The 52240-nt window shown below is 40.1% G+C and overlaps 2 protein-coding genes across 4 annotated transcripts; one reads left to right on the forward strand and one right to left on the reverse strand.

The window, feature by feature from the left end:
• Window positions 1-1162: 1162 nt before the first annotated feature.
• On the reverse strand, window positions 1163-39469 carry galnt13 (UDP-N-acetyl-alpha-D-galactosamine:polypeptide N-acetylgalactosaminyltransferase 13). 3 transcript variants are annotated; one of them, XM_056389554.1, is made up of 13 exons: window positions 39006-39469; window positions 34613-34886; window positions 26276-26444; window positions 23645-23811; window positions 22941-23148; window positions 20697-20867; window positions 19868-19985; window positions 17565-17745; window positions 15710-15849; window positions 13416-13514; window positions 12585-12719; window positions 12215-12244; window positions 4511-9537 (listed from the first exon to the last, which is right to left on the reverse strand). In XM_056389554.1, the coding sequence occupies exons 2-13, from the start codon at window positions 34752-34754 to the stop codon at window positions 9352-9354; spliced, it is 1746 nt and encodes a 581-aa protein (XP_056245529.1). In that variant the 5' UTR covers window positions 34755-34886; window positions 39006-39469; the 3' UTR covers window positions 4511-9351. The 3 variants fall into 3 exon arrangements, with proteins under 3 accessions (XP_056245528.1, XP_056245527.1, XP_056245529.1); XM_056389553.1 differs by lacking the exons at window positions 4511-9537; window positions 12215-12244 and adding an exon at window positions 1163-4504 and having other exon boundaries at window positions 26276-26441; XM_056389552.1 differs by lacking the exons at window positions 4511-9537; window positions 12215-12244 and adding an exon at window positions 1163-4504.
• A 1877-nt stretch (window positions 39470-41346) lies between these two features.
• On the forward strand, window positions 41347-42557 carry rprma (reprimo, TP53 dependent G2 arrest mediator candidate a). Its single transcript, XM_056389647.1, has one exon. It carries the CDS (start codon window positions 41676-41678, stop codon window positions 41982-41984), a length of 309 nt encoding a protein of 102 aa, XP_056245622.1. The 5' UTR covers window positions 41347-41675; the 3' UTR covers window positions 41985-42557.
• Window positions 42558-52240: the final 9683 nt, after the last annotated feature.

Consider the following 52240-nt stretch of genomic DNA (forward strand, 5'->3'; position numbering starts at 1 on the left):
CCAAGTGTTAGATGAGTAGCTCATTACCACTTTCATATCTGCCCATTAAATGCGAAGCTTGTAGCCAGCAGCTGATTAGCTTAGCTTAGCATAAAGACTGAAAACATGGAGAAACAACTATCCTGACTTTATCCAAAGATAACAAAAAACCAGCTACAGTACCAGCATCTCTATAGCTCGCCAATTAACACATAAAAATTACCATGTTATCCTTTAAATTTACAGGCCACAGTTGCCATATAGGTTGGACAGAGTCAGGCTAGTTGTTTCACCCTGTTTCCAGTCTTAATGCTAAACTCTTAGCATAAACAGTATTAATGCTAAACTAACTGGTTGGTGGCTGTAGTGGGCCATAAAGACATGAAAGTGGTATCAACTCAACTCAAATCAGTTGATCAACTGAACAACAATTTTGATATCAAATTAATGTTTTAAGTAATTTTCAAAGCTGAAAAGCCAAATTTTTGTCCATTATATATCACTGAAAATTAAATCTTTTGGGGTTTTTTTTTACTTTTGATTGGACAAAACAAGCCATTTAAACATGCTATGTGAGACTTTGGGAAATGGTAATGACAAATATTGACATTTCTTAGACTTATCATGATTCAGTACATCAAAAAAATATGAAAATAATCATTAGCTCAATATTCACAATGCTGAGTCTCAGTCTGATATTCCCTGTTCTCCATCTCCATTACCCTCCATTGACCTTCTGGCTTTCCTTTTTTTCCTGTGTCCCATTCAGGGAGAGTAATTTTTCCTCTCAGATTTTAACAAAGCCAGAGTCACCTGAAAGGTCAAGCCTTCCTTGCTGAAATATACACAGAATAATGAGCTGTGTCAGAAGTACCTTCATCGGGTGACAATGGCAGATGCCTTTACACATCCTGGACAAAAGAGGGAAGGTAACATCCATTGCTATGTAGTTCTTATGGCATCTTGCTGTACAGGTGTTGTCCCCTAATGGTCACCATGGAAGAAAGGCTGCAATCAACCACCTCTAAAAGCAAACATATTGAATGGAGCCTGGTAATGAGATGTATGGGGGTCTTAAAAGCTTCAAGAGCAAGTTTGATCAAACAACAGATGGGTTGGTGTGATGCGCTTGTGTTCACATTTTCATCAATTGCTTGACACTGAAATTAATGCAAATTCTACGTTCAGTCGATGTTTTATTTGATTTTTTTTCTACAAAAAAAAGGCAAAATGTACAAACAGGAAAACACTATCACTTTGCAACTACTACATTGAAACATTACATTCCTATTTTAACACCATGCACTTCAAGATAATGAAAAACAATAAATGTGTGCGCGTAATACGAAAGAGGTGATTGAATTTTAGTCTGAATGCCAAGCAGGCACTTGGCAAGGATTCAGTATTCAAGCAGCATTGATAGTATTTCACCATTAGTTGCTCCCTTGTGTATACTCGCCTAAGGTCCTTTAGGTAGTGTGAGAATTGGTTTCATGGGACCGATGATGATTTCCAAAACACACCGCAATTTCAAAACCCAAGGTAAGCACTGGTTTTTATTACCTCGATTCTAAATAACACACTGCAATACCTCGTGATCTTTTTACCATTCAATGTCTTTTTCTCTGAAGAGAGTTCAAGTTTTACAGCATCTTAGAAAAATAATTGGTTCTGTATGTACAACAACAACAACAACAATGGTGATAGAAACATGTTAACATCATTATGTACAACAACATTTGTTGCCTGATCCCAGACAACAATATAGTGAAAAGTACCTGTCACATTTGCTTGGGTGATTGGTGAATATTGATTCTGAATATTGACCTGCTTAACTATTAATGGATAACTAAACATTTGATCAAGCATAAATATGACAGTGATAAACTCATGAGATGTGACAATTATTAACATCAGTATGCTGTAGTACCTTATCTCAAATGAAAACAGACTTAACATTCTTCTTCTTTCAACAACAAAATAATTAAATAATCTAAAAACTAATAAACCCCCCCCCCCAAAAAAAACACAACTTTCTAAAGGCACACGGAACTATTCAGCTCCAAGACATCATGATTTCTCACGATATTAAAAAGAAGAGGGTCTTAGTACAAGAGTTGGAAATCTTGTAGGAACTGATAAAGGTGGTGTGTGTTTTTAGTAATGACGCTCTAAGACAGCTGTGATAACACAGTGCAGTTAGAGTACTTCGGTATACAGACGTTGTCATTTAGGGAAAATTCTTACATTCATTCAAAATCAATCACATCTACTCAGAGCAGTCTTGATTACTTGCTACTTCCTTCCCCCTAGCCACTTATTTCTTCAAACAGCCGGTTATAAATAAACATACAGTACAGTATGTAATCTGTCGATCCAGAGAGCTGCCTCAAATTTTCATCTGTACCATACTGTAATTCCCATTTCACTATTATGAAACATTATGTAACTACTCAAGTATTTTTTCTAGGGGGAGGTTGTTATAGCTGCACTCCTGTCTCGTATTCATTTTCTATAGATGATGGTTTGAAATCTTCATTATTATTTTTATCCCAACATCTCAAGAAATTAACAACTAGAGCCTGACCAATAAACCGGCCAATATCAAACAAGAAATTGCAGGTCAGAAATGTCAAGATACATTTGCAGTGATTTAGAAGTACATAGCTTTTCTACTGCAAAACAGTTTAGTTCATATTTTGTTCACAATTTTAAAGTTTCCTTTAAATTTTAAAGGATCCATACAAAAATGTTGTTTATGTTTCTGAAATAATAATTGATTTTTGCTAAGAAATCTGAATATACAGTATATCATTGGTGTTTGTTGTGACTTTGTAATTATGTGGTCAAAATTTAAGTTTTATGTATTTTTCTGTGATAGCACCCCTTACGTTATGTTCTCTAGCTAATACTGGAAATTTTATTGGTGCAAAATCTGTGAGGGTCAACCAGATGGAGGACTCAAATTTTTAATCATTCTTCTTCCTCAGTGTGAGCTGAGCACACACTACTTTACTCCATACGTTAGTCCGAGTTGTGGTTCATTGTTGTGAGTTTTGACACTGTAGTCATTTTCCGTCACCACAACTGGACCCTAGAAAGACAGCTAAGGCAGCTAGATCTTCTTCTTTTAATAACATGGGATAAACACTGCACTGACTGTGTGGAAGCTGCCGATGACTCAGAAAGTGTTGAGATAACATGAATGTATCTAGCAGGAATTAGTGAAAACATTAGCAAGCTAGTCTAACTAGCTTTCTGTGTGGAAGCCTGTTAGCCTAGCTTGCTTAACTTTCATTTTCTAAGTGGAATACAAACTTAATATTCCATATTCCACAGTGGGTCCTCCCAAATGTTGAAAGGTGTAAAAGAGACAGATGCCTTAAATTGCTAACAGTTGCTAGTTAATGCTACAGTAAATGGTAGTAGGCTATACAGGGCTATGACGTTATCCACTCAGTAACAGACCACAGAGGGTGACAGTGTGTCTCCTAGCTATGCAGTCAGTCAACCGTTGCCAGGGGAAACGGCCACACAGCAGATTTTTAGTTAATCCTCTTTTGAAAAATGAAAAAAATAAATGCACAGTAGCTTCAGTAACATTATAATTTAAAGTTGCCTTACACCAAATGTGATGACAATACCAATTTCAGTTCAACTTTAAAAACAAGTATCAGCTGAGATCTGGTTGTCTAGGGTTTTTAGCCTAACAGAAAAAATAAAATAAAATAAAATCAACATTGGTAATGGCCTGACAAATCCAGAATTGGTCAGACTCTATTAACGTCACTTTCCCATTATTTCAATCTAACTCAGACACTGATATGGAAAGAGGATGAGCAGCAGTCATGACAACAGTCTTGTTTTATGATTGTACCTACAGTAGACACAAATGCGCTGCATGTACACTGCACAAGGAAGGTAATTTACAGTGCACACCATTGCACAGACGTGCTTTGCAATATTCTTGTTATTGATGCTCCTGTTTAATTGTTTGTCCAGCAGCTAAGCAGCAGTCTGAGCAGCCACAGTGGATGCACGGCTAGAGGCTGTCTGACACAGTGTGAGCGCTTTGATATGTTCTCCATGCACAGACCTGACACATTGTTCTCCCTGCTTGGACTCGACGAGGTTCCCAAAGCTACGGCTCGTCGTGTCGCCTGAATTGCAGGTGCAGCTTCTCTCAAACCCGTGGCGAGCAAGTAAGAGGAGATGCCTCCATAATGGAGCCACTGCTGCCTGGATATTTTGTAATTGCCGGCCAGGCTGTTACAGGGGGAGGCATATGATGTGTGAGGTAAGAGCCACCTGGTGAGGGTGTGGAGAGCCAGGACTGGTTAGGATGAGGACAGAGTGGTGGAGGGGGGAGAGGTGAGGTGAGGAATCAGACGCTCAGGGTCATGTTACGCAGCAGCCACTGCTGAGAGCGGCTGCCGTTGCAGTCTCTCAAGGTGGGGACCATCTTGTCCTCCTCAGACGGCATGTCCAGACACTGGTTGCTGTTTGCATGCAGCAGGGTGAGTCGCTGGAGACAGATGGACAAAGACAAAGGGAATTACATAGATGTCACTCTGTAGATATGGCCTACAAATGAATATACAGACATGACACAAATACAATTTTTGAATACATACATTTCCCTACTGTAAAATCAGCCTAAATCAACCTACCATGTGCCATCATTTGTGTTATTTTAGTGTTTACCTTATTCAACTTTCCTCAACCTGTCTTATCGACTGTACTTCAACCCTTGTCTAGACACAGCTGAGTCCACCACAGCTGATGACTAAGATGAACCTCACAGACACACTTCAGCTACTGATTTCCCATATTTCACAAAAATACCTTTCGACCCAGTAAAGAGCTTGAGTTTGTTGCACTCAGTAACTGTTGCTGGGGCAAGAAAAAAAAACAAAAGGTACATCAAGAGAGCAGGATGTTCCAGTCAGGAAAGAGACAAGAGTCCTGCCCCTTATATAACACAGCATACGGTGAGGCAGCTTGGGAGAGTTGAGGCTTCTGATGGAGGAGAGGTTGGTTGTCATCGCCACATTAAAGGAAGGATTTCTTTGTGAACTTACTCTTGAGTATCAGAAGCATCAAAATGTTAAAAAAAAGAAAGAAGTGCTTTCTCTGCTTCAGTGGGACTGAAACCAACACCTAATGTTTAGGTGCCAATTCCACTAAAAATCACCACCACCCCTCTTTGTAGCTTTCAGTTACTTTCAGCTGAATGTGTTGGTCTGCAAACCGATTTTATGCTCCCTGCCCTGCATGAAATGGTCGAGAGACAAAGTGAACAAGTGGTTAATGAAGCCAGAGCAAATGAACAGTTTCTCAGGAGTTGGCAGGCTAAACAGGGGATAAAATGCCAGTAAATATTGGACATGGAAGTACAGTCAGGTGGTGGGACAGAAGCCCACAACGGGAGAATTGTGATTGTGTTTTTGTCAAATGTCCAAGTAGGGAAGCGTTTGCTCAAACATTCGCTCTAAGAACTTAGACCTCTGCACAGACATTCTGTATTGGACCTGGATGAAGCAGATTTTTACGGACAGAAATTATGGGTGAATACTTCCTCTTGTTTCTAATTATATAATTCCCATTTCACCAAAATGAAAGGTTAATAATAAAGTGTATCATGTAGCTTATGATGTAAATGAATAGCTTGGAGTTTTGTTTTTTTTGGGGGAAAATTTTACAAATCAGCAAAAAGAGGACAAAACGCAACATCACACTCCCTCTTAAACACCCATAAAAAAGGCTGCCATATTTTAATATTCATAACGCTGGTATCAGTATTAATGTACCCACATAATGACACTGCTACATCATGTTGACTATGCACAGCAGAAACAGACATGGGCACACAAATGGCTAAAAGCAAAAGTAACTTTGCTGCTGGATCCGCTGGAATCGTTTTGATGACTCTACCCTTGAGATCAAAAGAGCAGAGACACTAGAGCACACGTCCTAAGGCCACATATGTCCTCTGTCATATATTGACTAAACTGACCACAAGAAGAGATGTGCAAGGATCTGTCCGATTCAGCTCAGGTGACCATGACCTTCTTCATGGAAGACATTTTGACATGTCACAGTAGGAAAAGCACAGGTAAATGATGAAATGAATGATGCCAGGGACCTGGTAATGCGCTTAGAGGGATACTTGCTCCTGTTATGCCATTGTTAATGCTATTGGTAAACATCAAGGATTTGACTAAATGTCTGCCGCTAGAAAGAATCAGTTTGAGCTTCTGTCTGAGTAATGGTTTAGTCTTGCTCATCAAAATGTGAGTTGACTCATTTGCAGTTGATTGACACATCAACACATCCTTTCATTATTTCAGCAATATAATCAATAATTAATAAATAGGAGCTTAGCTATGTCAGATCATGGGGGTTATCTTTTAATCTTTAGATTTAAACAGTTCTGACATCAAACATTCATGCTATTTTTAGAGTTCATTCTGCAGACGCAAACCATGTCCTCACCACAATATGAGCTCAAACGTATCTCTTGCTCCGCTCCACTCCACACATTGTCCCCTCCCCCCTGTCAGTCCTGTCTGTGTACTGTTCAGTCACATAAACCAGAGAAGCCAGAAGACAGTACAAGTGCTTTTAAAATGTCCAGACTGGAAAAAAACACACCTGTTGTGATGAGCTGAACTCAGGCACCACATGAGCATGTAGCACAGAAATCTGTGGCTATTTGCCACAAGGAATAACACCCCCCCCACTAACAACTCCAAAAGAGCTCTCAATGGCCTTGATTAACCATTTATGTTCAGTCCCACAGAAGTTAACATGCTTCCGCAATTTCAATCCTCACTTTGGCTCCTTATCTTGTCCCTAATGATCGCATGCAGTAGCAGAGGACTTGGAGTTTGTTGGTGAGGAAAACAATGTTGTGAGAGGAACTGGGAAAATGATGTTGGGTGCTACTTTACAAAGACACCATACAGTGTAATAACGTATGTAAATGTAGGGGCCTTTGAAAGAGAACTCATCACAATATGAGAAACACGAGGAGCAAACATGAAAGATAATGCACAAGAACAACTACAAACCAGAGTCAGCGTGTGGCATTAAGACATGTACGTTGGCATGATTATTTCATCCTGTGACTGAGATATAATTCTTCATTAAAACAAGATTGTGCTTTGACTGTTGACAGAGGATATTCAGACTAATGAGCAAACAGAGACGCTGAGGCCATGTTTGACCTTAAGCTATAAAACACAAGAGTTTGACATTCTCTGCCTGGTTACAAAGAAGTACACGCGCACGTGCACACACATACACACACACATGCACACCTTTCCTGAAGTACACATTACAGCCTGCCCTACAGGGCACATTTGTTCAAACAGTCCAAGAACAAAGAGAGCAGGTGGCGTCCGTCTCTTACACACCTGCCAAAAAGCTAAAGAAAAGAACAATAAGGTAGCTCTACTTCAGAGACATTTTTCTTTTCTTGCTTTATTACAAAATATTTTTAAAAGACTGCTACAACTTAAGACAATGGTAGAGTTAAGCCTACAGTTTTAAGGATAAGTGACAAAAATCAGAAATCTCTTAATCCTGACTGTTTAAAAAAATCCTTTTTTTTTGTATATTTTGCAAATGACAAGCTGTGAAACCAACAAATGCTTCTCTGTAAAGGCTTGTTCATACATAGAGCCTCTCCGAGCTGTCGGTAGAGCTAATCTATAAATCATAAGAACCTGGCTTAGGCAATAATGAGAATAGTATTTCTTTTTTCATTCAAAGATCCAAACCTACTCTGCTGACAGAGATGAGAGAAGAGGGGCATGACGGCAGGGGGTAGAAAAAACTATCCACATTTAATGAAAATACTAGAAATGTGGAGGTCCTGTCCTTTGCTCATAATTATTTCATGCCTCCTTTGGGGCAGAGAAAACTCCCATCTCAACCTCCTAGCAAACCAACCAGTGTCTCCGGAGCAAGTCGCTGAGTGTGTGCACAGCTGAGACCGGCTAATTAAATGAGGATGGTTTCTAACCATGAGCCCTGGTTGAGGAACATTATCCTCTTTGTCACCAGGCAGCACACTGGACTTGCTGAAAGGCAAAAGAGCTCCTGTTTGACATGATCTTGCGCCGACAGTGGAAGAAAATCTAAAGGGCTGAGTTGATTTTTGTGGGGAATACAAAAAAACAGCAAATTCCTTTTGTCTCAAGGCAGAGTCAGGGAACAATCTCATTTACTCTAATACTGCCCTGCTCTTGTGTATGAGCTCTCCCTTTATGCTGGCTATGCCACGAGGACCCGAGTGTGAACAGCAAATCAGGCCATCTAACAGCAGGTCACTTTACTGCTGTAACTCTGACACACACCAGCAGCCCCGGGAGCTCCTTACCCAATTTACCCCGCTTGGACACAACAACTGTGGCATGCTACAGTGAAATTGCTCTTTAGCTTTTTTTGAGAGATACAACGGTACAGGAGTCTGAGGTGCAAACTGCAGATAACACAGCAGAACGGACATGACGGCAGCGAAAACCTCAACCCTGAAACGGACAGAAATGCTGGGCCAAAAAAAAGTTCCTCACAAAAGTATGTAAATAAGCAGGCAGAGCGGTGAAAAGCACTGATAATTGGGATTCATTGGTTTTACAATATGTACATGGCACACAGTGTGCACAGCTGCTTCAGGCCAATAGGAGAGTGGCCTGAGAGGCCAGGGCCATGAAAGGTAGGTTCACAATGAAGGATCACTTCAAAAGAACTTGTAAACAATGGCGAGCCCATTTCATTCAGCCCTGCATGTAGATAATCAGCTAAAAATAAACACGTCCTCCTCCATCTCAGGCATCATTCACTACGCGCTAGCAGTCCAAGGGACAGCCAGTGAATTTTCCCATCAAAATAAAATATTTATGCTGGAAAATAAATGCCAAATGAGATCTAATTTGGCATGAAGGTCTCGCAGATAGCATCTTATACACAAAACCATCTTGATGGGACATCTGTCATTGCTTGATGTGCTTCCGCCCTTGTCTTCATGCCTTCTCCCTGAAAGGTCACCAGCAAAAGCTACTTAATGCTTCCTAAAACAATCTGCACGCACATTGTGACTAATAAATGACAGATCATAACAACAAACTCTGCATTCACCTGTTCACACTGACAAAAATAAGACAATATGGAAATACTCAGCCACAATCAGCTACAGAGGTGCCTATTAGCACCCAAACAGGTCAACCTAATCTACTTCCAGGTCTAACAATGCTAAACTATGTCACTACAGAGCTGCTAATGACCACCAGATTCTATTGTAAGCCTAAAATGTACTGACCTGCTCACCTTAGGACCTACAGCGCTCCCCCCAGAGCGGACAGGAGCTTAGAGAAAATAATCAGTGGGGCTGAAGTAGAGGCGTCTAGCAACCTCCAGACGAGTGTAGTTGTGGAGGATCCAGGCCTGCACGGGACTGTTGTTACAGTACTCCACCGTGGGGCCGTAGGTACCATCCTCCAGACGGCTGAAGGTCAGACATGATTGTGTGATGATGTGGAGGAAGGTGTGCTTCTGCGGCGAGCCGGGAGTGAGAGGGGCACATGGTGGTTAAGGTAAAAAAAAAACTTTTCCAGCTTAATAAGAGGTGATTTTTTTTTTCAGTGACAGTTGAAAACAAAAATGTGTTGTTATATTTAAGGTATTCAAAACCTGGACTTAACAGCTGAGCTTCAGATACAATTTGTTCTGCTGGGTTACCATGAAATATTTCAAATATTCATGGCTTGTGAAAGAAAAGATTGAATTCCTGCACACGGTCAAGCACTTCATCAGTTTATTAGACACAACATTTTGATCATGGACCCTTGCTGGGTATTGAATTCACAGTGTGAAACAACAACATCTTTATTCTAAAGCCACAGGATGTAACAAGCAAAAATCTAAAAAGGGGGACCAGATCTCAACAGGAGACAATTACCACATCAGCAATTGATAAAAAACATTCTTAAAATGAAACAAACATAATCCAATATCTGTACAATACAAATGAAAACTGTAAAAAGAATAGATTTTTATATGCTATTAAAAAAATTAGATGGGAAATGCAAAGCATTTTTTTTATTTTTTTTATTTTATCACTGGCGACTGGTTATTGTCTGATCTGCCTCTTCTACCTCCTTTCTGAACTTTTATTGATATCTCCCATCTAATCTTTTAGAGAATAAACATTTTAATAAAATATTGTTTGTTTTTGTATAGATGTATTGTTTTACCTAATCAAAATTGATTAAACTGATGCTGTAATTGTCTCAGGCTTTTGACATTTGGCTAAGTATTTGATTCCCCTTTATCATTGATTGATGCAGCCTGATGCCTTACGACACATCCTTGTGATATCAAGAGTCCACGCAGTCATGAGTTTCAGACTTCCAACTTTCTTTGAAATCTCCGATATGTCCGACTTCACACCAAACAAACAAATATGGATGCCTCATATCAGCCAAAAACCGTTCAGTTCAGTCCTCACACTACCAACTCTGTAATCATGCAAGTATTTATTTTCTCTATATTTCCCATCTATATCATCCATCTCATGGAAATGTTGTTCCACATTGTGATGCCTGATGAATATTCAGTGCTGACAATGAGCAGGAATTTCAACCTTTTCTTTTACGTGACGGCAGTTTCCTACACATCTGTGCAGCATAATACTTAGTTTAAATATTCAATGCTTGAAACAATGAAGACTTACTTACATTTTGGCAGCTGAGCTTCCTCTGTGGATAACTAAACTACAGTCTCTGCTACACTAACACAAAGCTTTCTCTGTAAACCCAAGTGAAAGGTATAGCCGATTAACGAGAATAATTGTGACTGCGATAATGTATGCAAGTGGTATATTCATCTGGGATTGAGGAAAACAGCTTCTTTCTGGCTGAAACGGCAGAGCAGGTGAAAAAATAAGGGAGGACCGTCAGTTTCGGTTGTGAATGAAAGCATGAGGAAAATATGGTCAGGTATTCCTGTGAAAATGAAACTGATGACCAGATGAAATGTTAGCGGTACTGAAGTAACCCGGGATTCAGCCCCTGACTGTCACACCTGGACTAAAAATAACCTCGACCACTGACAGCGGTGAAACCCCAGTGCTGTTTACAACAGAGACCAGTCCTCTTAGTTTATGAATTATTCATTTTTTCCTTATTAAGAATGCACCCAGAGAACAAAGTGTAATAAAAGTGTTTCTCCTAGGGTTTTGTTCAGGGTTTGATGGAAAGGCCTCCAGGCTTCCTCACCTTGTCAAAACCACATCAGTGACAGGACGTCTCAATCACTGAGAAATAATACTGTATTGAGTGAAATCTTTTCTTACCCTTTCCCAGTGGTTGAAAAAAAAAATGCATAAATTGTTAATATAAAAGATGCTTTTTGAGTTGTATAAACCACAATGTACTTTGAGTTCTGAGTCAGCGGGGCTTGAGGAGAATATTTGAGTTTTCCTGTGAGATTCAAAATGTTTTTCTGCTTTCAATCTAAGCGCTTACAACATCTGTCTCTGCGTTTGACTGAATACTGAAATGATAAGACTAATACAGCATAAGCAGGAGTATTAAGTAAAATGAAACTCTGGTGTTTAATATGCAGTTTTTGGCATTGTCATTTATCTAATTTTAGTTTCCATTCTGGTGCTACAGTACCACAAATGAATCCACTCTCAAATTGTATATCAGTGTAAATTCAGCAGTGTCGTACGCGAGTGTGAAAGATCTTTAATGAACCACACAACATGAAAATACTTCAGGATCAGGTTATTTGTTTTTCATCCCTGTCCATCATAGATTTAATAATTGTTTTGTTTTGATTTTTTAAGATATTATGTTAGCTTTACCTTTGGCTCTGACACTTGGTTTAGTTTTGTAGACTGGCCATCAAGCTGAATATCTGTCCTGCCGTTAGTGTAAATACTTTGGCCACTTATTGTTTGATGTTAAGAGATACTGTAGATTCACGTTGACTGTACGGTGAAACTTTCGAATAAATAAAAACATTTTGTTAATTAGAATCAAAATCCACTTAGTATTCATTTTCATCCCATCGGTAAAATAGATCTAGTTCACCATGGAGATTTAAATTATCTACTCTAATGTCAACTGACACTTCACAGTCCACACACTGTTACAGGGTCTCATGATATACTGGGAGCACAGGCACACACTATGGGGCAGTATTCAGGAGGGATGCGGCTTACCTCAAAATCATACTCCCACTTGCCAACATACTATGTGAAAGCAGAGAACATGAGAGGAGAGACACAGCTGCTGGGTGGTGAAAAAACAACTCAACTTCTGTGCTGCTAAAAAAAAAAAAAAAAAAAAAAAAAAAAAAAACTGGCGTACAGCACCATCTAGTGGCTGAAAACAGGTACTTAATTTCTCACTTTCCCACTAACAACATCCTCACAGTGCACTACTGCACATGCAATCTCATCAGACACAGACAGACACAATCCATCAGCATTTCATCAAAGTCATTTTCAATACATCAGCCATCAGGAAAGCAGAGACGGCCACCTGCAATAACAGCCCTGCTACGGATTATTTGGGGAACATGGATCCTACCTCGGCATCGTACTCAAACATCTGATTGCCCTTCATGTGGTGACACTTGAGCATGACGACAGGTCCGTTGAGGCGGGAGACATCCAGACAGAGGTCATCTGTCCTTATCTCTTTATCCGCCGTGTATGAGAACACCTGGAAACAAAACGTCTCACTCAGAAGATGAAAAGCACCAGCGATGCCAACATTATGCACCGATGTGCATTCAAAAAATAATAGGGAGTTATCACCAGATTGAATATATTCATTCTTATTTTACTGTGAATAACACTAAATTTCTTCATGATTTATGTGGTGCCAAACCTGATTTAAACTTGCCTTATGATTTTTTGTGTTTTCTAAAAAAGAATTTAAACTGTCCTTTTGTGTGTTTTTCTATTACTACATGATTGCTCCACATAATATCCTACAAGAACAACAGAGGGAACAATGATTAGACCAATACGAATCTTGGCACAAACCTTTAAATGCCAAAGATGTCACATTGACCAACAGCTTGGAGCTAAATCAGCAATAGACTTTCGAAACGAGAAAGAAACACTTGGCAAAAACCCAGACTTGAAATGTGCTGAAAGTCTGTGGATTGATTTAAAAGTTGGCAGCTCACACACACACTTTGGTCCAAACTGATTGAAATCAAGTTTTTTTTTTTAGCAAAGGCGAAATCCCAAAGCTCATGTGTCCAAGATGAAGAGGTATCAAAAGCTCAGCGTGTTGAATGTTAATTTAAAAGAGATATACTTATTCTACATTCCATTTACAGCACTTATAAATAGATCAGTAAATAAGAATAAATAGCAAAACTTAAGTGTTTATCGGAGCTTTCCTCACCTGGTTTCCGCCCATGCCATGACAGTTGAAAAAGCCAACTTTCTCGTTCTCCTTTCTCCCCATGTTGTCCACACACTGGTTGGTTTCAACATTTCTGATCTACCAGCAAGAAGAACAGTGTTAAAAGATTATCTGCGTTCAATTTTCAAATATGTTTGAACATACATTATGTTTCACTTTGGTGATACAAAGTTTACAAAGTATTACAGTTTTATTCATGCAGGGGTGTAATCCATAAAGTGCATGTATTATTTGTCAGCACCCCAGGCTACATGTTCTACCAACAAAACAAATATGTGTGATGTAATATTTTATTCTCAAAAACAAGCTATTCAGACCCTGCTCAATATTTCTCATTAAAAATGCATTATCTTTTCTACACCCCTTTTTTTATGTTACCTCATGTTTACTACTGTCCTCTTCTTTAATGCAACTGTTTCTATTATAATTTAGGAAACAATTAATTTGTTAATGGACTAATTGATCAAGAGAAATTTAGTTGGAAACTATTTTGACAATCTGTTAATATTAGTAAGTTTTTTTTTCATGGAAACATTTTTTGGATCCTGTGTGTTAAAACACACATATCTCAAATCTCTGGGGTTTGAACCGCTTGTCAAAGAAGACACGTAATTTGAAAACATTACATTGGGCTCTGGTAAATTATTAAGTGCATTTTTGACTATTTTCTGACCTTTTGTAGACGACGTGATTTTTTTTAACTAAACAACTGAGAGATTAATCGATAATGAAAGTGATCATTCGTTGCTGCCCTGCTTTTACAAATGTTATATCTGTTCTAGCTGGCTTCACTTTAACCAACACATCCTTACTGTGTGACATGCAAACGCTGCTGATGCTGAGTTCGTCACAGAAAAACCCAAGCGACTGTCAGAACTGTTTTTCCCCATTACTAAAGTCAACCATGACTGATGTTCAATGTCCAAACAGTGATGGTGAAAAGTGCAGGTTTATCACCATGTTTTTCTGTGTCCACTGATTCCGTAAGAACTTAAAGGGTTTTAGCTAAACTCGTGTATGTATATGACAGATACTGTGTCACCAACTTAAATGAACTCTTTGTTAATCCAACTTCTATTTCTCCTACTTCACTTCACAAGCTCAAACAGATAAGTAATAATGCCAGAACAGTTCTGAGTAACCACCGTTATCACAGCTCCTTCTAACTTTATAGGCAACTCAGCTGTCTCGTGAGCTCATACATCCACAGAGCTAAAGCTGCGCTGGCTCTATATGTTGCCTAAGCAACTTATTATGCCTATCATGCAGGAACAGAACGGCGCTCATAATTAAGTGATATAAACCCTAATGGTTCCAGCTGTTAAAGAGAGAGGCTGACGGCGCTACAGAGGCTGAGAAGAACTCACAGGAAGTCCGGTGGAGCTGAGGTGCTGCAGTGGCTAAACAGAGAGCTGGTACTGCAGTACAGCAGAACAGCACGGATGAAAATATCCACTCATCCTCAGCAGTATGAATGCTGAAGGATTACAAGCTCATTCACCATTACTCCTTCAACTGACATTGCTTTTTAAATGGCCTCTATCTATTGTACTGACAGCACACTGGATGTCAGCTCTGACTTTACCCCGTGCTGCACTGCTGTCAGCACGGGGGAGCCGTGGGCATCAAGAGGCAAAGTCAGGCCACTTATAAAAAAAAAAATCTTCTTTTTCCCATGTGAGTAGGAACTCTCTAACAAAAGGAACTTAAACTTCTGTTATCTTGAAAACAATTAACTATGAATTCTCACGCCTTAGCTGCAAATTATCACACAGCTCCCACAATGCCCTTTTTAATTTCTAAGGGGACTACTTTGTAGTTCCATTTCTGCTCTAATCATCTTATGAAAAAATTTTCTAACAGTTTTAATATATTTATATCACAGATAAACAAAATTATGTTTTAAAATTAATTTTAGCTCTTGTACAAAACAAAACTGTCCCACCAGACAGTGTAGAATGTATACACAAGCCTAATCTCACCTCTCTGCCATGCACACCTTAGCTGTGTAAACATGTGATTGGGATCAATACCAACTGCATGAGCATGTTTTTCTTTATCACGCGTGTTCAATGCGAACAGCTTTTTTTTTTTTATCTCATTTTGTTCAGCCTTTGTTGGACTCTGAGATTTTCAGCTTTATCTCGCAGCAATATTGTCTTTCTGAAAACACAGCTCAGGAGCTACAAGGACATATCTGACTGAATGCAGATGGAGCGACCCACAGCATATCTGCTGCATTATGGGAGATCAGAATACATGAAAGCTCATACTTCACCAAGTGAGTAGTATCTTCTTGGGATCTGGGAGTCTGGGTAGATGTTTTCTAGATACCAGGAGAACGGTTTGCACTTCAAGGCCTCGCGGAGGGCTTTACGGGAAGAAACGTCTCCGTAGTCCACCCGCATCACACCTGCAGACGAAATACAGAGACAAGGATTCTGACTTATGTATCGCTGCACATCATCAGTCAGTACTCACCTTTGTATTTACTTTTTTTTTTTTTGTCCTGTTTTCCTGCACCACCAAAACTAAACACCAGAGGGACCCTTTATAAAGAATCAGCTCGCATCCTTACCCGAAAACATGGGCTGTGTATATGGGACATCAGTGGAAGGATTTTCTATGAAATGTTTTGATGGAAAGTCATATCCTATTCATACAAATGGTATATTGATGCGTAATACATTTGTCATTAAGTATGTTACTTTAACGGTACGGAAACTGCAAGATGCATCGGCCTTAGTGAAACTGAACACTGAGGAAGGACAAGGCGGCGACTGGGCACATACACTTATAAACACATTAGGCAGATGGTTTCTCCCCAGAGTGCCTCTTGAGGACTCAAAGCTTGCATGTACATAGATGCAGGGGGGTAATTTATCATGAAAGAACACGATTGCAATGAGAGAAAATAGAGAACAATTTTCAAAAACCAGCCAACATGTAAGCAGCGCTGTGTATTTATCCATCAAACGCAAGGCACGCAACGCAAACAGAACCTTCTCTAATACTAACAACGTCTTACACTTTAATCTGGGAAATAGAAATTTCAAGTTGGCAGATAAAAGCAATGAGCTGAAGGCCGTTCTTCCTCCCCTGGCTCTCTATTTCCCCTTTCCTCTCTCTGCAGGGTCTGAGCATCACATGTTGCAGATGATGAATAGCCTCTTTGATCTTGAAATCACCAGTGCAGAGGAGGGATGAGGAGGGAGATGCACTTTTAATAGGATCACTCGGTGCCACTCCCAAACTCAGCCTGAGCATCATACTGTGTTCTTCTGTGCCAATAAGTGAGGTCTGGCAGCAGCGTGGCCCAGATCATTCTCCCTAATGTCCTGGAGGAACAGACAGTCATCGCAGGGCCACAGCACACAGTTAGACTCATCCATCACAAAACCAGCTCTGTCTGCACACTTGCCCCCGTGGAGAATCCCCATCTGACTGAGTGGAGGGGAAGGTCGCAATTTGTGCCATAACATCGGCAGATTACGGATGATCCCTTATAGGTTGGCTGGCATCTAAAACACTTAACCAGAGATTTCCGGAGCATGGCCGTCTGCTAAAGGGTAATCACATTACTAAGTCGACAGATGGGAGGGCTACTCATCCCTCTGTCTGCATAGTCGTATTGTTCTAGTTTGTCCGTGTGTGTTTGAGCTCTGTTGGAGAGAAAACCAAGTTCAGGAAAACACTAAGAATGTGACTGAAAGTAGGAACTAATTAATTCCACTTTGCGAATAACAAAAGCAGCAGTAAATTCCTATGTCAGACAAAGTAAAAAGGAGAATTCTTAAATGAGCAAGAATAAAAAAAGAGGAGAAAGACAAGAACAGAATAAAGGAGAGCTGGCAAGTCTTTCCTTTTCACAATTTGCTAAATGTAATGGCCAGCACAGAAGTAGCACTGAGGAGTTTTGTAATGAGGATTGTTCATATCTGCTTTGGAACAGCGGTGCACAATGAATAAAACATCTATTAAATTCCCGGCTCAACTCTTCTGTATATGCCCTGAAACTTTTAAAACATGAAGAATTTATGCCATTTTAGGACCGTCCTCAATGTGCGACTCTGCTATCCCCGTGGCAGGAACATGCAGTCAGACAGACGCAGTTTCATTGCTCTGTACCTGGTGATATGATATAGAAGAAGTCTTTGAAATCATCCATCCACACTTCGGCCAGGCGCCTGTTGTTCTTGTTGATGACTTGGCCCGTTCCTCCGGGGAAGCTGTATGGGGTGGCCTTCCGGAAAACATGGCCCACATGGGAACATGTCACGATTTCCAAAGAGCCACCGCACTGCCAGATCTGCAGGCACATGAGGTTAAATTTATATAGTATGTGGCAAGAAAGCAAACAAATACACTCAACACAAACATACAAAACATCAGGTGCATGGCAGTTCTCTTAACTGATTGTTAATCACTCCTTGATGCTCAGGTGACAAAGGAAGTGATTAAATCTGCCACCAATAAGAACATTTTTCTCTTACAATTTTGAGAGCAGTGCGGCTTTCCAGGAGGAGAGAGGAAACAAGAGGCTGCTTTATCGTTAGTCACTGGACGCTGCAGCAGAGTGGGCTGCTTTGACACAGCATCAGAGCAAAACCACATAGCCTGCACAGACAAATACTAAAAACCAACTCAGGTGTAATATTCACAGTTTTTACAGTGCTGCATCCCACTTAGTGTTTTCCCCCCATTTTGTTGCATTACAACCTGCAATTAAAATGCAATTACAGCTGCAAGTCTCTATTAGCTTAGCACATCTCTAACTCTGGCGATCCCTTCACTTTTAGCACCGTCATCAGGACACATTTTAATTTGTCCACCACTTTTTAACCATAAACCTCTAAAACTGAGAGCACTCCCATCAGTCTTAGCTGTGCTTTGTTATTAATTAACAAATGTTAGCAAGATGATTTTAACATTTACCAGTCCAGCCTCACAGAGCTGCTTGCACTCTAGACTCTTCTTCTGCTTTTTATGCATGAGTCATTTTCTTTCAGTCACAGGTGATGCTGCATTTCAATCACTTTGAAATGACACTTTGATTTTGCTATTATTAAATCATTTCCATCTTTCCAACAAACATTTAGTATAAAATAAAATTTCTGAACATTATGAGGCATTCTAACTATATTCCGGAGTATTAAAGGATTCATTTAAAAGTGAAAGAAGTAAAAGCAGATTCAACTAAATCTAAAAATAAATACTTGTGTTCTTTGTGGCATTGATTCCATGAGATGTTAGAAACAATCCGTTGAGATTCTGCTCCATGTTGACACGACTGCATAAGATCATTTCTGCAGATTTTTCAGCTGCAGATTCATGCTGCAAATACTCCGCTCTACCACATCCCAAAGGTGTATTGTATTGAACTCTGATGACTGGGGAGGCCACTGAACTCATCGTCATGTTCATGAAACCAGTTTGAGATGGTGCACTATCATTCTGGAAGTAGCCATTGGAAGATGAAATAAATTGTGGCCATTAAGGGACACGCATGGTCAGCAAGAATACTCACAGGAAAGGAAACAATTATTGATTGGTATTTAGGGGCCCAAAGCGTGCCGAGAAAACATTCCCCACACCTGGCATGTTCAATGTTCACCCTACCATCTGCGTGCCTCAGCAGAAATCAAGATTCATCAATCCAGGCTACAATTTTTCCATTCAAGTCTTGGTGAGCCTGTGTCCACCGCAGCCTCAGATCTCTGACTCTTGGCTGGCAGGAGCGGAACCTGACGTGGTCTTCAGCTGTTGTAGCCCATCCACATTCTGCTCACCACAGTTGTAAAGAGAGGTTATCTGAGTTACCGTAGCCTTTCTGTCTGCTCCAACCAGTCTGACCATTCTTCCTCTGACCTCTCTCATCAACGAGGTGTTTCCGTCCACGGAACTGCTGCTCACTTTTGCTGATCTTTTTTTGTTTTTGGCACCATTCAGAGTAAAATCTCTTGAGCATGAAAAATCCCAGGAGATCAGCAGTTTCAGTAATACTCAAACCAGCCCGTCTGGCACGAACAATCATGCCACAGTCGAAGCCACTGAGATCACATTTTTTTCCCCACATTCCGATGCTTGACGTGAACATTGACTGAAGCCCCTGACCTGTATCTGCATGATATTATGCATCGCACTGCTGCCACACGATTGGCTGATTGGATAATTGCATAAATAAGCAGCTGTAAAGGTGTGGTGTAAGCGTATAGTCAGTGTTTGCGGAGTCAAGTGTAGTTAAATGCTGTGGTTTGACAGATCTGTACACAGTATAATCAGAGCTTTGTTGTGCATGTGCGGATGCTTGTCAAATGGCTCAGAGAAAATAGAGAGGGACACACAGATATAATTAAGGGAACTGTATGTGTATGTACCCACTAACACAAACCAACTACTGTAAACCACCCTCCTCTTTGTCAGTCACTTACTCTGAAAGACATTTCCAGGTTCTCTCCTCCCCAGATATCCATCCCCGGATCATAGCTTCCTATTTCTTCAAAGTATGTTTTGTCTATAGAGAACAATCCTCCTGCCATGGTGGGGGTCCTGAAAGAGACACAAAAAATAAATGAAGACAAAAACCATAAAAATTCTTTTGTAATATTACCTCTCCTCCTGCTGTATTTATTAGTATCTTAGTGTCACTCTGAGGAACATTTAGAGTATAATAAAAGACCAATTTGTTTGACAATTTCATACAAAGCCTTAGAGGGGTAATTACTCTTATCTTTTAATTAATTCTATGTTGAAGTTTAAATTAAGAATAGTGTTTGTTGCTAGGATTTGCATGCAGGCGACAAATTGTATCCAGTTTTGTGAATTCAAAAAGTGCAAGTGTGAGCAGAGTTTCTATTTGTCTATTTTGAGCTCATATACACACAGACTACAGCAGAGCACAATCACTGCCATGTATATGCTATTTATGCAGGTGTTTGCATCAGTGGGATACACAAAGGAAAAAGATCTATTTCTATCTGCAGATAAAAATGGCAATTTTCATAAGAGAGTAAGAAATTTAAATAACCATGTTTTTTCTGTAGTCTGCTGCCATGACAGATAAATCCATTCTCAGCTCAGATGAAAAACAGAGAACTAACATCTGCTTGAACTTATAAAAAGCTTCTTTTCTTTTCATGTGTTATCTGGCATCTTTATGTTAATTCTTAATCAAAAACATTACTTAAGTGGGAAGTCAGTTCCCCTCAAATATGATCTAGATTTAGCTTCAGAAGTGGGAGCAAGATTGTGTGTGTGTACCTGACAGGAAGTGTTCTGTCCCCTTTGCGTCGATCCATCTCCCGCTGGGGAACAGGGTACCAGCGGAAATTCAGCTTCCAGTTGAATCCGCCATAAGTCATATCTGAGCCCGCCATGTACTCGAACGTCTCGTCACTGATGACATCGATGATGGGGCACACCACCGCTGTCCTGAAAGACACGAGTAATGAAGTGTAAGCTTCAGTGTTCGGATACAACATTTGTGGAGCCTTGCACTAGAACATGTAATGATTTAACAAATGTAAAACATCTTGTGGAAAGGTGAGGTGGCAAATTACTATTTTCTCTGTTTTTTAACATCCAAGCAAATAAGTACTCTCTGAATGTGAACAAATCAGGTTCTGGTTTTTTTACGGTTCCTTTCTCAAGTAACATAAGGAACTAATTGTCCAATGAAACCACACTATGCCTGCAACTAATTACTGTTTTCATTTTTGATCCTTTTTTAAAAACTAATCATTTCATGTTGCGATCACTCACTTTTTAATTAATCGGTTATCATTTAGTCTATGAAAATAATGAAGTCAGTGTCTTCAGATGTCTAATGTTGCTGTTTTCTCCAACCAACTGTTCAAAATGCGAAAGATATTCAGTTTGCAATGCAAGCATTAAACCATCACATCTAAGAATCTGAAAACAGCAAATATTTGGCATTTTTAGTTGATTAAATGACTCAAAAATTCAGCAATTATCAAAATTTTGTCATGTTATCATCAAAGCACTTAGTCTCAATAAATGTACAGTGCCTTGGCTGATGAACAAAAGGTAAAATCAAGTAATGTTTGCAAGAAAAAAATATGTACTTTCTGATTGGGTGGCCATGGGCAAAAGAGTATCTTTATTTAATTCCCAGATTCCTCAAATTAAAAAATAGACTGAGGACTATGTCCTTCATGAACTATATATTCATTGCAAGGTGTCAAAATCTACAAGTAGTTCCAACTACCATCATATTAGGGCTGGGTATTATTCAATACTGTTGCCTACTTGATTTTAGTGACATTTCTGATAATAATACAATACCATCTTGTTATTCTACAAAATGCTGTTTTCCACATCAATGATTTGAGGTGCGTTGTAATTGAAACTAACAACATGAGGATTAAAGGTGTGAAGTGAAGCCTATTTTTTCCTTCATTGGAACACAATTTAACGCATTGAACACTTGATTTTATATATATATACATATATATATATATTTATATAGAGAGAGAGAGAGAGAGAGAGAGAGAGAGATAGATTGGATAAAATATCACACATCTAAATCAATCTTCGTTTGATTTAACAAAGCTACCTGTAACATCAATCACATGAATTTGTAGGGAACATGTGGTTTACTCTCTGCACCATCTCATCAGTCTCTGCCCAGAATTATAGACATCAATACATGTGCAGCAGCATTCAGTAAAAGTGTAATGGCTCCTTAATATAATATTCTGAGCCATATGATACCAATTTCTTCCTGGGGGAAAATAAATGTGTCTGACCTCAGATAAGAGATGGATTGCAAGAGAATCATTATAAATCTGTCCATCCGTTCATGTCACTCACACATACAGGAACAGAAACACACACACACACAGCCGATAACAGTTTAACGTTCTGATGAATAACAGCAACCATGTAAACACCTTGTCACTTTAAATGAACACATCTGGTTTAATAAACACTGCAAGCTGAAGAAAAGATAACAAAAAACAGAAAGATCTCCTCCTCAGCCATGTCACATTTGTCCCCAAACATGTATCTGCTGAAGCGAGAAGACATGTCCTTGTCCACTTTGATCATGACTCTTCTAGCATCTACGAGCATCATTTGTAGCAGAGTTAACACAGAGACATCTACAGTAACTGGAACTAGCTTTTCTTGTCAGGCAGCAGCAAAAGCAGACAATGCAAAAATTATAATCGTCTCCTATCAGCTGTGTCAGGCTCAAACAGTGTATTCATAACCGATAGTTTGCTGTCCCATCAGTATTCAGTTAGAGCTTCGGTTCAAGCAGCCAATGATGCAACTTAAGTGAAATGTGACAATACCAGTGTTAGTAAAGCAAGTTTCAAACCTGAGTAGGCAAAAAAGATTTACACTGATTGACAATGAGACGCTCTGAAGTACCGCAGTGCACTGCTCCTAAAACGTACAATATGTACATGGTGTTATATTAGTGCATTAAATATCAGCATTAACTTTGACAAATTCATCCTGGTCCATTTCGTCTCCTACCTGTCCTCTTTTATGCGGGCCAGCAGGGGCTCCAGCCAGCCGATGGTGCACTCACAGTGAGCGTCCAGGAAGGTGATGACCTGACCTTTGGTGGCAGCCGCGCCCCTCAACCTGGCTCTGATTAGACCCGAGCGCTGCTCCATCCTCAGGATCCTCACTGGCACCTCCAGGGTCCGCACGTAGTTCTCCAGCTTCTTCTTCAGGAAGTCTGAAACAGAAGAGCATACACTCCAGCAAACGTTTGCCTGCAGAGTAAGAGCTGGAACAACTGGTCAGACAAAACAAAACATCTAAATATGTCAGCTTGGGCTCCGGGGAATTCTGATTAGCATTTTTTCTATTATTACTACTATTATTAGTAGTATTTCAGATGAAACAATTAACTGATTGTCATCAGTAATTTCTGGCTTAATTTAAAAACTGTTAATTGATAAATGACGAAAATAATGTACAGATTAAAACCACAATAACAAAAACAATTGTTAGTTGCAGCCGTACATTTCAGTTGAGTTGGTGCATTTATTTTCGTCAATACTCAGTGAGTTTTGTCTCCACACTGATTACTGTGTTCACATGATCGTCAGCCTTTACTTCAAAATCTACATCCTGTGTCCTTGATTACAGAGTTAAACCTGTGAGTCTGTCAGACATCAGACACTGTGCGTTCTGTGAGCCGCTTGTTAGCCACTGTGCGTGCTACCAACCTCGCTCGCTGGCATCGTCGACCAGCACGATCTCCACAAGCAAGTGTCTGGGAGAGCGGTTGATGACACTGTGAACAGTCCGCAGCAGGGTGCTCCACGCCTCGTTGTGAAACACGATGACGATGCTGGTGTTGGGCAGGTCGTCTGGGTACACCTTGGTCTTACAGCTGATGGAACAATAAAAGGAACTTAGAATTCTTTATTCTGATCCCCATTAGCTTCGGCTACAGCGGTCGCTAACTTGGTAAAGCAGAAGTGAAGAAAGTAAAGTTACATGAGGTGTGATTATGCAATGACCCTGAGCTACAGTCGTGAAGCAGTTTCAGATCTCTTATAATAAATCTGTGTCTATTTATGACCTGAAAATGTGAGCAGTTAAAATCAAAGAGTGATTTTCCCTTCTCAACAATTTTTAGAGGCCTGCAGGGTTACAACTTTGAAGTATTTCACTAAAGATTAAAAGATTAGAGACAAATAAAAAAAAAAAAAAGGAGCGAGAGAGAAAAGATATTTTTTATTATGTATTATTTATCATATTTACTTATAAGTATCATTTGGTAACCCCTTAGATTCATCTCAGGGCCTGGCTTGAGAACCATTTTTTTTTTTGACTTCATGAAAAACAGATTGTTACAAATAACATTTAACTCCAAAAGTAAATAATAAATAATGAAAATTTTGGTCATGCATTCGAACAGAATCCCAAACATTTTCTGAATAGAGTTTCTCACGTTTAATATAACTGTAAATTGAATATAGATGTTTTGAATAACCACCATTTTGACATTTTATTGACAAAATGTGTCACCGATTCTTCGAAAAAATAAACTGACAATAAAAATAATCATTAGTGGCAGCAAAACTAAACTCATTCGCATCTAATCTAATACCATAATGTAACAATTCGTATCCTTATACTTAAACCTAACCAATTCTAACTTACCCAGGCTAAAACTATAGTGTTGGATTCCAGCTGCAGTAACAGTGGTTGTCTATGCCTGCAGCTCATTATCTTGTATGAAAAGCGTCTGAGAACAGAATCAGAGTGTATCCTGCTGCTACCCAATGCTGCCGCCACTGCAAAAACATTGTCATAGGAGATTTACTGACAAATATCTCCAAAGAAAGTAGAAAAAGCAAAACCAGCTTTGACAGCTATGTCAGCATGCCCTTGGGTTGATGGGATGTCTGTGAAAGCCAAAGAGTGACAATGTGGCAAACTTGGGACGGCGCTGTAGTGGGTGATGTTGAATAAAGAATGAGCTGCGTTACGGAGGAGGAGGATGATGAGGAGGAGGAGGAGGAGGAGGAGGTGGATGGCCAGAGCGGCCTGCATGTTAGGAGGAGGAATGGTGGGAGGTGACGGAGGGTGAAAGCAGCCATCGCAGCAGACAGCTTTGCTAGTTCAGTCCTGTCTATTCAAAGAGACAGCAGTGAATTACACAACTAGGCCAGGAGGTTGCCTTCAAGAAAAAATGTTATCGCCCTGCAGAGGCAACGACTAGCGATTCTGCATGGCTCTGGATAATTTACACCACACGGCTGGTGAAGTTTTGCAAGGCTAAGCTGTCTTCTGTAATAAAGCTGCTGTAATATTTATATTGAGAAGAGGATGGAGCCATAATGGACCAAACTGGAGGAGTTGCAATCAGCTGAACATTCACTTTTTCTTAGTAATATGGGTCTTTTGCACTATGCAGGCAAAAAGGGATCTTTATATTTGCCTCTCCACACACTGCAGAACATCTTGAGTTGGCATTTTCTTGGTATAGGCGTTGAACGTAGGTGTGAAAAAAAAAAAAAAAAAAAAGACATTCTTGTGGCCTATTTTTCATGTGACTGGCAGAGCCTTTGGTATCCACTTAATGAAAGTGCTGTGGAGAACTCGGAATATTTAAACATGAATCACTTGGATAATGTCTCCACGAGAGGCGGGATGGCTGTGCATACCAGCAGCACAAGATGAATGTGCTCGTGTTTCACACAAATAGCTCCTTGGATTTTCATTAAGTGCTCAAGTGGATCTTGAATGACAGTAAACAAAACCCTACTTACATTCAAATGTCAAGCCTAATGTACACACTTGAGGGTTCTGATGGATCCTGCGTTGAAACGGTGCCCATAATTAGAGCTGTTATTAATACCAATGACATCAAATGGACTCAGTTTAGATTTTATTTTAATCATCCGAATAACTTTGCTTTGATAGTTTGGAGTATTTCATCTGCAAAAGCGGCACCTTGTGTCACTATCGCTGTCACCCTTCTGAGACTCCTTTGATAAGATGAAGAAGCCCTGATGCCTTGCTCAGCCATCGAATAAATTTGTCTGAGTACTGGAGCAGTTTCTAGTGAACCCGACATACACACGTTTGCACACATTAATGACTGAAAACCCAGAGGAAACCAAGCTCCCCTGCAATGTGTGATGGTTATGAACGGTATCAAAGTTTACAGGCAGCAGAGGAGCAGGGTGAGGACTGAGTGTTACACTGGTCTGTTGGAAAGTGGATGTGCAGCATGTGTGTGTGTGTGTGTGTGTGTGTGTGTGTGTGTGTGTGTGTGTGGGGTGTTAAAGGGGTCAGTAGTGCGAGTCCCAGCACGCATCTGGAAGACACCCAGGCTTACGCACCCATCCAACCTCACGTCCGGCAGACTCCTGTTGAGTGCAATCATGTCACTAGCCATCAGATTGAACTGGTTAATCTTAAAGAGCTCCTTCATCTTCTCCTGCTCGTCCTTGGGGATGTTCACCGCCTTGCCCATCTCCCCTGGCCCCTCATGGCTCCGAGATATCACTGCTGCAACAGAACAGACAAAACACAAGGATATCTGATGAGATAGAAAACCCACCATTAGCTTTTTTTTTTTTTTGCTTTTTTTATTTCTCACTTAATGTCAAACTAGATTGTAAAAGAAATCACTTACAGACTATTTCTTGATGGGAAAACAATGCAAGAAGAACTGCTGTGTTATAAAAGCCAATTAAATTACAAATTACATCTCGTCTCTTAATGGAACTGAGAATAATGAGGACTGACTGACCTCCCAGACCTCAGTCTGTTGGCTGTTCGCCCTGTTCTTACCAGTGGAGAGAAAAGAGTTGTGGTGGTTTTTCAAGAACTCAAAGGTGGAAAAAGTGCACAAGTTGAATCAATATATTACAAACATAGTGCTGGTTTGACAATAAATGAAGTTTCAGTGCAGGAGTGTGATATGCATAATATATGTTAGGAATTTACTTCTTTGATAATTTATGTCAATATACAATCTGCATCTCTAAGCAGGAAAGATTATCTTTTCTAATCTAAATTAGTCCATGACAAAGGAAACAGTCAGTGATCCCTTTTGTACTAATAGCATCTGGCCCTGGTAAGATGCACACATGCAGGGTTTATTATCTTTCTCTTCAGGCTGAGTTCTGCAAAGTGTAATTTTCTCTAATTGTAAAAAGCCACAGCACAAAACATAATTTTCCAGATCAGTGTGCATGTACCAAACTGGTATTCTGGGTTTTAACAGCATTTTTTGCAATAGAAGCTTCTATATGGGATGTGAACATATAAAGAGTATGGTATTGTCTGCTTACACGTTATAACATCACACACCTAGAAAATGTGATAGCTTTCTTACTTGCACTATTACAGTCGGGGGGGGATGCTACATTACACATCAGAGGATGTGAAAAACAGTGCAAGACATTTAATACAGACAGTGCAGGGGCTCTGCTTAAGCTCTCTCCTGGTTGCTGTGGCTTGAGCTGACTGGGTATTAAGCGCTGTACAGTGGGGCAGCTATATTTAATTTTAATTTAATCTATTAGGATTTTTTGAATTCAGAGATTTAGGAGAATGTATTAATAGATGAAAAAAGGTGTATGAAAGCAAAATCCTTGCTGCGGTTACTACAGTCTCTTTTGCTACATGTTCCTACAGTGAAATGCCTGCAAAACATCAGCACTGCCGTTGCTGCTCTTGTTGTCGCTGCTGCGCAGAGCTCGCTCCTTTCACCGTAGGTAAATAACCTCCCATGGATTTATGACTGTGCTCTCTCTCTCTCTCTCTCCCCCTCTCTCTCTCTAATAATCTCTCAGAGCAGAGGCAGTGATTTTCATGAAAAGGGGGCGCGCAGTCGCCATCAGCTGCACAGCCCCAAGTTAAGAGGATTCCGTACGACCCCTCTCGCAGACGGGCTGGTGTCGGCTGGACTGAGAGCCTCCTGCTCTTTTCTTTATGGTTGCTGCTGACACTCTCCATTTGGACACTGGCCTAAAATCTGATGGACGCAGCTCGGGAGCTGAGCTGGATGATTGAACAAAGTATCTGTCAAACACATGCTCAGCCTGTCCAACCAATCACTCTGTACAGATGAAACTCAGATCAGGAATGTTCAGGAAACATCTTGTGCGGGCAAAACATCCAGCAAACCATCAACACCCGTCTGAGTCGGCTTCAATTTATTTGCACCGCCACGAGATAACAGTCTAATCCTACACATCGTTTAAAGATTCGAGATTATACATATTTTAATCTGACTATAAAAAAAGGATTACAACTGAATAAGATGTGGAACAGTGCTGTCAGATGAGAACAATCAGAGAGAATACTTTGTGAATGTTGTAGGAGACAGTCCTCAGGCCTAGAAATAACAAGGCAAACCACAGCACAATATTTCATCTCTTTGTTACAATTTGAAGCTTCTAAAATGACAAATTCATATTTTTCAAGCATGGATGAACTCCGATGTGATAAACGCAACAGCCGAACATAACTGTGAATACTACGTTGGAATAATATGGTTCACATTAAACATTGTATAAACCTTGTAAAAAATGAAACAGGATGTTTTCCATTTCTGCTGAAGTGAATCTGCAGAGACTACTTTAGTTTTCTTCAGCTACTGATCTTTCCTTCTTTACCCTAAATACCTTTTTATCTTTATAGCCATGCTAACAGTGTGGCTCTAGGAATCTCAGTGTCGGTCCAGACTGAAATACCTCAACAACTATAACATGGATCGCCGTTGAATTTTGCACCAACATTCATGGTTTCCAGACGATGAATCCCAACGATTCTGGTGATTCTGACTTTTCCTCCAGCGTCATCATGAGGTTGATGTTTGTAGTTTTGAGGGAAAGATTTGAATAACAACTCTTGGATGTTTTGTCATAATTTGGTACAAATGTTCACGGGCCTAACAAGACGAGTTGTAATCACTTTGTTGATCCCCTGACTTTTCCCTCCTAGCACCAACCCCAGGTCGATAATTGCATTTATTTTATCCAATACCTTGGTTTATGACTAAATATCTGCATAACCCTCAGAAACTAAACTAAGATGGTGAATGTAAATACTATAACGGCTAGACATCAACATATTAGCATTGTCATTGTGAGTATGTTAGCATGCTGACATTAGCATTTAGCGCAAAGCACCAGTACTTTCCAAAGGTTCCAGTGTTCATCTATTAAATGATACAAACACTCAGATTAAATATCAAGGCTAGAAACATTTAAATAAATCTGATTTTGTTTAGCAACACACAGATCAGAGAAGCTTTAGGAAACAAACTCTCTGTGGTGTTTTCAAGCCCGTCACAATCTCCTCCTGACACAGATGATTCATTCTAAAAAGATGGCCACAATCATCTGTGAAGAAAACAGTGGCCCTGTCCGTCCTCAGGTCAATCAATCTAATTCAGTGTCCCTGCCTGCAGCTTTATCCCAAGCAATTACAGTGAAAAGGTTCGCCTCACACTCACAGGTCATGAGTCTTCTGAGACACGATCACTCAGATTTCATGTGTCTTTGTCCATCATGTTTGTATAAGATCATCATTCGGACAACTCTCTAAAAAAAACATGTCTATGCTTTATGTTATTTCACTATTGAAATGTCTTTATGATTGCCAGCTGCTTTGATCCATGTTCGCATGATTCAAGACTCGGACTCAGACACTAATCTGGATGCAAATTGTGCTGTGAGTTCTTCATCTCGTGGCAACAAACATCGTCCGGCTACTTTCATCTCACTTTACAGGAAAAGCTTTGCCACCAGCTCGTGAAAACACACTATTCATTTATTCTGAAGGAATTTTTTCACTTCTTTAGGTTTTGAGGGAAATTTATTCGGCAGTGTTTCCACAGGTCACTTCTTAGTAATAAAAAGCATTCCCGAAAAGCAAAACTTCATTGTCTGTCTCAAGGATAGCTGTGAAGACACTGACAGAATCAAGCTGGCCCAGTCCCCAATGGCAGTTGTCATAACAACCAAGGTTGTAAAGATATGATGGGCCGAGCCTCCGGTCTAGGGGGCGGTCGTCATACTGGTGCCCTTCAGGGTCACGTAATGCACACAGTCTACCCGTGAGGAGGACAGAGGTATTACACAAAAAAGACAACGTGACTTAGGTTATATAACGTAACAACGGATTTGTTGTCCAATGGAATCTTTATATGTATGGGTGCTGTGGTCCCATGAAGAATATCCTTATTCTAATATGCAGTACTTGTTGTATGGGTTTGAATTCACCCTGTAAGGAAGATGACCTTCAGAATTGGGTGGTATTACACAGTGTTAACTTGTATTGCTCATCTCTATTCTCCTCGACTGAGCCTCAATAAACGCTTCTGCTTAAGACATCTGAGTCTCCCGATACTTCTATCAGCTCGCAAGATTTTCATCACATTCATAATATGGAAAATAATGAAAATATTCAAATTCATTTCATCTTCATAAACCCCTCAACTGGTAATTTTTTACATTTTATTTTAAAATACAGAGACAAATCTAAACGTACTGAAACATTTACCACAGTATTTCACCAAAACATCCATTTAAACCAATGATCAAACATGGCATTGATCAACTAGAGTAACTTTGATTAACTCTATCTATTCTTTATCTATCTACTATATTATTAATTAATGTTTAGCTACAAACAAATTCCAGTAGTAGTTTTTAAGAATTTTGACAATTGAAAGTTGTTTAACTGCTCTGCTCTCCTTAAAAATGATAAAACTGCTAACAGTTAAAGATGATTAACAGTAATTAATAGTTAACAGTAGTTGGTCCACAAATCTGGGTCCAGTGTAATACATGGTTGGTTAAGCTGAATTTAAAAAAAAAAAAAGCAACTAGAATATGTCTAAGAGAAGGACGAGTTTTTACACATTCCCACAACAGTCAGTCGTGGATGGAAATCAATACCTTATGAAGGATTCATCGGAAAGTTTAGTAGGTGAATTTTTCTAAGATGTGTTAATATTAAAGTGATTTTAAACAAGAGTCAGGTCACTCATCATGAGTGCTGTGGAAACTGTCATATTACATCTGAAGTGGCTCTAAAGAGAGATAGCTTGCTCAAGTCTTAGAAAATAACCCAGACGATGTCATCAGGGTTACCTCAGGTTGAGATTGAGAAAAGACGGAACAGAACGTTTTTTATACAAACTGTCTGTGTGGAGTTTGAAAGATGTTTGAAACCTATATAATGAAAAGACACTTCTGAGTTGCAATGCAGTGTTTTGGGAACTTGACATATACTGGGGATTAAAGTAAGGATATCTCGGACTGTGCTTTCCTTTTTTTTTAACCTGTCTCCCAAATCCACCAGCTTTATGGAAGTGCACTATAAACTGCTGGAGTTACCGCTTCGAAACAAAACTTTTAAAACAAAACTTTTAAAACAAAACTCCTCTTGTGCGGTTTCGTCAAAACACTAAATTAATCAAACTGTGGTGCAAAAAAGAACAGAGGAATGAATATGTTTACACTGTGGCCGAGAATCTGTGCCTACATGTGGCCTATGCAACATCCTTTCAAATGTAAAATCCAAAGTAAACACAATGGACAGCAGTGACTGGCCATAAAGTTGACTCTGGTCAAACTGAAAACCTCTGACGTGAGTCAAGTTATCCTTCCTTATCAGGAATTTATGACAAACATTCTTTAAAGGGTCATTATCGACCTGGTAATGACCAACATGGGATCACTGAGTCCTTGTGCAACACAGATGCAATAGAGGAGAAACTGACTACAAACAGCCCAAAGCTAAGTGACTTTGAATTCATTTTAAACATGCATCAATCAAAATGACTGATATTAACATTTAATCTTATTTCTCCGTCTAACGCAGCTATCAACCAACTTAAGCATTTTAGCTTCTTTAGCTGATTGTTATGGTTTAACAGCCCCATAGTAACTCAGGCATACCACTGAATGCAGGCATTCCCAGTTAAAAAAAGAAGGCTCTGATAAATCCCCTACATGCTTATAAACCCCAGCACCAAACAGCAAACAGACAAAACGATCTATGGAGCATTTCAGCATCTTTCAGCTCAATGTTTTGGTTTTATGCCCACAACTTCCCGTTTTAGTTCAGTCTCACCACTATCATCATCAGCATCGGTTCTACACGTCACAGGCAGCTGTTTTTGGCTAAAAAGCTCTATAAACACACTGTGCACTGCCTGCCCAGCACCAAACAGCAGATTGATGAAGTTAGCAACTAGTTGGGGAACACAGTGGAGCGTTTTGTAGCTTAAGGGACAGATATTTCTCTCAGGAGGACCACAAAACAGAGCTGAATGCAGAGTGAATATCAGAATTACATTTATCAAGTGGACAGAAACGCAACTCCGACTGAATGCTAATGTGTCTCCTGGATGTGTAAATAGGCAATTGTGTGCTAACAAGCTCGCCATAACAACTTTATAAGGCAATAATATGACAATGTTGTGTTTGTTGTGTTTACAACTTGTTTGTGCTGCCTCCAAGGGGCCAAAAAATCTGTTAATGCAAGTAAGTCAAAGACAGGGCTACAGTGAAAGTGAGTGTTGGTTGTGGGTTGAGTTGTTGTCAGGTGGCCAGAAACACGACTGCAATTCAATCTTCATGCTAATATATACGTATTAAAATGTTTGTTAATAGCTTGTGCAGCATTTTTAATGATTTCTTTTTTTTTTTTTTATTGTATCTAATCTAAAATTTAACAGTAACGTTTTGAGTACACAAGCAATAACTGAATAATAATACCCTTAGAGTGACCTTACAAAAATGCTTCTGTAATAATCAAATTGAGTAAATCGATTCCAATCAAAAACTGAACTTGTGAATCGGTGCCAGATTCAGGCTCTTCAGTCCGACACCTGCCAAGGTAAAATGAAAAACACCTGCAGTGTCGTGGCAAAACCAGGGAATGAAAAAGAATTCTCAACACCCAAGATCATATATTAAGCAAATCATCTACTTTGTAAGCAGTGTAACATTAGACTTTTGCATGGTAATCAGTCTCAGTAGCTGGCAGCTCTGCCTCATTCGAACCTTGAAAGCAGCTTAGCAAGCCTCTTAGAAACCTGCTTACTTGAGGGCATGTGAGGAAATGAACTCTGCTAAAGCAGTATTGTGGTTTAGGTTGATCTCAAGAAGCACGCACACACACTGGTTTAAACTTAACAAAGGTAAATTAATCAATCTTAATGCAATCAATTTAGAGATAGAGGTTCACTACACTGAAAGAGTCTCAGAATCGTTACAGTGTTTTGCAATTTTTTAAATGAATAACTGCAAATTTGCATTTTTTTATTTTTACATTAGTCATCTTCATCGTGTTAATAGGATTTTTGACAGATGATAATTATGTTTAACACTGAGGTGAAAAGAGGGAACTTTTTAAGTCTACAGTTTATATTCACAAACATGACTGAGTGAACCTTAACAAAGGGCAGAGCCTCCAAAATCAAAACTGCGGAGATCAAAACAAAAAGGGTAACTGTCAGTCAACTGTTGCCTCACTTATAAAATGGGGTTATCAAATTCAGTAAACCTACAATGTGGGGAAATTTCTTAGAACTCGTTTTTTAAGATGGCTTATAATCTTCAAAATACATTGGTACACACAGATTGCCTAAAGAGAAAACCGAGTGCATGTTCCCTGATTTGATAATATGGCAGAAACCTGTTCTTTGGTACATTCAAGAACTGTAGATATTCTGTGATTTATTTTAATTTCTAATTAACAACATCATGACCATTGTACTAGCCTACAGCTTGTCTGACTCTCACTTCATCCACTGCAAAACACTGATTGCTTGGCAAATAGACATTAATCCTGTACTTACTTTGATTAGGTTTTCATTATGTCATGAGAGGAAGTACTACCTAAAAGCTAAAACATGCCTGGCCCACTTTTTTTCCAAGAGTGCAGGCCTCTGTGTGCTCCTGGATTCAGTACAACATTAAAATCTCTTTGCAGAGTCTCTATTTATTTTTTGTCAAAATTACTTTTTCATTGTATGCCTCAAATCAGTCTGCGCTTTCAGCTGCATGAGCACACAGTGATAGACATGTCATACAAAAGGAAGGGTAGGGGATGTATACTAGAAGTAGACGTCTGCGCAGCATGTGCAGAAACATGGAGTGGTTTGTAATGTCATTGTCAAAAACATGTAATGGTCCTTAAGCATGAGTTTAGGAACTCCAATTTGTCTCTCTCTAGGACACACACTCGCAAATATGCTTAACGAAGATATTATTATAATTTGATTTCATTTGAGAAATTAAACTAAAAAAAGTTATTACAGATGCAAAAAACTACAATTTCTCAAGGTGGTTTTGGATTAACTCCATTTAACATGACAAATGAAAAACCATATCAAATCATCATCATCCAAATCATTTCCTTTGAATAGCTGCTAACGCCCTTGAAATCCAAATTTCAAGATTTTCCTCAGGGAAACTCTTAAAATCCACCCACTAAACAACTTCCACAGAATCTTCATTTTCAAGGACAAATGAAGTGAAAAATGTCACAGTTACCATTAAAGCTTAAAGACACAGGGAGTAGGAAAGGCAGAGGGGATGAAGCAGTCCAGTCTGAGACTTTGTGTAACTCATATCTCATTGACTCCTGAACCTTTACTGACGTCTATTCTGCGAAGGAAAGGTGTTGCAGCACTGATCTGGACTCACCTCGGAGGGCAGGAAGCAGCGAGCGGTCTTTCCTATCATCGCATTTATTACACTCGCTGAAGTAGAGCAGCAAGAACACATCCACCAGCACCCACACCAGAGAGGTGGTCAACACCACCTTGCAGTACACGAACCGTCGCATCACCTCCCCGGGATGTCGGCCGGGCAGCCAAACAGGGAGGGTCACAGTGAGCGCTCAGGAGTCTGCTGATAAACTGTTCGAACTCTTGAGACAACGTGAGAAACCGAGCAGGTTTGACTGAGAGGCGTCATCCTACAGGGGAGAGAGAAAACATAAGAAAATGGAATTAACATAAATCTAATAACAACATAAAGCATCACAAATATTTAAGCCTTCGTGATTAAAAACAATCAACTTGTGAAGATATGTGATCTCAGCAAAATGTGTGAGGAACTACTTTCAAAGTAGATCAATATTTGCCTCAGTAATCACCTTCAGACTTCACTTAATGCATTTCACGGCTCTACACAATCAGATATTACTTGGCATATTTCCATCTGTTTATTCTACTTTTTAATAGCGCAACGTGATGTTACACACCACCCTTAGGTGGCCCTGAGGGGCGCACAACACTCAACCAGTGACCCAGATCAGACTCACAAGACACCTCTAAAATAACGAAGGGTTTATTTAACATGAATATGCAAAATGACCAGGACACTTAATTAAGACAACAAAAGAGACAAAAATCAGAACACAGCAAAAGCCCCGGGCTGAGAGGCAGCAAACCCGACAGTCCCCATGCTACAAGCCTCTGCCCTTCTGATGCTGGCACCAGAGCTTTTAAAGCCTTCCTGCTCAGGCCAGGTGCATCCATGGAGTAATCAAGAACAGCCTGGGCGGAGCTGCAGGGGAGACAGGACAGGGAAAGGACAAAAACACCCAGAACACATGGTGCCGTAACAGTGACATTACACAAAAGCTGAAATAAATTAGACAGACACACTGTGGGGAGACAACACGTCCAAGCAGATACTGTGATACAGTGCGTCCTCTGGAACTCAAGGGTTAAGGCGCCAACCATGAACCGCAACATTCGCAGTTTGAGTCTGGCCAGAGACCTCTGTTGCATCTCTCTCTCCCCCATTTCATCATCTCTCTCCACTGTCTGTAATGAAGGCATCAAAGTGCCCAAAAAATACATTAAATTTGTTTTGTTTTTTTTAAGAGCAGTGAACAAGGACGTGCTGATCATATCGTAATCCGGGCCGCTGCTGACCATACTGAGCCGATCTGATATCGGCCAGACGTGACAGATCCACATTAAGAACAGTTTTGTCCTGTCAGTGTAGTCATGACATTTTTCCAGCGTCCACTATCAATTACAGTCATTTAGTCCTGGCGGCTGGCAAACTCAGTTTGTAGTGCCACAGCAATCCCTGGCATCATGTTAAAAATGATCTCAGTGAGTTCCAACACAGAATAGCAAACAGCTCTCAAATCTGAGAAGAAGACAGCACCGGCATCAGATCAGAAATCAATTTTGGCAGTCAAGGTATCAGAATCATATCAGGAAGAGAAAAAGATGGATTGATGTGTCCCTAGTTGTGACGATATGTACTAAGTGGGACAGATTAAAAATAAACTTGTCAGTGTTTTCTGGTGACCACACACACAGCTTTATGGTGGTGCAGTGGAGGTCACACCCAGCTTCCAACATTGGACTGACCCCAGACCATTTTCCATTTGAAAGGATGAGTGACTGCTCATTTCCCCTCTCCAGACTTCTCCCACTTCATCAGCAGTGCTGCTAAAACCATCTGGGAGGCTTTCATACCAGAGGCAATTTGTGGAGGTTAGATATCTCATTGGCTCATTGGGATGTATGACTCACAATATTTCTGATTTAAAAAAAAAACACACACAACATCATTTTCTGTCAAACAGGATTTCTACTTGACTGAAATTATAGGTTTTTGTTGACTGAGAGGCTTATGAAAGTATAATGAGAATGGAATGGGAGTGATGGGGGGGGGGGGGGGGGGGGGGTGCTTTCAGGCAAAGAGAATCAAATACACAAGTAGCCAGTAGCATTTAGACACCCATAACAAAAATCACAGGTTACAACAAACAGCACACAGTGTAGTACAATCAGTATAAGAGAGGTTAAAGGTTCACAGCTTGATTTTAACCTAAGATGTTGTGGCACATGACATGAGTGAAAGCCAGTGGTTACATATGCTCAAAAGGTTACACATATTATATTAAAAATAACTGCTAATGCATGTATGAATAATAACTAACCTTACCCTTTGCTTTTACAGCAAGTAGAGAAAGCCTACAGCTTTTCCTGTGGGCAATCTGACAGATTTCCTTATCTTTCACATGCAGCATGGTAATGATTTTGCACTCCACACACACACACAGATACACACACACACACACACACACACACACACCCACACACACCCACACACACACACACACGCACACACACGCACACACACACACACACACACACACACACACACACACACACACACACACACACACACACACACTGTCCTCTCAGCTCGCTGTCTAAATGTCCATCACAGGGTCTGACATTGCTGCCCTGGGCTAACTCTTATCTCATTCACAAGCAAGGCAGTCTCTGTCCAGCTGCATCCACAGCTTCGCACTCAGACCACAGTGCAGCAGATGATTTCAGTGAATTTACACACCATTCACAGACTTCTAAGCTAAATCCATGGATGCAGTCTTGGCCCCCAGATAATGAGTGCGATCAACAAAATGGTCTCAGTAAAACAGGCGGAAATCCAAGTCTGTGTGCAGCATATCACCTCCACTCACATCGTAGACAGATCAATGATGAGTCTGTCTTATGATGTCTGTTTGCATCTCTAACCATCTGCTTTTTTGTGCGTCAGTGGCTGAGGCATGTTTGGGTTTGGTGCCACCAACGGCGCTACCAGCAGCTTGCTGGAGTCTCGGCACCTAGAAGTCTGAGTCAATTAGTCCAACCATCTGCACAGATGAATATTTCCTATCTGCTGTGCACTGCTCTATAAACAGGTCTCTCCAGCTTTGACAAAGCTGCTGTTTTTACCGGGCCTTTAAAGATAAGTGTAAACCACCAGGCATTATTAACTGCTTCTTGAAGTGACAGTTAATTGTGTTGTTAACAACACTCTTTGTTGTGAAATGTCTGGTGCTTGGCTATGAGGTGAATAACATATTCCTCAACCGTTTAACAGGAGTGTTTCTATTGGTAACCAATTGTTTTTTACAGTAACATAATTGGACATGACACGGATCACACTGAAACCATAACATGAGAAGAAAACGTTTGACGTTTGAGCGCTCCTTTTCCTCCACCCCCACTCATCAACTTTCTCTGAAGCAGCCGAGGCAAAACCATAGTCATCTGCTGCTGACCACTGACAGATTGACTGCGGTCAAAGTGAGCTGTACATGGGTACATCAAGGCTGAGCTAGAGAGAGGTCATTCACACTCAGACCAGTCCAGCTAGGGATTCAAACCAGCAATCTTCCAGTCGCAAACACCACCTGCGTCTCCACTGTGACAAGCAGCAAGTAGAGCTGTGTATCGAACATCAATACTTTGTGAGCGTCATGCAAATTGTGTCGGTGGCACCAGGTGTTGAAACCTGACAAGACTTGAAAATTAGCATTGAGTGATTGAGGTGAAAATGTACTACACAACCAAAGACATTGAGTTTTGGGATATTTCATAGGTGGGAAAAAATGTTCCTCAACTTAAAATACTGAAAAAAAGTATTGTTTTTGGTAACAGTGCCAAAATTTAGGTTTCATATTGGCATGAGTATTGAAAAATGCCAATCTATACCTAGCCCTACCAGGAACAGCGGGTAATTATAGAGCTTATCCCAATAAGCCCATTAGGCCAATGACTGAAGCTTGTTTTATAACCAAAACAACACAAAAATATGTAGGTATGCTCTGTAAAGGCTTGTGACACACTTAACCATCAGAAAATACAAAATATTACATTCATAATTCTCACTGAGGTGATTTAAAGGTGTGATATGTGTGCGCGCACGCACGCACGCACACACACACACGCTCTATCCATCTTTCATTCATGTGCATATACATTATATATTGATTTATAAATTATGGGATTTGACTGGAATAAGACGAAAAAACACTAACAACAGCAGTTGACCAACGAACAATCATTCTCAACTGATGCTATGCAAATACAACACACGGTAACCTTGATTAAACGTAATGTCAAAATAAAAGCATCATCATCCCAGCATCACTGTGATCACCGTTACGTGTTGTGATGTGTACAGCACAACAAAAACAAAAAAAGACCGTGGCATGATTTTACCAAAGGAAGGTGTGGTGCTGGATCAGAAAACGATGATACTCTTTGCTTACCTAAATTATGGATGGAGTGAACCAGTGACCTGATCCAGCCTCGCTCTCAGGCAACGTGTTGAACGCAGACAACATGACCCAATATAGGCTACAGTGCAGTACAGTTAGCGGCAGAATTGAACTGGGTAAATTGCTCCTGCAAATGGTCAACGTCTCAAAATGACACTTAAGTCACAGTCCATCTCAGCACAGAGTAGTCCACAATCCGGCGTGATACTGACCGTCCAGCTATACCTCTCGTGGTACCTGTTTGGACTCACTGATATGATTTGTCCTCAACGCCGCAGTAAACTGGCGAACGCGAACCGTCTCCAGGAATTGTCCCCCTTTCGTTTAGACGCCGATGCAGTCAACGCAGAACCACTTCTCAGCGCGCACCTGTTCTCCGACTGAATATTATAACGGTAAGAGGGCAGGCGAGATAATATTCAGCACAATCTAACCTCAGCTGAGAGCGACCTGGAAATGTCTCGTTCCCCCTCTCTGATTGGCTGACAGCGACGTCCGTCATGAAACGCTTTTGAAGTCGAGCGTCACCGGCGTCTGGTAAATGTAGGCGCGTTGCCTGTAGAGAAGCTCTCACCACCATCACCACCACAGGTAAAACACTGTGTGTAGGGTTCGGTTTAGTCATTTTAGTCTAATACGTGAAAAATAATATGTATTTATAATAATAATACTTACAGTAATACGTGCAAAATACATTTTATTTAGAATGTTTTATTATTGTTTCCAATTAGCCAGAGGTCCTTCTGCCCTTAATGCAGAAATTCATACAAACTCCAAGAGAGAAACAAAAACATCAGCGTAAGGTTTTTTTGTTGTTGTTGTCCTGTTTGTTGTTAATTAGATTTTTCTGACTGAAAATATATCAAACATCTCAGAACTCTCCTTTTAGTTGCATTTACACTTTTATTTGTTTCTAGCTTCATAAAAGTTTACTTTTGCTTAAAGTTGTCGTATTTTTGATTTTCGTGGATGAGATTAATCCATTAAATCTAATTAGACTGATTAATCCATTAAATCATACTTTGCATATACATTTTGCCTTTTATTTAACTTAAGTCAACCGTAATACAGTGACATCAGATTATGACCCCCTGTGTCATCTCTCTCTTTGTGTAGACTAATACAAATCATACAGCATTTTATTATGAAAACTATGACTTCCTGTTTTGAGTTCTAAGTTTGACCATCATTATGCATACAAGAATTATCCAGTAAGTGTTCAGACTATTTGTTTTCACATTATGAACAAGGGGAAGAACCTAGATTGAGTTAAGTAATTTACACCCTTGCAGAGGTTAAATAAATCAGCAGCATAATGATCACCCACAGGTTACCTACCTGTATGTGTGTGTCTTCAGACCAATTAACTCAAATATGCAGATTGACTTGTTGTGTAGCAGACATCACAGGCCTTAGGTAAATCATGTTGAACAATGCTGCCATCTGCTGCTACTGATCAGAGGCCTCCAGTGTTGCACTGGCCTCTGGGCAATGTAGTAGTAGATCAAATCTGAGCCCAGCATTTAATTAACATTCAGCAAATCATGATAAGCCTGAGTGTTCTTTCAATCACCCACAGCAACAGACTGCAAAGTGCGTTCTTTCGAGCTTTTATTGCTATTTCACTCAACCCAACTATGATGCAACAGCTAACTAACGCCGCAGTCTGTGCACTGTGATATGAATTCAACTTCCATTCATAACTGCATGTCCTGTTCGCTCTGCAGATTACAAACACTGTGTCCACATCAGATTCCACTAGATGTCAGTGCATGTCCTGGTTCCTCTAAAGTTTCAGAGAGGGAGGAAAACTTTTTCATGTCATGGCTTTGAGCAGCTGCCAGAAAAATGTGCAGCAAAGTTAAAAAAAACATTAAAAAAAACACAGGTGATGAACTTGCATTGCTTTGATGTGCAAGGCATAGTCTTTGGTGAAATTATGACTAATTATAATAATGGATAGACATTTATTTGTTTTCATGATTCGAAATCTGACTGATTTAGAGCAGAAGACTGTGACATTGATCGGTTATCATTAGTGACAATACATATAAATGGCTGAATTAGTGTAATTTTACAAAATTATGAGGAGTTTTTAATGATTCAATAATAGATAGATAGATAGATAGATAGATAGATAGATAGATAGATAGATAGATAGATAGATAGATAGATAGATAGATAGATAGATAGATAGATAGATAGATAGATAGATAGAAAGAAAGATAGATAGATGGGCTGTTGCAGCAGACTGCATACACACAAAATGCATAATAAACACAGTACACCATGTACTGGACATGCGCGTGCAGTCTGGTCGTATGGTGGCGCTCTTGCCGTGTTGTCCTGTCACTTGAACGGTGTAACGCAGGCAGGTACAGTCTGGCTATTTAACCGCGGGTTGGTGGATTCACTCCGCTTAGAAACTGGCTACAGAGCACATGAAACCTCCAGTAATGCGATGCCAAAGCAGCCTGTTAAACTCCAGAAGAGCGCTGCTTGATTTGACGGAACTTCTCCAACTCGCCGCCTCATCGTCTTTACTTTCCACTTGATGACAATTTCTCTGGGATCGTGCCAGGCGCGTCTCTCCCTCTCCTCCTTTCACGTCTCTCTCACTGAAAGTTTGATTTTAAAAAAAGACTACAAACAAAAGTGGAGATGAATAACACCGGTTTCAACCAAACGGAGGGCGGACTGATCAATAAGACAGAGGAGTTTTTTTGCTGCAACTTTTCGTCCGTGGTGACTGATAATGGCTTTGTGGCCGCCGCTCCGGATGAGAGGAGCCTCTTCATCATGAGGGTGGTCCAGATAGCCGTCATGTGCGTGCTGTCCCTCACGGTGGTGTTTGGCATATTTTTCTTGGGTTGCAACCTTCTCATAAAGTCAGAGGGGATGATAAACTTTTTGGTTACGGACAGGAGACCGTCCAAAGAAACGGAGGCAGTTATTGTTGGAGCCTACTGACTGATGAGGACCTTTACAGTATGGTACCTCTTCTGATGGAGCAAGATGGGAGACAATGCGATGACCAACTGCCTAAAACAGCCCCTCTTTTTCATATTGGTAGGCTACTTAGATAAACCTCAGAGGAACAGTCGCCATGTAAGAGGTAACTGAACCCTGCTGGTGACTGAAGCTCACAGGTGTTCACCTTATTTCATAACAAAGACTCATTCATCTCCAAGAGGTATAGTGCGTTTTAAGCCTCTTTGTTTATAAAGTATTCAGTCAAGCACAGTTGTAATTTCAGTAGATGGAGCACCATTTGTCAAGCAGCATCCTTTTTGTCATGTTAATGGCAAAGTCCTCGTATTTGCTGCTTAATTGAACCCTCTCATATTGCTAATGCAATGGAGAAATGATGTTTAGGATGTTCTGTATGTTGTATGTGTTTTTGCATACAATATGCAATATATTAATCCGTGTAATTCTCTGGATTTCCTGGTGATAACTGTGTGAGTGTCTGCGTGGGCGATGGAGAAAAGCCCAACATGCCATGTATCTTGTTAATTGGAATAAATTCATTATGTAATTAAAGTTTTCCTCATATTTAAGGTCTATTTTTCTACCATGGATATTGTCTTCACAACCCCCTCTGCCAGGCATTCAGAAACTAAAATTACACCCTTCCAAAGAGCTATTCAAACCTCTTATTTCTATAGTTTAATATTATACTAATTATAGAAATCCGTTTGATAAAACAGATTCAGACAGAAAATTGGCATTTTAGTATGAGCATTTATTTAAACTGACATGAAGACCTGTATTTTCTCTGGCTAGATATGAGGAGCAGTAGTAAGTGTTAAATCCAGGAGAGATGACTCCACACAAAGAGATTTTCCTCTCATTTTCATTTTTCTACCAATAGTCATAATCTAAATGTTGATTCAATTCAATTAACTAAATGTGTTTTTTTTTTTCTTTTCTTTAAGCCACTCAAAAAAGGTTCTCCGTAAAAGATTTTAAATGAAAAAGTGACATCCTCTGTCAGTATTTCCTGTCTGGGTCACATCTTGATCCTTGCATCGTTTTACATCTTTCCTCCTTCCGTCAAAGCATCTGCTGTGCTCTGCTCCCGGCCAGCCTGGATGTCAGCTCCCCAGGGTGAAGCCCACAGCTTCAGAAATGACTTGCCTTGTCAACCCGGGGAGGATAAAGCCACCGGGCAATATGCTGCTGTCTGATTGCCCACCTGTGCTCCACATACACAGCTGAATAGTTTGAATCGACTTACTTTTCTCTAAAATGTCCTTCACCTCAGTTTGCTTGACATGGCCTTATTCTGTCTGGTGATGCATGGCTACAGACACACTGGCCACTGTCTTAGGCCACACACTTGCTGGGTGTGAAGAAATCTATCATCCGATGTGTTGTTAAAATGCATTGTGAATGTCAACATAATAATTTGCTGTGAGATACTATGTGTAGAAGGCAGCTGGTAAAATTGAATGAGGCAAAAAAAAAATATTTTTTTAGAGGTCAGCAAAACCTATCAAACAACCACTGTACAATACGATCCAGTACAGGGACAAAGGAATTCACGTCACCTCTGTGAAGCTTTGCATTGCTCAGTTTCTTGAGGCTGTATTTACTGGACTGCACTATGTTAAAGGATGCTTCTCCTTTTTGCTTATAGTGGAAATATTAGTTGGCTGCATCTTATAAAACAGTACAGTTTACACCCCCCAAAATGGCAGCTTCAGAAACTGCCCCAGTTGAATCAAAACCTCTCTGACACAGTCTCCACCAAAACTCAATGTTACACCTTGGCAAACATATCACAGTATCTATTGCATGTTTACTATTCCTCTCACCCCCTTTTTTTTTTTTTGTCTTTGCTTGTTGAAAACCTCCATAAGAAAAGTCTGTAATGACGCATGAAACTTTTCATTATACAAGTGCTGTCGGAGCAGATTAAAAATGGCAAGTTAAATCGATCCTTTACAAATTAAAAAAAAAAATCACACTGAATAAATTTGCACTCATATATCAAGGTCTCGCCTCCACATAATGTAACAGATACAGTTAGTTTATGTATGATGAATCGTGTTTGTTACTGTTTGTCTCATTTGCACCTCAGGCAAGACTCTGCGTATTAGAGTAACATATTAACACTGTAACCAATTATCTAAAATTGAGACTTCTGATGTCGGACATATGGATTGGATTTAGAGCGGAGAAAAACTGAATCTAAATCTAATATGAAGCCGACAAACATACCCAGCTTTCTCAATAAGAAAACAAAGTGTAATGTTAGTAACACTTGTTATGTTGCAGTGAGTGTAGAAAAACTAACAATTTTAAGACATCGCACCAGTTAGAATTACTTTTTATATGTTTCACCTAGTGTTTTTCTCTGCTTTGTGTGATTGCTTTCATTAGGGAGGGCTGGGAATAGCTCCCAGGAAAGTGTTGTAGCAGTTTAATATCCAGCAGAGAACAATCTTCTGCCTGCAGCTGGACCATTATTAGTTCATCCCATGGTGTCTTCTTCTTCTTCTTCTTCTTCTTCTTCTTCTTCTTCTTCTTCTTCTTCTTCTACGCACATATTCAGACTGGATTCTGATCAATTTTGCAGAAGTTGAAGATTAAAGTTTGAAAACAAGAGCTGCATCGCAAAAAAGCATTGCTGCAGGACTTTGCTGAGGAGTGTTGATGTTGATTGACACTGCCACCTCACAGATTTCACACACCTGTCACACAAACAATGTTCAGGGAGATTTAGGAGATAGGAACAGCAACAGTCATCTATACCCCCGGCACCGCTGCTGTCAACAAACTGATAGTCCTCTGCGGGGCTCATGAGCAACTCCTCTCCAGATATTTAGGAGCATGCTGGGAGTTTTACACGGTACAAACCAAAAGCTGGGCATCAAGAAAAAACACACTTTCTTCATAAATTCAGTCTGATTTTACAGTATGCTCTCACATTTCTTGCCAAAGGCAGAAACTGTTATCTGTCAAACAAGAAAAACAAAACAAACAAAGAAAAAAGAAAAAGAGGGCTTCACATTTTTATCGTGTACCTGCAGGCTGGTTAGATAAACTTATATCACCAGTAGCTAGAACGCAGGAAAAATGGCATCTGCTTACTTTATCCGATGTCTACTGTATGTGAGCCGTGTCCCACAGTCACAACATCTGCAGGGTGTTGATTGCAAGCTAAAAGCGGCTTCAGGTCCTGACTCGCTCTTCTGTGATTGGCTGGCGGGTCTGGATCCAGTCGATGAACTGGATAGTGACTAAAAGCTCCAAATAGCAGCGAGGCAGCCACAATCATCTCCCCTGTTCACTCCTATTGTCCCACAGCTCCTCAGTTCATCCTTCCTCCTGTTCTTATGTCACTTCTGCTACATATCTGTTAATGTGGTATATTGCTTATATCATGAAACTGTGGTTGTTTTATATTAAGCTTTCCTTCACCATGTCTCTTCGACTCCAGTAGGAACTACACTTTTGAAGGAGATTCATAGATTTCTTAAAACTTGTACGCCAGGCTGTGAAATGCAAACATTTCCATCGACAGCAACGCCTGTTCAGGCTGAACCAAGCTGTTGCCGACGTCACGCGGTGTCTGGATTCTACACCAACGGCCGTAATTGTGGAAGTCAAGCCGTGATAAATCCATGCAGACGGATTCTGAAGAATGATTCCATTACTTGGCATCTCTGATTCCAGTTACAGGATGAGTCATGGCTCTGTTGTAGCGCTGATTGTTTCACACCCAAACATCACAGGGATTTAACATCTGAACAATCCTGCCACTAACACTTTACTTTAATCCATTGTGTGTGTGTGTGTGTGTGTGTGTGTGTGTGTGTGTGTGTGTGTGTAAATCTTTACATTTCAATGTTAAGACTTGGTTATTGTTTTAGATCGTAGTTAGGTTAAAGCTGTACTATTCAATACTTTTAGAATAACAATGGGTCAAATGACTACATGTGGTCAGAGAGGAATGTCTTTTAGTGAGGAAACCACAGAGAATCATCACCCAACTTTGCTGCAGAGCGAGTTAGCGCCTTTCAAGCTGACCGTTTTTGTCATTTCTGACTTCTTGGAGGGATAAACTCACTGTAAACCACCTTCCCAGTTCTAAAGGAAAAAGTTAAGCTGCGTTCACAACAACTTGGGCAAGCATGAAAAAATGCAACCCTCTTATTCATTTGAATAGAGCCAGTCCATCAGTGTAACATTGGGCGCCAACGCAGCGGGCTCCAGCAAAATAAAACCTGAACCAGGCTCAACTTTTTCTGCAATGCGACATGTCATCTGGCAAGGCCTATAGCAGTGATCAATCACACTTTCCTGGTAGATTACTTCGTAGCGTGAATGCCAATTTACCTTGTGATCATCGAAATGAAAGATAAAATGGTATTTTTTCTGTTATTCCAAATACACCAGCGCAGCCCCTAATTGTTTTTGGTCTGAATCACTGCTTAGAGACTAACTAGTGAACACACTGAAGCATCCGGCAAACTTGTTGTAGCAACTCTTTATAAGTTCAAACTGAGTGTTCAAGAATTAAAAAAGATTTCACCACACAAACCAGTTCTTATGTACTGGTCCATTCAGAGTGAGAAGTAAGAAAATAATATGGAGTATGGTCAATATATGTGAACAGACATTTGTTAAAATGTTGGTAAGTAATCATGTGCACACAAACTTGTCAGCCCAATCCTCAATTTCCCTCAGGAGCTGGTGGAGACCAAAACAGAGTCAAAAGGAGATGTGAATATTAGACTTGCATTTGTAAACTGGATAGAAACACGACTCCAGATTAATGTTGCTCCATGCTGTGATCTTTAGCTTGTCATGGAGTTCTGCCCCCAAGTTATCAAGAATAACATCTTAATACAGGTTTAAGTTTAGGGTTATAATAAGAGTGGGGCTACACATGTAATGGTTAGAGTAAATGTTAGTGTGTGTGTGTGTGTGTGTGTGTGTGTGTGTGTGTGTGTGTGTGTGTGTGTGTGTGTGTGTGTGTGTGTGTGTGTGTGTGTGCGTGTGTGTGTGTGTGTGTGTGTGTGTGTGTGTGTGTGTGTGTGTGTGTGTGTGTGTGTGTGCATCTGCTTGTGTCAGTGCCTCTACAAGTTCAAAATGGACCCCCTGTTGTCTTGTGATCAGATGGTATAGCAGATTTTGTGAGACAATGCAGGATCATTATAGATGACCAACAGGAACTCGTTATTCACTGCAGTCATGCAAATGTGTAATGAGTGCTCATTGCTTTAAAAAATAATAGCTGTGATGATGTGTTATTGACCCTGAAATCCATTTTAATTCTTGCGTGAGTGTGTTTCAGGCTTTATTGACCTTCTAATCATGTAGCTCTCTGGCTGCTACATCACTTCCAGCGAAGACTTGTCTCTGAAAGTGAACTATTACTCTCCCTTCAGAGGAAGGTTTCTCTATAAACCATTACCACAAAGGTAATAACCTTTTCAAGAAAGCACTCTCAGCACAGATGGAGTTTCAAGTGTTTGTTTCCACAATAAGATAAACTTTAAAGTGAGCTTGCAAACTCACTGCTGAAGAAGGTGACGGCTGCCAGCACTTCTCGGTGGAATGAATACAGTTTAAGGCAGACGCACAGTTTTGCATTGAGTCAGTGTACAGGCTTCCTGGATCATTTTTATCTGTAAAATCCTAATCATCTGAATTATTCCTCAGGCACCATGTTTTAAAGAGCTTAATCTGACCTACAGAACATTCTGTATAGTGCACTCTATAAGTATACCCTGTCACTTTCCATCTTAATTCCCCTGAGCCTGAGTAAAGACACCATTAGCTGTCATTTTCTAAATCCGCTCCGACTTTGCAAATCACTTCTTTTTTTTTTTTTTCAACGCATAGCAGCCTGTCAGCTTGGGAATAGCCATCAATAATGTAGGTGTGTGTACGCAGGTGTGAGTAATCATACAACTCGATGTTTAATAGAAATATGCATTATTTAGCCAACTGCTTGTCTCGGCACACATAAACTGTGTCTGTCTGCTGTTTATGCCCTGACTCATGCATGTTTGATTACAACTGTTCTCACTTTTCTAGCATCTTTACAACAAAGTTAAGCTCATCCAAGCCTCTTGTTGTGATTATATACAAGATGCTAGAAGAGATAACTGCACATGTACTCGTGGACTGAGCAGCCCGTCATGACAAGAGAAACTAAATATATAAAAAATTATATAAAGCCTTACATCACCTGGTTTCTACATACATCTCTCTGTGTATAACCTTTGGACATTTTCTCCTGCTATAGTATTTTCATCTTAATGATGACTTCAAGAAAACACCAAAGACCCACTGGCACTCGTCTTCCTTTTTTAGTTTTCTGCACCACATTTTCCCTGACCTGTCACTGTGACTCAAGTGTATTTGAACATGTATTTTTCATCAAACTGTTGAAAAGGTCTTTCTTTTGAGACGATTGCGCTCAGAGCTCTTTGTGCTCAGCTGTGACAGGCGGTCTCATTGGCCATGGAGAGACCTCGAGACCTCAGCCCTACACCCGGCTCACACTGGCATCACGGATATATGGACTCAACTGCAGGCCTTATGCCATTATCATCTTCACCACCACCGTTGCTTGCTCCCATAAGACCTGACTGACACAGGGAAGCTGTAAGTGAATCACGTGTTTGTTTCACTACAGAATGGGAACAGTTACTGGGAACAGAGAAGAAGAAAATATGATCCAGCTTCATTATTGAGTATGCTAAAAAAAAAAATCTTTACAAACACAAATGTTTTGAGATTTGTGCATTGTGCATCTTTTATACCTCAACAAAAATCATTGTGAGGCCGTGTATAATTATGATTACTACATTTCAAAAGCACAAAGTCCCTTCAAGTATTTATGCAAAGAGCTGATGTCTTGGCTGAACAAAGATACACTGATGAGAAGCGTTCTCTTCAGACCTGACTGTAGAAATCAGCTGTGACAGTTTGGACCTGCCTGCCAAGTAGCAGTGTCCTGTCTGCCTATGTGGCGCACTCCCGTGCCCCAGCTGTCAGCTATACTCAGTCACTGTACCAGTAATGAACCACCTTTGGCTAAGCCATTCTTTATGACTATATACAGTATGTCCTCCCCTGGTCATCACCTAATCAAAGCTACATCATTTCTCTGCTGTAGTCACTGCAGGATTTTTGTATAAGGATGCTATTTGTCACAATTTTATCCCCAAATAAATCAAATTCTTACAGTGAAAATCATTAAGTTTTTTCTGCAGGAGATTGGAGATTTTGCCTAAACATGAATGCAGAAGCACTGAGTTCACATACTATACTGTCTACATATAGTACGAATGGTAGATATAATGGGATTTGCCAGCTGAGCAAAGTGTCCCCCGTTTCAGATCTGATGCTATACCTTGGGAATTCATGCCTAATGGTGCACCTCCTGGTTCTGTCACACCACATGAAAGTAAGTCAGAGTGCTGTACGATAAAAGCTCTACAGGGTCATGACTTATTGAGCTTCCTCAAATTGTTTCTCACGGTGCTGCAAGTTCTTCCTCCCTCAGGCCGGGCTCCATTATCACCTGGCTCTGTCTGCAGGTGCTTTACATTCGCATCACTGACTTCCTCCATTTAAGCTGTGCTGCAGCTTAGCTCCAGAGAAAACCACCATACTGCATCCTGCTGATGATCTGTAAACAGGCAAATCATTACATCCACCTGTAGTAATAGAAACACTGTCAAATAATAATAATAATAATAATAATAATAATAACTTCTAAAGTTACATTAAAAACTATAGTATCACTTTCTTAATGATAATTCTGCCTTTGTAAAGGAGAATAGTTTCTCTCATGTTTGACTTTTTGAATCAAAGTATCATATTTTATAAAAGACAGATTCCTTAAAGGGGAGACTTGGTGAGCGAAGATAAGCAGCTGCATTGACAGAACAGATCTATCATAAAGCAGAAGAGATACAGGGAGACAGGAAGTAAAGATAATAGATTATAGGGAGAGGGAAGTTAAAGCAAATGAGTCAGAAAAGGAGATGACTTATAAAATGTTATTTCGGTGCAAATGATGTTATCTGAGTGCAGAAAAAGAGCGTCAATCACCCAGTATCAAAATCATTCACTTCACTTCACAAGCCGTGTGTGACTTCACAGCCACTGAACAGGATGACATTCGAAAATGTCACTAATGCAACACTGCTGGTCTCATATAGAGTCAGAGAATGGGCAGAAGCTGAGGAGCCAAAGTAACATTTACAGTTATTTACAGTATGTGATCCCATATACTATATGTTAAATCTGTTGCTGTGTCAATTCACAGCTCTATGTGCCAAAATAAGAGTGAAGAATTTTAGGAAATGAATTTTGTTAACAACTGCAGCCACCCTGATAATATCTTCCCTTCAGGGTTCTTTTGTTCAATTTGAGCTGCAATTCGATTCTAGTAGCTCTCCCTCTCCTTTTCACAATGTTATCTCTACCGTGTGGTGTGTGTCTGTGTCTGTGTGTGTGAGACACCTTTCTCTCCTGTGCTAATACACTATAAGGGTTAGCATCACAGGTGCAGCTGTGACCACAGAGCGGTGTTTGTGTGTTTGTGTGTGTGTGTGTGTGTGTGTGTGTGTGTGTGTGTGTGTGTGTGTGTGAAAATGACAACCCAGCCTAGCAGAGCCACACCTTACAACACAACAGCTGTCACAAAGGATCAGCATCCAGGCCACCACACTCCAGGAGTCGCTTTCTAAAGGACCTCTGCTGTTCTGTTTTTCTCACTGCTTACTCTTACAAATGAAAGGTCAGCCGCGTCACGTGACCAATAAACTCCCGCCTGTTTGCATCGGCTCAGGTTGGCCCACAAAGCTGATTTTACAGGGTTATTCAAGGTATAATTTTCAGTAAAAAATAGGGCTATTATTACCCTTGGTTTCACACCTGTAAATAATACATCTCTGCAGTGATGCCACAAATTATATCAGTTCTCCTTGAACATCTCAAATCTAACATAACATTTGAATCAGTAATCACAAACATGCAATTAAGTCTTTAAGTAGCTCTTACTCGTTGTCATAAATAAGCTGCAAACCAGAGTTCGTCTGAAACACCAGTCAGCCGATCAAACATGTCAGTTATGATTATCCTATTCCTGACTATCCTATGTGGCCTCATTCCATTTACACTGGAACTGAGCTGTAGAGCCACCCATTTAAAAAACAAAGCCTGTCTATAATATTGTGAATTATACAGCTGCTTGAGTCGCCACATAAAAGGGGCTTTGCACCTGGCTAGTGTCAGAGAGGCTTTGATCTGTTTCTTTGCTTTGTAACCATTAAACAGCTCCCTGGTCCCTTTGAGGGGAAATTGATTAGTGATCAAAAAAAGGAAAAAGGAGGAGAGGCGTCTTTGTGTCCAAACACACTCCTAGTTGTGTGGGTGGCTGTTAAAAGTGCAGGGAGTAGCTAGTGGATGTGACAGACAATGTCAACATTACGCCGGCTAAATCTGAAAATGCCCGTGTGAAAGTGGCATGCATCCAAAGAGTTTTCCGTTTTGCTTTGAAATGCCTGAACAATAGGAGCACAGCTAAATATTTTCCTCTTTATCCTATTTCAGCCAGCCGAACTTGCCGAACATGTTTTCAGTTTCTGTTGACATAAAATAAAATGAACATAGACTGGTTATTTGTTCATTCCTCATACAGTGAGGATGCTACTTTTTAACCAGGTGATTCGTAGTTCCTGTGCTGCTTTTCTGAGACGTCAATCAAATATATATAATCATATATAGTCATATATTACTCATTTGACATAGACATACACACCACTTTATTAACATCATCATAGTGGCTTCAGCTGAAACTTGTGTGTGGATTTTGATCCCAATCTCTTTCGCTGAAGTTGCACTCAGGAGAGTTTCACAGCCAGTTTAGGACAGGAGAAACAATATCTCTTAACATATGTTGAGCCACATAAACACACACATGGTCAATTTGTACGTTGCAAGCTAGCTTACAGTAGGTGCATTGCCTGTTGTGAACAGATAAACACACACTGCGCAAATGCTCCAGCCAGTCAAACTGTCAAATAATGCAAGTTGAACATACGCTTCCCCTAATGTCTAAGCACACCTTTAAAAATGATAGAAATATAGAGAGATATGTATTTATTTATAGATATAATAGACTTGAAAAATGTGAACGGAGAGTTGTCCTCTTACTTGACTGCAACACAGCCCCTGGCTGTGTCTGGCCA

Source organism: Seriola aureovittata, chromosome 11, assembly GCF_021018895.1.
Source record: "Seriola aureovittata isolate HTS-2021-v1 ecotype China chromosome 11, ASM2101889v1, whole genome shotgun sequence".
Classification (NCBI taxonomy): Eukaryota; Metazoa; Chordata; class Actinopteri; order Carangiformes; family Carangidae; genus Seriola; species Seriola aureovittata.

Coding starts and splice junctions, on each gene's coding strand:
- galnt13 (XM_056389554.1), bottom strand. CDS start 34,754: ATGCGACGGTTCGTGTACTGCAAGGTGGTGTTGACCACCTCTCTGGTG. Junction 23,149..23,644: donor CGACGATGCCAGCGAGCGAG/GTTGGTAGCACG, acceptor CTTCTGTTTCAG/ACTTCCTGAAGAAGAAGCTG. Junction 20,868..22,940: donor GCCCGCATAAAAGAGGACAG/GTAGGAGACGAA, acceptor CGTGTCTTTCAG/GACAGCGGTGGTGTGCCCCA.
- rprma (XM_056389647.1), top strand. CDS start 41,676: ATGAATAACACCGGTTTCAACCAAACGGAGGGCGGACTGATCAATAAG.